The sequence below is a fragment of the Empidonax traillii genome, unplaced genomic scaffold (genome assembly GCF_003031625.1).
Source record: "Empidonax traillii isolate 1590-97213 ecotype Southwest subspecies unplaced genomic scaffold, ASM303162v1 scaffold426:size1138770, whole genome shotgun sequence".
NCBI lineage: Eukaryota > Metazoa > Chordata > Aves > Passeriformes > Tyrannidae > Empidonax > Empidonax traillii.
The window spans coordinates 568643-638856 of NW_020955619.1; the positions used below are offsets into that span (position 1 = coordinate 568643).

The 70214-nt window shown below is 51.9% G+C and overlaps 3 protein-coding genes across 3 annotated transcripts in view; all 3 read right to left on the reverse strand.

The window, feature by feature from the left end:
* Positions 1-113: 113 nt before the first annotated feature.
* On the reverse strand, positions 114-1367 carry SELPLG (selectin P ligand). The gene has a single exon (XM_027894424.1). The coding sequence runs from the start codon at positions 1365-1367 to the stop codon at positions 114-116; it is 1254 nt and encodes a 417-aa protein (XP_027750225.1).
* A 2196-nt stretch (positions 1368-3563) lies between these two features.
* Positions 3564-43884, reverse strand: CORO1C (coronin 1C). The gene is made up of 11 exons (XM_027894335.1): positions 43788-43884; positions 25473-25672; positions 16062-16184; positions 11036-11165; positions 10087-10268; positions 9387-9506; positions 8413-8517; positions 7565-7710; positions 6906-6963; positions 6577-6822; positions 3564-6170 (listed from the first exon to the last, which is right to left on the reverse strand). The coding sequence occupies exons 2-11, from the start codon at positions 25665-25667 to the stop codon at positions 6051-6053; spliced, it is 1425 nt and encodes a 474-aa protein (XP_027750136.1). The 5' UTR covers positions 25668-25672; positions 43788-43884; the 3' UTR covers positions 3564-6050.
* Positions 43885-58429: 14545 nt separating this feature from the next.
* Positions 58430-70214, reverse strand: part of SSH1 (slingshot protein phosphatase 1) — a 35715-nt gene continuing 23930 nt past the window's right edge. The window contains exons 5-15 of the mRNA XM_027894334.1: positions 69646-69767; positions 68006-68074; positions 67528-67593; positions 66151-66345; positions 65818-65911; positions 64710-64838; positions 64031-64077; positions 62655-62801; positions 61847-62047; positions 60485-61088; positions 58430-60052 (exon numbers count right to left, since the gene is read on the reverse strand). Coding sequence (XP_027750135.1) covers positions 58793-60052; positions 60485-61088; positions 61847-62047; positions 62655-62801; positions 64031-64077; positions 64710-64838; positions 65818-65911; positions 66151-66345; positions 67528-67593; positions 68006-68074; positions 69646-69767 — 2934 coding nt within the window. The 3' untranslated portion in view covers positions 58430-58792. The remainder of the gene's footprint in view (positions 60053-60484; positions 61089-61846; positions 62048-62654; positions 62802-64030; positions 64078-64709; positions 64839-65817; positions 65912-66150; positions 66346-67527; positions 67594-68005; positions 68075-69645; positions 69768-70214) is intronic.

The following is a 70214-nucleotide window of genomic DNA, read 5'->3' on the forward strand; positions in this document are numbered from 1 at the left end:
GAACCCGAGGGGACGGGGGTCCCCTGCCTGTGGCTCGCCTGGGGATCAGGCACAGGCCCCTAGCACTGCCGCCGGCCCCCCAGCACTGTGGGATGCAGGATCCATGCCGGGGTTCAGGAGTGCTCCGGCAGGAAGCTGCTGAGAGTCAGGTTGTCCCCGTCGGGCTCGGCGCTGCCGTCGTGCAGCCGCTTGTGCCGCCGGGCGGGGACAGGCCGGGGCTCCGCGGCCGCCTCGGCGTCGGCCAGGAGGGACGAGATACAAACCATCTCGGTGCGGCTGAGCCGGCGGTGCCCCGTCCTCGCCCGCCGCCACAGCAGCGCCCCCAGCACCCCCGTGCTCACCAGGAAGGTGGCGGCCACCAGCCCCAGCAGTAGGATGGCCAGGAGGCACTTGCCCATCACCCCACTGGGGTCCCAGGGCACCGCGGTGGCCGTCGGTGTCGTGTCCCCAGGGGCCGAACGGGTGGGTGCAGGGGGAGCTCCGGCTTTCTTGACTTTCCTGTACCCCGTAGTGGTGGGGCCGAGGGCTGAGGGGGCTGTTGAGGGTGGCCCTGTGGAGGACGTGCTGTCCGTGCCACCAGACACTGTCCCCTCCTTGCCAGGCGGCGTGAACCAGCTGGGGGTGGTGCTGATGCTCCTTTGGGGAGCTGCCGATGTGCCGGGCTCCAGCAGCAGGTCGGGATCAGGGGAATCAGTCTCATCCCCGAGATCGGCTGTGGCTGGCACTGTGAGTGCCCGGTTCAGGCTGGCAGTGGTGCTGGGAGACATCGATGCAGAGCTCAGCAGCAGATCGGGATCGGGGGAGTCGGTCTCATCCATGGGATCAGCTGTGGTTGACACTGTGAGTGCCCGGAGCAGGCTGGCTTCGGTGCTGGGCACTGCTGGTGATGGCGCAGAGCTCAGCAGCAGGTCAGGATCAGGGGAATCGGTCTCGTCCACGGGATCGGCTGTGGTTGGCACCCGGAGCAGGCTGGCGTTGGTGCTGGGTGCTGGTGGTGCAGAGCTCAGCAGCAGGTCGGGATCAGGGGAATCGGTCTCATCCACGGGATCGGCTGTGGTTGGCACTCGGAGCAGGCTGGCGTTGGTGCCGGGTGCTGGTGGTGCCACAGAGCCCCCCTCGGGCTGGTCACTGCTGATCAGCGCGGTGGCAGCGTGGCTGTGCCCCGGTGTGGCTGTGGTGGCACCGGGGTCCTGCCCGCCATCGTCCCTCTTCCCGCGGGAGAGGGGCAGCGCCCGCCCCGCCGCCCCCCAGAGCCACTGCCCGCTCCGAGGCTGCCCCGGCCCCGGCTCCAGCCCAGCCCCGCACACTCGCGGGGGGCTCAGCACCAGCACCACCAGCAGCACCAGCACAGCCCGGCCCGGCACCATCGGGACCTGCAGGGGACAGAGCGGGCAGGTGACATCGGGGTTCCGCTCCCGCGGGAGGATGCTGAGCCCTGAACTGCCCCGAGGTGGGATCGCACTCCAGCCAAGGATCCTCCTCCCCTCCTGGAGAGGGGCCCTTGTGTTTGGGGAGCCGGAGGATGTGTCCACCAACTCCTCCTGCCGCTGCCCACCGTGGGGATCTCAGCCCCGGCGGCTCCGCTCCAGGGGAAAGTTTTGATAAGGAAGTTGAGTGTCTGGAAATGGGAAATTAACCTTGATGGAGGCGGCTGCTGCGGGACGGGCAGTTGCGGGATGAGTCTCCACGTGGAAATGAAACCACAGGGATCTCGCCCACGTTTCGACAGACCCGCCACCCCAGGGTGCCTTCCCCTCTGCCCGCCGGGCTGGCACAGGGCTCCAGGGCTGAGGCCACCGTGTCCCTGTGCCTCCGTGATGGAGCAGGAGAGTCAAACCCACCTCAAACCCACCCCAAAGCCCCCCAAGATTCCCTTGCCATTCCATGTCCATGACCAATAGCCCCCTGTGGCACCTCCGGTGGGTGGAGGCCACCGCGGTCCCTGTGGCTCCACACCCAACAACATCCAGACATCCTCACATGGATCAACGCTCCGAGCATCCCCGGGAGGCTTCCACATCCCCAAAGTGCCCATCTGCATCCCCAAAACCCCAGGGACCAGCCCTGAGCGCGGCGCCCTCAGGGACCCCGAGCACTCCTTTTGCACCCACAGCATCCCCAGGGCCGAGCCCCAGCCCAGCACCTCCCCGGTGGGGCTCACCTGTGCCGGGGGACACGGCGGGATCCGAAGCTGCAGCGGTGACGGGATCCACCGGCGAGGGCCCGGCACGGGGGGCGAGGGCAGCCCTGGCACCGGCACCCTCGGGGCGTCGTGGGCCACCCTCGCCTGCACCTCCCGGGCGGGGAAGGGAAGGAGCGCGGAAGGGCGGCTGCGGTTTCGGAGAGCGGCGGGGGAAGGACGTCACTGAGAGTGGGGCTGCGGGCACCCACCACTGGGGAGGGCGGCAGGGGGTGGGCTGCGCCCCAAAGAGGCGCCTCGAACCCTCGCCGTGTCCCCGGTGCCCAGTGGGAGCCCCCGGCCCGGCCCCACCGGCGGCTCCGAGGAGCTGCTGCGTCGGGGCTCGTGTCACCCTGAAAGCAGAAGTGACACAAACCTGGTGCCAGGGCTGCAACCCCTTGGGCACCGTGTGGGCACGGCTCGGGAGGGGGTCATGGTGCCCTGAGAAGGGACATGAGGGTAGCCTAACACTGGGAAATGCCTTTGCACACGAGGAGGAGAGTGAGGGCCCGATGATGCTTTGCAGAGCCCTTCTACTCAGCACCATGCCCAGGATGCCCTGAGGGGCTCTCAGGCGGCTGCGGGGGCTGTTGGGTGTTGTCCCGGCCTCGTGGCATCGGCACGACAGGAAACCCCCACCCCGAGCGCGGGCACCGGGCGGGAGGCGCGGCCGCAGCCGCAGGAAGGTGCTGCAAGAGAACATCCGCAGGAACGGGCTCGGGGTGTCAACAACCCTCCCCCCCGAAACCCGGGGGCTGGGTCACCCCGGCTCTTCTCGAAATCGTCTGTCCAAGGGGCTGGGGGAGGGAAGAAAAGGGGTTCAGGTCTGAGGGATGAGCATCCCTTGGGATGGATCCATGGTGCTTCTCCCAGAGCATCCCTGCCCTGCTCGGGGTGGGGTGGGAGTGTCGGGGTGTTCCGGAGGCAGCTGGAGGTGGTTGTGCAACACCCAGTGAAACGCTGCACACCCGGAAAGGCTCAAACCTAGGCAGGATGAGTGATGCTTTTTCCAGCCCAGACCCTCCACCATTCCAGGCCTCCAGCCCTGTGGAAGCAGATTTCAGCTCGGGAAGAGCAGGGCATTCCCTCCCAGGGCTGTTCCTTCCACATATCAGCCCGGTCTCAGCCACACTGAGCAGCCCCCCCCAGCCTGTCTGTGCCATCACATCCCACATCAAGCCAAGCTCTTGGGATCACTCACTGGGAATCACCATGTGTGACCTCAGGGATGGGCCCTGGGACAAGAGCAGGGGGTCCCAACGGACCCCTCAGCCCCAACCCCCTTCTCAGGTGTCCAACATTTCATATCCGGGCTACTGATCAAACCTGGAATGCCAAGGGCAGGCAGAGGGCACCCAGAGCCAAAGAAAAAGCAAAGCAGAGGCAGTTTATAATCAATGACTTTTTTATCTTTTGAAAATGGAAGCAATATTTGGACAGATACTCCGGCGCTCTATAAGAGCGCGTCTCTCCGGACTGGGCTGGTTCTCTCCTGGGATATCACGGCTACAAAAAGCTTCAGGCACTGACTCCGGTTGAGCCTGGCGAGGCATCAGTTCATTTAAATAAAATACAGGCTAAGAACTAAAATCCAGGGCGGCCTCTGGGACCGTCTCCCACACCCCCCAACCTCTGGGCATCTCAATCCAGCGGCTCCCAAAACTGATTTCCTTCCGATTTTAGGAACAAACCCGAGGTCCCCAAGCACACAACCCCGAAGTCACACGTACAAATCAACACAGAAATCACCACTTTGGGGGGTAATGACCTTCGGGTTTGGTTTCCAAAAAAAAAAAAAAATTCATAAAAATACACATCTCAGGCATTTACTGCAATACAGAAACGTCACCAAACAGCCAAAGAACCCGGAGCGGCCGGATTGTGGATCCACAGGCGCAGGGCAGGGGATGGCACTTGTCCCTAAACCACAGAAACCCCACTTTTCTGAAGCTTTCATGCTCTGCAATCCTCCCACATCCTCCATCTCCTCCGTCCCGTCCTCGTGCCTCTCCAGCTACATGACCCGGCCGTTCCCACGGCGCGGTCCCACCTCCACACACACACACATCCCTCCACAACAGGGAATCCTTAACCTGGAAGTTCTGGACATGCAAACTCTGGGAAAAATGGAAAAATCGGAGAATTACTAGCTAAACTAATGGAAAAAAAAAAAAAATCAATCACTTCAGCCTGGCCGAAGGGACACGTGTCCCGCCGGGATGCTCCGAGCAGGGGACGTGGGGCAGGGGCTCCCACGCGCACGTCACACACACATGGAGCTGCCACGGGCACAGAGTCCAGCTGGGAGAGGGATCCAGAGCTCCTGGACAACTGGTGGTCTTTGCCCACCTTCAGATTTCAGATGGGCTGTCACCACTCCCCGGCTGTGCCGGGATGGGCGGCACTGATCCAGCCTGGCACAGCTCGTGGGGGGATCCTGGATCCCATTCCCAGCACAAGGACATGGCCTAGGAGCAGGGAGCCAGCCTGCCCCATCCCTGACAGCCCCCTCACAGGGGAGACCCCACCTGAGCAGAGCTTTGCTGAATCGAGGCATCCATGGAATTCCAGGAGGAGCTCGCCAGCCCGGAGTGCTCATGGGGTCTCTCCCCAAAGGAACGTGTGAGAAACCAGTTCTCCAAACTGGGATAAAACCACCCTTCCCAGTCCCTTCCACTCAGAAGGGGTGCAGGGAGGCTGGGGTTGGAAGTCACTCATCTGATTCGGGAACAAATCCTTTCCTGCAAAGCTTTCCAGCAATGCGGGGTGGGAGGCAGGAATGATGGAGGAGAAAACAAATTATAAAAAAATAACGACAGAGGCATTTTTTCTGGGGAGAATCATCATGGAAAAGTCACCTTCTTGCTGCTAACACTGCCTTGGAAGCAGAGGAAATTCCAAACATCAGCACTGGTGTGAGAGGCTGACCGGGATTCCAAAAGCTCCTTAAAATCCATGAGCTGAGGAGTGTGGGAAGCAGAACAAGGATTTACAGCAACCACAGAGCTGAGATGGGCACCACAGAATTCCACCATCTGCTGGAATCCCACAGCTCACCTGAAACTTCTTCCTGGAAAAAAACATTCCTGCATGGAAGTAACTTCTGCCTACCAATTGAAATAAATCAGCAAGTAAAACATGTGAGTTTGGTAATGGAATGAAACCTTGGGATTATTTTAAAATGGGAACATGGTGCTGGGTTAAAAGTTCTGAAAGAATAAAAATAAAAAGGATTTTGTGGGATGAATCCCTTCTTTCAGATCTATATATTTATATTTTTCTGTCAGACAACAGGGCTGGGAGCAGGAAGGGCAGCTCATCCCATCTCCCAGGGGTCTCAGCAGGGAAGGGAACCCACCTGATTGTTCCAAATTGAGGATTTATACAAAATAGCTTCAGCTTTGTTCTCTGCACAGTGTAAACACCCACTACACACCCCCTGTCCCTTGGAATGGAAACACAAATACTGCAAAGTGGTAAATAAGAAAAATAAAAAGCGGTTCTTTTTCTATTTTTTGGCAACTTCCAAAAAAAAAAAAAAAACGGTTAAGAACAATGTGGCATTGGTCCCTAAATCTAGAAAAAGGTATTTGGGCACGACATCAAAAGTCAGAATGGATTTGTTTTTCAAGGATTCATCATAACATCTGAAAAAAAAAAAAGACCTGTAAAAGTAGCACTTATTGTTTTTGACTTGGTTTGACACAGTCACAGAACATCAGGAAACGAAAAAATCTTTCACTAAAAAGCTTGGCTTGGAATCATTGGCTCTCGTTGACGTGGGTTTAGGAGAACAGGAAAGCTCGGGCTGGAATGCTGCAGGCTGCTGCTGGCTGCACTGGGAGCTGGGATGTGCCTGGGCCGGGGCCCCTCAGTCCCCGATCTTTGCCATCTGCTGCTCCAGCTTGGAGATGCGCTCGTCCTGGGAGGAGATCGTGTCCTTGATGGATTTCAGCTCTTTCAAAATCTCGTCCAATTTGGCTTCGTTTTGCTGCAAGGCAAGGCAGGGCACGTGTGAGGAGAGCTCTGCAGTTTTCCAAGGAAAGGGCTCCTCCCAATGGGATTCTCTGAGGGATGAGGGTGTAACGTCCTCTCTGGAGCAGCTGGGATGCTCTGACACTGCTCCAGCTATTCCCTCTGGTCCTGTCCCTGCTCTGACACTGCTCCAGCTATTCCCTCTGGTCCTGTCCCTGCTCACAGGGAGCAGAAAGTGGTGCTGCTCCTTGGAAGGAAGCTTTGGACACATTGCCTGGAACACCATAACCAAGCACCACCTCAACTCCAGGTCACCCAAATCCACACTGAGCTTTGTTACACCTATTCCCGAAGAACCAGTCGATATTCCTGATATTCCCACCCCAAGCCACCACCCCTAAAAGCTCGCAGAGATCACTCACGGGGTTTGAGGCATCCGCTGCTTTCTTTGGAGCGTTGATGAGATCACTCTTCTTGTTGGCCGCAGGTTTGTTGTCCAGTATGTTCTTCTTGACCACCTTGAGGTCCCTGTTCTTGCCTGGAATGTACCCGTGCTTCAGGGAGATGAGCAGGGGGTCGGCGTTCTTCCCCTCGAACCACTCCTCGGCCTCCAGAGCCGCTTCCGGGCCGGCCGTGTCCGGGTACAGGTCGTCCTGGAAGAGGTCCGACTGCAAGGCAGAAGAGAGGGATTGGTCAGGGGCTCTGGGAGGCACAAGCTGGCTCCAGACCTCGTGCCCAGGGCAGTGCTCACCTTGCGGGGAACCGTCATGATGATGGGCTCACACTTCCTCTCGTGGAGCTTGAAGAACCTGCCATGGGAAGGGAAAGGTGGGACTCAGAGTGAGGACTAAGGAGAAGGTCCACACACACTGCAGTGGACCAGGGGACAGAGGAGACGGGAAAAGCACAACCCCATGGAATCGTGGAATTATTGAGGTTGGAAATGCCCTCTAAGATCATCAAGTCCAACTGTTCCCCCAGCACTGCCAAGGCCCCACTAATCCATGTCCCGAAGTGTCATATCTATATGGCTTTCAAATCCCTCCAGTGACAGGGACTCCAGCACTGCCCTGGGCAGTCTGTTCCAATGTCCTGACCACCCCTTCCATGAAGAAATTTTCTCTAAAACCTCCCCTGGCACAGCTTGAGGCTGTTTCCTCTTATCCCATCACTTGTTACCTGGGAGAAGAGCACATTCCCTCCCAGCAGAGACATGTTCCCTACTAGAGCCACTGCAGTGAGAGACCTGCTCTCCTGAGATGTTTGCTGCCTTTCCCATGTGTCCTGAGCCACAGCTGCCCTCTGCTCACTGCTCTGTTGCTGCCACCACTCCCGAAATTCCCAACCCCAGCTTCCAGCCCCGCTCACCGTGCAGGGGCTGATCCCAGCTCTGGGCTCAGCTCTCCTTACCTGGCAATCTCACACTTGTTGACGTCGAGGCCCCTCTTTGGCATGAACCCCATCCCCCTCTGCGGCTCTTTGCTGCTGAAGGTGTTGAGGTAGTGAACATATGGGGACTCATCCGTGATCTCGAAGTAGCGGATGCTGCTGTCACCCTGTGGGGACGAGAGGACACCCTGCAGAGCCTGGGGCAACCATCAGCCTCACCCACAGCCTCCCCTCCCAGGAATGCTGCCACACACAGCTTAAAGCTGTTTGTTTTTGTTTTTTTTAAGCTAAAACTTTAAATCAGCTCCTTGATGTAATAGTCCCTCAAAGTCCTGCTCAAAACACTCATTAGCTGTTCGAGAGATAGGATTCCTGAACGTACTTGTATAGATTTTCCTTTGTTCATTGTGTCTTTGGCTCCTGTTTGTAGGAAGTCCATCACAGGTAGGAACTTTAAAGCACAAATTGCTTTTAGAAAGTAGCATCTGATCCCAGTTTTCTACTATTTAACCACCAAAAATTACAACGAGTGTTGCCACATGCTCCATCATCCTCAGGCACAAGGAGGGGAACATCTGAAATGTACCTTCCTTCCACACCAACATAAAAACATCCAGGTCAACACCAGCAAGAGAAGTTTTAGTAACGGTGTGGGACTTGTTAGGCAGCTTTACCCAAGTCAATTCATGTCAACATCCAGGTACACTCAGACCTTCCCAGGTGCTGCACAGTGAGGATGAACCCCATTTCAGAGCAGCCTGGTCTCTCTGCAGTGATGATTTTTTGGTTCTACCTTCTCCAACTGAGACACCTGGGGAACATTTCAGAGGCACCATTCCCTCCACAGAGATTTCCAAGCGTCTTCTTACCTTCCCACACAGGTAAATGATGTTGGTGTCCGGGTCGTAGAACGGCAGCAAGACCCCATTGCTGGTGTCCATCTCGTGAAGGGCGATTGGCTCCTCCATGTTTTTCTGGAAATAAAGAATGCTAGGGATGTTAATGAAGGCTGGAAAAGCTCCTGTTAACACAGGATCTAAATTATTAACAGCCCTGCAGCCAGTGAGCTCCCAGCGGTGTCTGCACCACCCGGAAGGATCCGTGTGTTACAACAAGCACTGGGAATGTTCCCAAGCTGATTCATTCCCCCCAGGGTGTTTCAATCCCAAAATTCAATAAAAGCAGAAGCCAAGAAAATCCACTAAGTCAAGGGAAATATGCGACACAGCCATGTTAGTGCCTTGTGTCAGTGTGATGGGTTGGGTGATGGATGAGGGGACGGAGGCTCCTTCCCTGGAGATATTCAAAAGCCACCTGGACACATTCCAGGTGGTCCCTTCCAACCTGAGTCCCTCTGGGATTGTTGTCGTCCTGCTCTGCACATACAACATACAGAGTGAAGTGACCTTCCCACAGCCCCTCTGCTCGCTGTGCACCTTCCCAGGCTCTTCCAACCTGCAGCTCCTGGGTCATCGCTGCTCTCGGAGAGGCCCAAGGGAACTCAGTTCCTTCACTGAGTGACCATCCAGCCCAAATCATGGAATACCTTCTGGCATGGGAGAAGGCAGAACATGGAAGAGGGAATAACCCCAAGTATATAAATAAAGTAGGAATTTTGGAATATGCACTGGCACAGGTTGCCTCGTCCCTGGAAGTGTTCCAGGCCAGGTTGGACGGGGCTTGGAGCCGCCTGGGATAGCGGAAGGTGTCCCTGCCCAGGGGTTTGGAACAGGATGAGCTTTAAGGTCCTTTCCATCTCAAACCATTCCCTGACTCCATGACTGCAGGGCTGGGTTAGTGACTCAGCAGAGGTGACCAGGGCAGGAAGGGGACAGGGACATACCGGATTCCACAGCGCCAGTTGCCGCTCGCTCATGCGGCTGAAGCCGGTGGTGAAGATGTTTCCATCAGCCAGGAAAATGGCTCTCATGGGCCGGGCTCCCTCGTGGGTTTTCTCTTTCTCCTGGAAGAGAGGAGCAGGTCAGTCTCCAGCAATAGACAGGAAAACCCATGGGGTGGTGGATCCTCTCCCAGCTTTATGGAACCACCTCGGGACACACGGCTGCTCCTCGCAGGACGTGATCCAAGGAGCAACATCCAACTATTTTTCCCCGATGCTTGAGGGAAGAAACCAATTGCTAAACCACAAGAGAAGTGGACATTCCTGGCTCTTCCCAGCTTTGCCCATCAGCCTCTTGCAAAGAGGTTTTTCTTCAACCTTGCAAGCTACACACAGGCTGCTAAACCTCTGCTTCCCAGGCACAGCTCTGGAACTGTAATTATACAAAAGGATTAGACGTGGAATTACACTCCTGCAGGTTTTAAAACTGAGCCCTAAAATCCTAGTTCAAACACTAATCCCAATAAACCCAGACAAATCCTTCAACTCCTGCTATTCCTTCTGTAATTTTTGCCTCCCTTTGAAAAACAAAACTGAACATGGTGTGAAAATACTGAGTGAGAAAGTTCTTTCTCCCAGTTTTCTTGCTAATTCTCTGCTGGAGTGAAATCCAACTGTTTCTTTAATTATTATGTGAACTTACAGCAACAATTTCTTGTTTCCTGGGGTCAATAACTCGGACTTTCTTGTCTTTGGAGGCTGTACAGATGAGGCTGCCATTGCGGTTCCAGCTCACGTTGTAAATCATATCCACGTGCATGTCATCCAGGTTGATGAGGGCTTCTCCTGTCCCCACATTCCAGATGATGATGGCATTGTCACAGCCTAAAATGGAAAATAACAGCCACAGTCAGAAAATTGGTGAAAAAAGTCACACCAGGAAAAAAGCCAGAGGCAGGGAACAAGGGATAAACTTGCTGCAGCTCCAAAGGTTTTTGGGGAAACCAAATACCAAGTTGGGAACTCAGAAGGGATTTTTATCAACAGGAAGGACTCAGCAGTCCAGCTGAAAGGACTGGCTGCTTTCCTTGGGATCCAACCTACAGGTCAGGCTATGGAAGCCTCAGACTGTGCTGATGGATAATGAATTATCCAATTTATTTCCATAATGATGTGACTGACTTTTAGTGGTCAAAAGAATCTCATTCTATGGACTCTACTAGCCAAGAAGACAATTTGGAAAATGCTGACAATGAAAGCTTGTGGGAGGAGCAGCCAGACTCTGGGATACCTTGCAGGGATCAAGGGAAAGAGAAACACTCCGGTCTGTTATAAAAGTGTATGAAAACAGGGATATGGGGAATGCAGATGTAAACAGTTATTGCAAATCAAATAAAGTCTGGAACAACTTTAATACTCTGTTTTATTTTTCCAAACAATTCCCTGGTGCTTGTCCCTGTAAAGTGAAGATAAAATAGGCTGAGATAAGGAGGGGGCTGCCAGCCACGTGTCCCAGTGTTTCCAGGCACTGCCAGGAGTCTTGTGATTCACAGGGATCTAAGCAGCTGGGAGAGGAAAAAAGGGAAAGGAATCAACACCTCTTCTCCAAAATTCCTGGAGGGAGGTGCCTGTGGCCCCTCCTAAGGCCGTACCTGCACTGAGCAGCACGTTCCGGGCCGTCGGATGCCAGGCCACAATTCCGACTCTCTTAGAATGGCCTTCCAACACCACCACTGGCTCTGTCAGGGACAGGGTGAGCCCATTCTCAGGAATCTGCCACACCTGGGAAGGGAAAGGAAAGGAAAGGAAAGCTGGTTAGCCCAGGCCATCCCCTCTAAAGAGCACGTGGCTCGTCTGCTTCCTGCATCTCACAGCCGGCGGCCGAGCTGTCACTCCTCCGTATAAACAGGAAGAGGGAATTGTTCCCAATAAATCCTTGGCTGATCTATGTGCAACATCCTTCCTTTCTCATGTGCCAGCACTCAACCACCGGCTCCTGATGCTGCAAGTCCCTGTTATCACCATGTCCAGAGACTTGTTCGGCTCCGATCCTGCTGAGGAGGAGTTGGAAAAACCTGCCTTGGAGCTCCAATTCCACGTGAACAAGCTGCTGTCTTTCCAAATTATGCTTGTCCCTTGGAGGGATGATACTGCAGTGCCTACTTTTTATTCCTTTAGAAACACCAGCAATTTGTTTCCCCATTAGATCGAGGCTCCTTCTAGATCCCATTTAATCAGGGAAGCACGGGCTGGTCCTGGTAGGGGTTGGAGTAGCCCAAACCAGCATTGCTGCCTCTTCACTTCTGCCCTGGTTACACAACCCTTCTCTTGCAAACATCCTCAGGGAAGGGCCACCAGGAGGAGGAACAGCCCCCCCAAGAATGCCAGAGCACTGGAATTCCAGCTGTGGAGCCCAAAGGAGGCGGCACCAAAGGGAGGGAGGCGGGCTCTGTATCTGGCAGGGATGGGACACACAAACCCATCACCCCGGGGCAGGATCAGCCCGACCAAAACTATTCCTCACACTTCAGCCCTGGACAATCCTCTTGGAATTGAAGTTGACCTCTGTGTGGTGCATTAACAAATGCAGTGGAATTAGACGCCCCTCAGTGAGCAGTTGGAGCTGCTGGAGGCAGGTGGCAGCATTGGAGCACGTTTGCTCTGCTTCCCATTGTTTGCTTTTCCTGGAGTTGGAGAACAGGGCTCGCCAGACGCTGCCCACGGTGCCCAGCAAGCTGTGGGAGCCGGGAGATGTGAGGGAGTGGATTTAGGAAGCAAGGCAGACACACACCCGTGAGGGTGACATGGATTTTTATGCCAATCCCAGTTTTTTCCCTCTCCCAGCGATGGTTGTGCTGCAATAAAACCCAGTGAGATGCAGATTCTCAGTGGGTCCCAGCCCACCTCTAAATAACCCAAAAATGATTTAGCTTTTCATGGACACAGCTCTTGGTGCTGTCCATCCCAGCACCCTCAGGGTCCCAGGAGGAATGACCACAATGGGAACACCACCTCAGGAGAGGATTCCAATGGGAACACCAACTCAGCAGAGGATTCCTCTGCAAGGGGAGAAAATGGTCATGGCCCCAAGGCTGCCAGAGCTCAAGGAGTGTTTGGACAATGCTCCCAGGGACAGGGTGGGATTGTTGGGGTGTCCTGTGCAGGGCCAGAAGTTGGACTCAATCCTTGTGGGTCCGTCCCAGCTCAGGATATTCCATGATTGTATGGAAATCCCTCTCTCCCTTCCTGCCTGATGGAACAGCGCTGGCGACACACTGACATAAACTGAGCCTTTTCCCAGTGTGATTTTAAACTGGGGATGCAAACAGGAGCTGCTCAGCCTGGAGAAGCAGGATGTCACCCTGCTCCCTTCCCATTCCCTCCAGCTCTGCCACTGACTGCGATCCAACCCCTCCGAGGTTCTCCCGAAACACGGCAGGTCAGCGAAGCACAGCAAATCCCTGCACCTGCCCCGACACTTAAAACTGGGTTACAAATGGGTCAGGTTTATGGAAACAGCTTTTTTTTTTCCTGCCAGTCAGGGAGTAACAATGTGACAGCAGCAACAGTTGGGAACATGTTTGCGCCGGGAATTCCGTGTCAGTCTGAGGCATTTAACTCTGTAACCGTGTGAGGTCTCCGATGAGCCCCAGGGGTTTGGTGGGTTTTCTGTTTCTCATCATCTGTCCTCCTGCATCTGTAGCCAGGCAGGGGCAGAGTAGTTCCAGCTAACATTTTCCCCCTGTGAGGGGCAGCAGCAGGAAAGGCACAACATTCCCAGGATCTCTGATTCTATTCTGCACCATCCCAGCCAGGAAGGGTTCAGGGATCCCTCTGAGCAAGTGCATTTTCATAGCAAAGAATAAAAAAAACCCCTAGAACTGAGTTTAAACATCAGCCTGGAAATGCAGGGGTTGGGAGAGGGAAGGGAGACAAACCACTCATGAAAAGGGTTTTTTTAAAGCCTCTGGGGAAGATTTTTTTTCCATCAGGGAAAGCCCTGATAGTTTGGAGCAGCTGCAGAGTAGTGTAATCCTGGGCAGATTACAGAATATTGACCCAATAATCCTGCCTGGTATTTCAAGAAATAATAAATAAATGAGTGTGAAAGGTCAGGGGATGGTCCCAAGCGACCTGGCCCCTTGTTCCAGGGTGGGAGTCCGGCCTCAGTATGGGATCAAATTAAATTCATGGGGAAACTAAGGAAATTTGGATACAGGACCCAGCCTGGTGAGGGTGAGGACTCAGGATAAATCCAAGGAAGCAGTAAAATGCTGCAGGATCAGTAAGCTCTCCAGTCTGGGAGTTTTGGGTGTTTTTGGGGGGTTTGGGGTTTTTTTTTGAAGTCAGCAGGGCCGGTTTGTTTGTGCTGGAGGAAGTGAAGCCGTGGCACAGCAGAGGTTTGGGTTTGGGTCTCACAGGAAGGGCAGGAGGGGGAGGTTTTGCACAAACAAGGTTTTGCACGTGAGCAAGAAAACAAAGCAAACTTTTTCCACCTCCTTTAAAGAGAAGCAAAAACTCTCTTCTGGCTCTGCACAACCTGCAGAGAACATTCAGTCCATGTCTAGAAAGAACTCCAATTCCTGCATCATAAATATTAATTCCCATCACCTTAAGTGAGGAAACAAGTGAGTCTGAGCCCTGGATTTATCCCTGTCCTTGCAGGAAGAGGCACTTTGAGCATCATTTCTGCAGTTCTCAGACCTTCTCCTGGTTCACCCTATCCTGGTCCCAGAGGTGCCCACAGGTTGGTGGCCCAGGTCACTCGAAGGGCTCTGCTTTGATTCTTGAAGCAATTTGCTCAACCCCATGAGCTCTGCTCTGCCCATTACACCCAAACTCATCAATATTCACCCTCTGATGAAGCAGATTTCCCATATCTGAGGAAGGCCCTCGACACCATTCACAAGTCTTTCTCCAATAAAACATTTTCCAGCTGAATTCAAAGCCTGCAGTACATTCCAGCCATTCAGCAGCACCCCAAGCAGGAATACTGAAGCAATTGCTTATTTACTGGCACAAGGAAACAACTCCTCCAAGGGATGTTCTTTACACACCAGTGCAGTTCCCAACTGCCCCAAACAATCTGGGATCCATCATTTCTCACTTTAAACCTCCTTAACACACACACACATCTTCCTGCATATCCCTGATCCTGTGAGCACAGCAAGGACTCACCTATTTCACCTTCCACTCCAGACAGGTCACACCAAGAGGTACCAAACACCACCACGAGTGGGCAAACCCACAGCCAGCTCCACCCTGCTGCCTTTCCACGTATGTGCTGCCTCCAGGGATGCAGGGAAAGCTCATCCCCACTTTGGGATGTGCAGAGAACCCCTGGTGAACCCAAACAGCCTGCTCAGTTGGAGGCACAGATTCCCACAGATGGTTTGTGACCACATTAGGAGCACTTGGACAAGCACTTGGACAACTTGTAACTGAACACTGTTGGTTTTTCTCCATAATTCAGTCCCTCTGGAGCCTCCCAACATAGTTCTCATTGCATTTGGATTAGAGGCTTATTTTGCCTCCAAGAAGGCAGCTCTGGACCTGCTGATGCTCATGTTTCAGAGACCCTTCCAGTGCAGCCCTTCTGCATCCTGGTTCCTAGGGGAACATTCCTGCATCCTTCCAAAGTTAGTTCCAGCCCAGTAGTGAATGTTACAAACAAAGAATCTTGTTGTTTTGTGTAATATTAAATATAGTCCATTTTGTTAACATGCTTCAGCTTCCAAGACTGAGAGATCACAGGCAAGAGCTGTCCCAGGAAAAGCCTCTTGGGATGAATCCCCTCCCAAACATTTTAACGACGAACAGAAGCGAAGGAATTTATCTGACATGATCTATAATAAGATTTCAATATAACATTCAGCCTACAGCATTTCTAAATATGGCCAAAGATCCCTGGAGTTATTTGGCATTATTTCATCTTCCAAGGATTTTCTTTCACTGATTCTGCTGTGTTTGCATACACGGGATTCCACATCCATCACGGAGCGAGCCCGGCTCCTGGGCACTGGGCTCTGCCTGAGGTAAAACAGGTCTCAGGACCAAGCCTGGCAGGTGCAAAACTTGGATTATTATTTTGCTCTTCTAAAAAAAGCCCTTTTGACACCTGCTCTACAACCTGTAGACGCAGGAAGAACTTCAGGCGTCCCCCTTAAATCAAGGGTTGAAGAAACTCTGAAAGCTGGTGGGCTCGTTCCCTTCCAATCCCAACACACACTGCTGGATCCATGGGGATATGTGAGGTAAGGAACCACCTGCCTTCTGCAAAGCTCTACAAATCAGAACACCCTCACCATGGACCAGCACTCTCCCTTCTCACACCTCTTTTCAAACATCAGACAAATCCTCAGGGGAAGGAAAAATGGGAGATATTCTTCCCTGTGACAGTAGGCAGGCCCTGGCACAGGTTACCCAGAGAGGCAGTGGAAGTGATGGAAGGCAAGGTTGGATGGGGCTTGGAGCAACCTGGTCTAGTGGAAGGTGTCCCTGCCCATGGCAGGGGGTGGAACTGGATGATCTTCAAGTTCCCTTCCAACCCATCCCATTCCATGATGACTCCGCCCTCGGCCTCAGAACAGGAGGTGTTTTCAGGAACACAAGCATCCTTTGGAGCAGAATATTTACCAGGGAGCAAAGCCCACCCCACAAGGCCCAGGGAACACTCACCATGACAGTACAATCCTCGGAGCCGCTGGCGATCACCTGGTCGTTGTGGGGACACCAGTCGATGTCCAGTACTGGTCCCGTGTGGCCACACACTGTGGGGTAGGACTTGTCAATCCTGCCTGTCTGAAGGGAGGAAAAGAGAGAGAGAGCTGTGATATTCCGAAGGAAGTGGCTTCCCAATGCTGCATTTGCTCCTTCAGTATCCAGAACTTCGTGACATTTGAATCAGCTCATGGGTCAGCAGAGGAAACAAACCAGCACCTCTGGAAACTCCCCAATGTGCAAGAAAAGGGTTTGGAGGTTTGGCACAGGAGCTGTGCTCCCATGGGATGCAGGGATGCTTTCCCACCCAAGTCTCAGCACTTGCTGTGATGCCATGCCATCCCTTTGTCCATTCCCAAACTCTTGGGAAGAACAGAGCTCTGTTTTCATCTGTGCTTCCCAACGGTGGCCAGTGGCAGCTGAAGGTAAACAAGCTCAAATTCAAATTGGAGGTGTTGCTGCTCATTGAATTTACCAAGTCTCCCTGCTTTTTTTATTATAGAAGGATTCTGCTCATATGGGAAGTTTTTAGGACACAGTTGTGCAGAATAAAATACTGTTTTCAGGAATAAATATTGCTGACATGGACTGAGACAGCCACAACCACACCTGATCCATCCACGGCCACAGGACCAAGGCTACCACCTGCCAAGGATCATCCCAGGGACAAAATTCCCCCAAAAATGAGCTAATGAGACATTTAAACCCAAACTGAGACAAATCAGTGATGCCAAGACAGATGATGCAGAAACACCAACTTTGCCACCAGGTCTGTTTTGCTGAAGCACCTGATCCCCCCCCGACGGCTGATGTTGCCAACAAGGAAGAAAGGGGAGGACAATTCCTCTAATCATGGTTCTCTCTCTTAGCCAAGCCTTGCACAGATGGAAAGCAACATTTAAAACACTGCAGACACACAGCAGTAGCAGCAGGGTGAGCAGGACACTCCTCCACCTCCAGGGCCAGACCCCTGGTCCTCCTCCAAGGGGTTTTGTTTCCAGGGAATGGCCCTGTCATGATGAGTGATGGGAGAAGAGAGACAGGAGGGAGAGGTCCAGGATGGGGTCATCTTCTTTTGTGTTTAAACATTCAGAAGAAATGACTGGAATTTCATTTTTGCCTTTGGATGATAACATTCCCCAACCTTGGAGATGACATTCCTTAATATATGCCTCCTACCAAGCTCCATGTGGGAGGCTGGGCCTATTCAAGCCTGTCTTAAAGCAGGATAATGTTGAATACTGGTTTTTGAGGACAACTGACCTGAAGGCTCCACTGGCAGCAAAACCAGACCTTGGTCCAAAAAAATCCCACTATTTCCTAAATGGCAAAATTTAGGTTTAAAAACAAACAAAAAAAAAGGTCTCAGTGATTCAACTGCATTTGAAATTCTTACAAAGGGAGAAAGAGTTGTGGATGAAAAGCCATAAAGCTGCCATTCAAGAATTAAAGCCTGTGTAATCCCTCTTGGATGCCATAATGTGAAATAGGATTTAAAAAATTAATACACCCAACTGCCACGTTCAGTTCATCTATTTTAATGGACCTAATTAAAAAGAGAACCATGCAGAGCACATGGACATGGATGTATCACAGGAGGCACAGGACAGGCCACGAAACACAGGCCTAACCCAAAAGGGCCCATAAATAATCCCAGAATCACTTAGGCTGGAAAAGGCTAGGAAAAGAGTAAAAAACCAGGATTATTAATGCAAAATGTCAGTGACTGCCTGTCCTGGCTCCTGGCAGGAAGCAGTGGAATCCTCCAAGAGGAGCCCCTGGTAACTATTTCCAGGTTGCACGAGCCTTTGTTGTTTTAGTTTTGAGTTTTGACAATCATCACCTGCCAACACCCCCCAATCCTGCCTGCGTGAGCACCCAAACGCCATTTCCAACTGGGAACAGCCAGCCAGGATGGGGAAAGGAGATGGGATTTAGCAGCAGTGTGGGAGAGATAAGAACTTCCAGAAATCCCAAGAGTATTTATTCACCGAAAATGACCAAACCAGGCGCTAGAGGACAAACAAAAGGAGATGTCCCACAGCTCCCTGGGGTCTGGCAGAGGAAAACAATGCTGGGGAGATGAACAGCGCAGGGCCATCTACACTTGGGCACGAGAGGAGCAGCTCTGCTGCTCATCAGGGTCCATAAATAATCCCACAGTCAGTTAGGTTGGAAAAGATCTCCAACATCATGAAGTCCAACCTGTGACCCATCACCACCTTGTCACCCAGACCAGAGCCCTGAGTGCCACATCCTCGAACACCTCCAAGGACGTACAAAAGTAAGTACAAAATGAGACTAAATAAGGATGTAAACGGGCTGTTCGAAGCCCCAGCTGGGTGAGCACTTGCAGAGAAGCTCCTGCCTTGCGGTCAGAGGCACAAACCCATCTCTGCAGAGCAGAGGAAACCGCAGGACCTTCTGCAGAGCAGAGCAGAGCGAGGGCTCCGCTCGGCAGCGCTTCCGAACCCGCCTCAGCTGCTCCTCTCCCCAAAAAAAAACACTTACTGCAGAGCCTCACCCCCCAGAACGGACTGGGGAGCAGTCACAGGACAGTAACCCATGTCACCACCCCAGGGCCTGACCCAGCGGGGTGAGAAATGAGCAATTTTTAACTCAGAGGTGTTATTTGATCACCTCTCTACATCCCTTTTGCAAACGCCACCCCTGCAGGACACACCACAAATTTCCCTCTCTGGGGCAGGGAACCTTTATTCCTGGAATTGCACGGGACTAGTTGTGCACGGAAGAGCTTGAAAAACAATATTGGAAAGGGGGGTGATAAAAAGGAAAGACTAGGAAACCTCCAGTAGGGAACTAAAAACCCACCAGGCTGTAAAACGCCCAAATTCCACGTTTCTAAACACAATTCTTTTCCAAAGAGACGCCTCTGCCAGTGGAACACCACAAGGTTGGCAACTTGGTTGCCAGCTGGGGGAGTTTCCATGCTCCTGTAATGCTCCCAGGTTTGAGGATTTATTTATTTATTTGTAAAATGTAATCTTTTAATTAGGGCAGGATTTAAAATAAAGCACAAGTGCTGATACACAGCTTAAAATTAACTCGGTGTGACTTCAAGAAATTAAACCCTTCTCATAATCCACTATGACTGTGGTTGGGCAACACATCACAGTAATAACTTTTGAAATTTGGAGCTGTGCTTGATAAAAAGTTGGCCAAAAAGGTGAATTTGAGGATTATTAATAAGTTGGGTGGTGTTGGCTAGAAGCACACTTGATATTCAAGTCCTTCAGTAGGGGGTAAACTGACTTTACTAAATGATTTTTTAGTGCTTTCATGTATCCCAGATCAGAAAAAAAAATGTTAAATACTCAGAATTATTAAACCCAGATCAGAAAAAAGTCACAGATGAGAAAAAAAAAATTGTTATTGATTCAAAAAGGGACAGAGAAGTGACATGAGAAAACTGTTCCTGAAAGTGGGAGTTCTATGAATTAATTTGACTGTCTTGTGATCCTTTCTCTGCCAGAAAAGGGCAATTGGTTGCAGGAAACAGCTCATGGATTATGGTAAAAATATCAGGGAGAGCAGCTGCTTCCCCAGCCCGTGGCTGCTCATGGAAATCTCCATTTAAATTGGGGAAGTGGCATCGAGTTGCACAAGGCAAAGCAACCCCCCCTCACTCTGCACAAGTTTGAGGAAGGAAACCAGGTCACAACTGCAAAGTTTGAAATACCAAACCCACTGCACCTTTTCTCTGCTAGAGAAAATACTTCTTTTTTCTTTAAATTGTGCCTTTTCCTTCCAACCACCTCAAGTTTCACCCAGTGCAGGGAGGGAAGTTGAGCTCGGGGCATTGACCCACCAGCACCAGCTGGTCATGGAGGAGGCACTTGGAAGAAAACTGGGACGAAATGGAAGTGCCTGGATCTCTCCTGAGTGGGACCAAGAGCCATTAATCACCCACAGAGCAATCAAGGCATCCAGAACTAATTTGGAAGATTAGGAAGAGTTATTCCCAAAAGGTCCACTGGAAAGCTGTGCAATAGGAGATCCCTGTAACTGCTCTCCAAGAATCCCTCAGCACTGCTCCTGCTCTCTTTACCACCTTGACAGCTGCAGGGCTGGGACACTGGATATTGGGAAAAACTCCTTCACTGGAAGGGTGGTCAAGCATGGAAAAGGCTCCACAGGGAAGTGGTGGAGTCACCATCCCTGGAAGTGTTAAAACACAGGCAGATGTGGCACTTCCTGATATGGTTTAGTGGAATGAGGGTGATCAAAGGGCTGGACTTGATGATCTTTGAGGTCTTTTCCAGCCTTAATGATTCCATGATTCCATTCCAGGCTGCCATAGAATGCAGACAGCTCCTTGTTCTGGAGCTCCCAGACCAGAATGAATGTGCAAAGAGGAGGGAAAAAAAACATGGTAACCTCGTACACCTGAACCTGGTGATCCGTTGGAATCGAGCTGACAGGGATAAATATAAACTTCCTTTTATAGAGAAACATCCAAGGTGAAATAAAAGGACAAAATCCAACCACACTCCTCTTAGAATGGCTGGAGGGGCTCAATGAACCCATCACAGGAAAACCTCTTGATTTTATTTTACACACAGGGTAGAAAAGGATGAGTTTTATTTCCCAGTGCTTCCTGGAGGAATGAGAATCGGGAAGAGCTGCTTAACAACTCACATATGCCAGGGTTGAACACCAAGGCATATCACTTGCAGAACAACATATTCCTTGGAGAAGATCATTCCCAAGGTGTCCACACCCCCACCCACATGCCAGTTGCCTCCCGGGGCACCAGCTGATCCCCCAATCCTGCAGGAATGCTGCCAGTGTGGGGGGAGTGCAGGAAGGAGTCAGGAAAATGGAAAATCTAATATAAGGTATATCCAAAGGGAACTGAATAAACCTCTGCTAAAGGCCTTATGTAACACAACTCGTGGCTGAAGGAATCTTTCTACATGAACTGAAAGGAAAAGGGAACATTTGCAGCACGTCTTCCTGCGCAGACACAAAATGCAAAGGTTTCTGGAGGAGGGAAAAAGAACTTTGTATCCACTGAATCCATGGGGTTTGAAGTCCCTGTCCCTAGCACATCAGGAAACCCAAGGAATTTTCAGCTGGGCTGAAAAATGAGGATCACCCATGGAGTTGGGGGACTTTGTCCCCCATATCCCTCTCCCACTCTGACAGGGAAGGATCTGCTGCTGTTTCCATCAGTGTTGGAGGGGAGATGAGCCATCAATCCACCTGCACCAGGGATCTCTGGAGGACAGGAGCAGGAGAATTGCTCCTTCCCTTAACTCCCTAATTCTGCCTTAATTTCCTAAGTAGGAATTACCTCCCATGGAACGGTCTGGGTTGGAAAGGACCCTACAGACCATCCCATGCCATGGGTAGGGACACCTTCCACTAAAACAGGTGGATCCAGGCCCCATCCAACCTGGCCTTGGACACTTCCAGGGTTGGGGCAGCCACAGCTTTTCCAGGCAACCCGTGCCAGGGCCTCACCACCCTCAGCCAAGAATTCCTTCCCAATATCTCATCTAACCCTGCCCTCTGGCCATGGAAAGCCACTGCCCCGTGTCCTGTCCAAAGTCCCTCTCCAGCTCTCTTGGAGCCCCTGGAAGGGGCTCTGAGGTCTCCTTGGAGCCTTCTCCTCTCCAGGTGAACAATCCCAGCTCTCCCAGCCTGGCTCCAACCATTGGAGTATCTCCATGACCTCCCCTGGACTCCCTCCCTGCTGGAGGTGATCTACACTTGTCCCACCAGCACAAGACCACCATAAGCAACGGCTGAGGCCCTGCCTGATTGAAGAGTTTTATATTTTGATTCTTTCCCTGTGTACCTACAGTTTTCCCTGGGATCAGGCTCAAAGCAAACCAACTCTACAACCCAGTTTCTCACTGCCCAGGACAGGCAGGGAAGTTTCCTGTCCTTCCCTGGTGTGTCCAGTTAACGCTGATCACTCTGGCTCTTATCACCTACACAGTACTCAAAAACTTACAGCTTTTATAAACTATGTGGCTCATTCCAGCAGAGGCCAATGCTCCAGACCAACCAACCTGTGGGAATAGGATTTTCTGGTGCCGGAGCATGGGAATGGCGAGTTCCTGGCACAGCCCCTGCACATGTGCGTGCAAGAAAACAGGAAGTTCAGACAAAGCATTTCCACAGCCAGCAAAGCCGGCTGGGCTGCACCGGCCCGACCCCGGCTCCACACCGGGCTCTGCGGGAGCCGCGGGGATGGAGGGGGGGAAGCAGCCCCTTGGATCTCCCGTCTCCGCTTCCAGGGGGTGCCGGAGGGGCCCTCAGGGCCGGGGGTGTGGGGCTCAGGACGTGCCGAGGCCACGGGTGTGCACGGGTTAACTCCTGCGCAGGGGTTGATTCCCGTGCACACGGGTTAACTCCCGTGCACAATTCCCACACGCGGGAATTAACCCGTGCACAACTCCCGCACACACGGGTTAGTTCCGGCGCGCAATCCTCGCGCAAACGGGTTAATTCTCGCGCGCGCTGAGGTTGATTTCCACGCGCGGTTTGATTCCGGCGCTGAGGGGTTAATTCCTGCCCGCACGGGGGGGGTTAATTTCCACGCACAACTCCCACGCCCACGGGGTTAATTCCCGCGCTCACAAGGACTTAATTTCCACGCGTGGCTCAACTCCCGCCGCTCACGGGTTAACAAACCGCCACGCGAAAGCGGTTCACTCCCACGCACAACCCCCCGAGCTCCCGTGGGTTAATTAACCCCCCCCCGCGCTGCGGCGGCTAATTAGTTCCCGCGCTCAGGGTTAATTCCCGCGCTCAGGGTTAATTCCCGCGCACCGGCCGCGCCGCGCCCCCGCCCCCGCCAATCAGCGCGGCGGCCGCGAGCGCCGCCGTGACCATATAAGGTAAAAAAGCCGCGGCCGCCGCAGTGCCGCAAAGGAGGGTGCGCGCGCCCCGGGGGGGCGGGGCCTGCGCCCCGAGGGGCGGGGCCTCCCCTCAGAGGCCGCTCCCCCCACACCCCTTATCCAGCACATGGTGCGGGGGGCCCCCCCAAAAAAAAAACCACCCCCAAACCCCCTGCCCAGCGCCCGGAGCGACAAACCCCTGCGAATAGCACTGGAAATGGCCAAGGGAAAACACGTTAAAACGAGTAAAATTCCCCGCTCTTCTGCGCTCCCGAGTAATTCCCAGTGGGCTGCAGGGCCCTGGGTTTGAGTGGACGCAATGCCGTTACGGGCCGTAATTTTCCCTGCAGAAATGCAGCAAGTGTATTTTTATGGCTCAGTTTTAAAATCAACCCAAAGCCATGGTTTAAAATTGCCCCTTTTTTCTTTTTCTTTCTTTTTTTTTTTTTTTTGTTTGTTCCCCTGAATATAACAACGAGGGTTTTGCTGCAGGGGGGACTTAATAAATATCCCTGCTAAACGGGCTCAAAGAGAAACCCAAATGTTATTTAGGGTGTTGAAGGAACTGAAGGAACAATTTCATCAGCCCAGGCTGTAAAAATAAACGTGGAACACAGGAACTGGTTCGAGCTGAATTGCAAAAGAACGTGTCAGGCTGGGAGTGAGGGACACAGCCCCTCCAGCTTTGCAGGAACCTCCTCAGAGGTGGATATTAAAGTGTGAGGCAGGAATGAAGCTAAGGGCACCAAGGAAATGATAAATACAGGAGAGGGTGGGAGGAATAACTGAATAAGTGTAAAAATAACCCCAAAGATAAGACGGTGCTTCAAAATGCAGAAGGCCAGATCACTCAGAATTAGCAGGAATTTCTGCCAGGGACTGAGAAAACACAGAACCATGGAATCATTACAGCTGAAGAAGCTCTCTGAGACCACCAAGTCCTAATGTTCCTCCAGTGCTGCCAAGGCCACCATGTTCCCAAGTGCCACATCCACACGTTTTTTGAACATTTCCAGGGGTGGTGATTTCACCACTGCCCTGGGCAGCCCTGTGCCAGTGCTTCACAACCCTTTCCATGAAGAAATTTTCCATGATCTCCAACCTGAACCTCCCCTGGCACAGCTTGAAGTTGTTTCCTCTCATCCTGTCCCTTGTTCCCTGAGAGCAGAGCCCGACCCCCTCAGCTCCCCACTCCTGTCAGGGAATTGCAGAGAGCGAGAAAGTCCCCTCTGAGCCTCCTTTTCTCCAGGCTGAGCCCCCTCCCCAGCTCCCTCAGCTGCTCCACACATTTGGATACAGGAGAAGGAAAGAGGGATGCACATCCCCTGCTGATGGTGTCTGTGCCATGATGCAACACGGGTGCAGCTGGTGCTGTGCTGAGCAAGGAATTCCTGCTCCAGGTCTGCCCACCACCCATGGTCTGGGCAGGAGGAGCACTTGTGGCCCCAGGATGAGCCCAAAAGGCTGTTCAAGAGCAGCAAATGGAGCTATTTTGGGAGGTTGGGGTTTGGCTTTGCTTTGCAGGACTGAGAGGCCGTTGCCTCCGCTTTGCCCTCACCATGTGGGAGCTTGTGTTCAATCCTGGTCACTATTTCTATATTTAACAGGGCAGATCTGGAAGTGGAGCTGGGAAACAAGCACAGGGCTGATGACAGACCAAGGACAACTTAACTATACCCTTAAGAGAGAAGTCTGAGTGTCACAAAGAAAATAATGTTGCAGAAAAAGACTTTGATCACGAGAATTTGCTGGTTAAGCATCAGAAAGGGATGAGAAGAATCTCCAGCAAGGGTGGAAGATGGATGTGATTTTTCCATGGAGTATCAGGGGCAACAGGAATTTCTTTCAGTCAGACCCAGCTCCTGCCCATTTACATCTAACACAGAACTGAAAGGAGCTCCAGGATGGTCTCTCTTCCCAGCTTTTCAGCCTCCAAACCTTTGATCCAGCCAATCTCATGGCTGATGGACAGGAACCCACATTCTCTGGGTGTTTGGCAAAGCACAGCCCTGGGGCTCTACAAATAAATCCAAAGGAGAAGGGAAAGAGCAGTGGATGTGGGTTCACTGGAAGATTATTTACTGGAGACTTGGCAACATCTTGCCAAGAGAGAACATAAAGGGGGGGTGTCTCCCTGCCCAATTCTGGAAGGAGCTGTTGGGCTAAGGTAGTTCCTGAACTAAGTGACACTTGCAGAGCTCAAAAACCTGAATCCCTGACAGTGGAAAAACCTTGACGTGATCACAAAGAGGGTTCTAAGATATGATTCTGTGTAGAAGCTTCTGCCAGAATTGGCTCAGATTGGTCAAGCAAACAGCTTGTTTACTGTGTTTAATGTACAGGAAGCATCATCCTGATTACAGACATTAAACATATTCCTACATGGCACTGTTTGTCACCACAGCAGACACTTCCCAGCCTTCATGTTATTCCCAAACAGGCACCGAAGTGACAGCAGAGCTGAGCAGGTGATTCCAGAGGCTCAAAAAGCACTTACCTTGTGCAGAGGCAGCACCAGGAAGGCTCCCCCGCCGCTGGCATCGACGATGATGGCCACAAAGCGGGGGTTGACTGCACAGAAGGAGCTGTCCCAGGTGACCCGGGACACGCGGATGTCGTCGTAGCACTGGTCGTTCTTCACGGCCTGGCCGAACACGTGCCGGAATTTGCTCTGTCGTACCACTCGCCTCATGGTGTCTGCAGGGCATGGAAAAGGGACATCAGTCACAGGGGCAGGACCTCTTGCTTGCCCAGGAGATGCCTGGCCAAGGGCCACCACGGGACGCTGTCACCGGGTCCATCGCTGCGCTTCCAACAGCGCAGAAATGCAGATTCGCTCACTGTTCAGAGAATTATGGAATGGTTTGGGTTGGATGGGACAGAACCACAGAATTGTTAGGGATGGAAAGAGATCAACCAGTCCAACCCCCCTGTCCAGACAGGGTGACTCGGAGCAGGTGACACAGGAATGTGTCCATGTGGGTTTGGAATGTCTCCAGAGAGGAAGACTCCTTGCCCTCCCTGGGCAGCTGTTCCAGGGCTCTGCCACCTCTATGGGAAAAAATTCTTCCTCATATTGAGGTGGAATTCCTTGAGGTTTAGTTTATGGCCATTGCTCCTTTTCCTGTCATTGGATACCACTGGAAAGAGTCTGGAACCATCCTGCTACCAAAAACCTTATCATCCAGTCCCACCCCTACCACGGGCAGGGACACCTTCCACTATCCCAGGTTGCTCCAAGCCCCGTCCAACTTGGCCTTGGACACTTCCAGGCATCCTCTACCTTGCTTTAGACCTGCCAAATCCTTAGCCAGTTTTACCTTTTCCTTCTTTTGTTAACTGGAAGTTCAGGTTATTTTGTACCAAACCCAACCAAACTGCACTTCCAAGGGGCTTTTACAGAATTTGCCAGTTAAGCATCAATTTTCCTACTGTAAATGTACTCTCTGCAGGAAAGGAAGTTCCTAATCCTAAAAGCAGTTTTTAGACAAGTCTCTACATATTTTCAGGGATAAATCTAGTCTTGGATTGAACTTGTTTACTTTCAAGTCAGACAGGGGCCAGAAGATGTAAATAAAAATGCAAGCTCCCAAAATCCGGTGTTCCTGTGAAGTGGTTCCACATGTTCCCCAGCTCCCAGTTCTTTCTTCTAGCTCCAAAGTCTCCCTAAAAAAACCATAAAATGCATTTCCTAGGCAGAAAGGAGTAATGGAAACAAGTTAATGACTCCAATTAACTTGGTGTGTCTGGAGCATTTCTTGAGAAAAATTATTTTCAAGAATGCTGAAGTTAAAATAGAGGGAGAGGGACTGGTGTGGAAAATTCCAGCACCTGGGACCTGGAAGAAGACTCAGGCGCAACACCATCCTTGGATCACATTGCAACTTATGGAGCCCTCACATCTTTGTAGGGCTTTTCCCAGCCTTCCAAGATTTTCGCCTTCAATCCGTGCTGGCAGAGGAGGAGCCTCCATACAGCATATCTTGCTTTTACATATGGGAAAAATATTTCTGTCCCAGTCTCCAGGGAAAGCAAAAAAAAAAGAAAAAAAATGGGAAAAATAAAAATAAGCAGAGTCCACCTCCTATCTCGCCTCCCAGAAGGTCCCCAAGCACACGGAGAGGCTGGGAAAAACTGCTCATGGAGCTCCTCGCTCCAGCTCCAGCAGTGATGCTCCGGAGCGAGAGACTGGGAATGTGGCTCCATCCTGACTCGCTGTGCACAGCCTGTCTCCTGCAAACGTGATGAAAGCTTGTAGGGCTGTCTGTGACTGCAAAGCTTTGCAGGAACGTTGATGGCTGTTTTGTAGTCTGGGAGGTTAAATAAAAAATTAACAGCGACAAAAAGCGGAATAACTGGAGGGAAACGCTCATCAGAGCCGGGAAATGCACAGCCCATAATGTGTCTGAAGAGGAGAAGAATGTTCCAATTAAGGGAACAGACAGCTCTGGAGTGAGACACTCCAGCTCCGCAAAGATAAGGGAAAATAAGCAGAGGATTTGTTCTCCAGCAGATCACATTTGGGATCTGGCACTGGCCACCTCCATCTCCAGGTGGGGCAGCTGCTGGGACATGGATCCAGTGCTTAACTGGAGCCACCAGTGTGCCCAGCCCACACCAAGGGTCACAGCAGGAACCAGCTCAGAGAAAACCAGCTCTCACAGAATGTTCTGAGTTGGAAGGGACCCCCAAGGACCAGCGAGTCCTTAAGTGAATGGCCCGTCTGGGGATGGAGCAGGGATTGACCCCATGGCCGTGGCATTACAGACACTGTGCTCCAACTGAGCTTCCCTGCACACAGATAATAAATGCACTGATTTGGGGGTCATTTTTGCAACGGGGACACCTGTCCCCAGCTGTGGGGTGGAGGCCACCAACCACCTTCCCGTGGGCCACGTGGCTGGTGATGGCTTTGAGCCACCAATGACCCGAGTCCCACAAGCTGGTGACACAGAGCCACAGGCTCCGGGGTCATTTCCAGTGCTGGGCACTCCCTACTGCCTTTCTCATGGTGCCTTTTCCATAATGATGTCCTGATATTTTAAGGACAATTAAGAATGTCTAAGAAAAAACAGGTGTTGCTTTAAAAGCAAAATTCTGTGAATAAGCGGGGTGCTTATTCCATGTGAAAACGCGACATGGAAATTATTAGGGATTTCTATGATATTATAGATAAACTTGGGCTTCCCCTGTGCTTCTCATCAGTTAATGGAATTGCATAACACACCTTCTGCCAAGTGTTTCCCTTCCAGCACAAGGCCTGTTCCATGCTGGACACGCCCCAGAACACCAGAGTGCAATGGGAAGTCACAAACCAGGAGCTGCTCTCCAGCTGCAGCCAGAAGGTAAGAGCACAAAATAAAAATATGGAATGGGTTGGGTTGGAGGGATCCTAAAGCCCATCCTGCTCCACCCCCTGCCAGGGGCAGAACAGGATGTCCACTCTGCAGGGACACCTTCCACTAGACCGGGCTGCTCCAAGCCAACCTGGCTTTGGACACTTCCAGCACAATCCCAGCCTCACCCAATCGTGCCCAAAGAAAAGGTGAATTTCAACTCAAAAATGCCCAAAAGACACGAAACACTCTGAACTCCCAAAGTTCAGTAAGATACATCATAAAAAAATGCCGTTCCACACCCAATTACTAATTTGTGTCGACTCATCCCAGACCTGTCAGGGATGACACCCCCAGGGCTCCTCCCAGAGCCAGGAGGGCTCAGCACTCACGGCTTTGACCCTGCCAGGTCCTGCAGGGCACATCATGCAAGAGCAGCATCACCCTCATCACCCCTTTCCTCCCTCCCTTCCACCACTCCAGGCGACACCAGGCCACCCTGAAGACACTGGGATGTTCTCCAAAGCCCAACATGCCACAACAGCACCCAGCTCAGCCCTGTCCCACCTCGCAGCAAATCCTACTCAGCATCTGCCTGCACGACTCATCCAGGAGCAGGGAAAAGTCCCCTGGCTTGGTGCACATGGATTTTCATGGCAGGGAAAAGTCCCCTGCCTGGTGCACACTGGATTTTCAGTGGCAGTGTTCCCACCCTGCTGTGCATGGAGATTAAAATCAGCTTGTTGAGGAGAAGGTAAAGCGGCGGTTTGAACTCGCCGTGCTGAGCCAACACGCAGCAAATTGCCCGGTGCCACCATCCCACAGAGCCAGGGGTTTGGGAACTTCTCTGCTCTGATGCTGGGAATTCAGATAGGACAGCTATGATTGTAGCTTTTCTTCTCTTGATCAATACCAGGACACCACAAAAAAAGGGTTACTTCAAATACCAGATACCGGGGGATCTGCCACCCCTTCCACCTTCACGGAAGAGAAACTCCCTTTGTCCTGTGGTGAAATCCTACTACTTCATTTCCCTCATTTTTGCCATGTGATGGCAATCATTGGGTTTTCTATAAATGACTTTGGAAAAATGCAAAGAGTTCAGATGCATCCAAAAATACCCTGATTTGTTCCAAAGGGATCTGTTGGAACACACCTTCGCTGCCCTCTTCTCCACCTACAGCTCCTCATCCTTAGCAGGAACTCTGCTGAACACATGGTGAGCAGCCTCCAAGTCCTCATTTCCATAGCAAAGGGAGTGATTCTTGGCGTTGGATCACAGCCATTTTGATCTGGCTGCTCTCCAAGGAGAAGGAGGGGGGGAATGTGCAGGCTGTGGTTATAAAGAGCAGTGACTGCAGATCCTTGAGAACACCAGAGAGAGCAGGTGAAAAACTAAACAGGGGGAGCTTGAGCTGAGCGCCCAAAAAGAGTCGTCTCCCCACCACAGACTCCTTAAACATGAAGAGCATTCAGTCTCCTTAGTTGTTTTTCAATACCTCAGTGCAAAGGATCCCCCCTCCTCCTCCTCCTCCATCTGCAAGCAAATCCACAGCTCAGTTTGGTTGCCACAGGTTCTCTCAGCAGAGCCACGTGCAGCATCCAGGCAGGAAGGAGCTCCAGCTTGGCCAATTCATGGAATGGTTTGGCTTGGAAGGGACCTTAAAGCTCATCTCATCTCCTGCCATGGGCAGGGACATCTTCCACTATCCCAGGTTGCTCCAAGCCCTGTCCAACCAGGACTTGGACACTTCCAGGGATGAGGCAGCCACAGCTTCTCCGGGCAACCTGTGCCAGGGCCTCAACACCCTTGCAGCCAAGAATTCCTTCCCAGTATCCCATCTAAATCTACCCTCTCCCAACTTAAAGCCATTGTCCCTTGTCCTGTCACTCTGTCCCTTGTCCAAAGTCCCTCTCCAGCTATTCTGTAGCCCCTTCAGCCACTGGAAGGGGCTCTAAGGTCTCCCTAGAGCCTTCTCTTCTTCAGGTGAACATCCCCAGCTCTCCCAGCCTGTCTCCACAGCAGAGGGGCTCCAGCCCTTGGAGAATCTCTGTAATCTCCCCTGGACCTGCTCTAAGAGATCCATGTCTTTTTTTTTTGGTGCCACTTTTAGGATTATCAGGTGAGATACCAACACCTGAGATGATTCACCACAAGGAAAGGCTGATTCAGGCTCTACCAGCCATGTGACAGGATGACCTGGGCAGTTCAGGGAGCCTTGGGAAGTGACTTTGGAAATACCAGAGCTGGCAAGAAAACACATCCATGGCTAAGAGGGCTGTGCTGGGGTTTTACCACTAGGAAGTGGACTTGCAGCAGGACTTTTAAAAAAGGAAGTTAATTAGATCATTGTGCTGTTAAGCCTTGGCTGAGGAGCTGGAACGATCTGCACACACTTGCTAGACAGAAAGTGTGTGTGTGGGGGAGGTAAAGCACAACTTTGGAGGATTTAAATCCTCCCAACTGGGAGCTGAAAGGCGTTTAAATTTTGCCAGAGTTACAACCCTCAGCAAAATTAAAACAGAAGCGTTGGACACCCTGCAAAGACCACGACAATAGAAGTGCTGACAGATCTACGGTGGCTGATCTCCTGGATCCCGCTCGGCCACACACGGAATCTTGGTGGGGACAGAGGAGCGAGCCCTCAGAACTCTTCTCTCCCTAAAAAGTCAAGTGACTTCCAGCTGAAGCTTGCCATGCACTGGAGTTGATCTCCCAGCCTGTGCCTGCTGTCCAGCCCAGCCCTTGTGTCAGCGTTTCAAAGGCCCTCAGAAAGGCAGGATTCCGGCGGCCGCGCTCACACAGGGAGACTTTTCATTCCACTCCTGTCTGATCTCCCATCATGATGTGTCACAAGAGTTACCATGAGTTTGCCCATTTTCCTGTTTATAAAGGATTTATCTGTCTCAAGAATCCAACAGATGGATTTCTGTGGCTTCGGAGGGTTTTTCAGGCTGCTTATGCAAGAGGAAATGCATCCTGCTAGGGAACACTGACAGGAAAACCCCCCACTAATGGCAAAATCCTGCTCAGCCCGTGTGACTGGGATCCCTTCTGGAAAAGGAGACATTGGAAATAAAAGGCCAGTTGAAGTCACAGGCAGCCTGAGGCTACAGTTAAGGGGGGGGGTGTGAGAACACAAATCCAGTGGATAGGGAGGACGGCATTTATAAAAGGCTGGTACTACGGACTGGAAAGGCTCTTCCGTAAGTAGAAAATGTCAAGTTGCAGCTGTTGGTGAATCCCCAAACTCACAGTCAGAGCCTTGACAAAGAGCTTGGGAATAAAGGTACAGTCTCAACTATTAACAAATGAGAAGCAGATTAAAAAAAAAATTAAAATCAAGAGGTTAATTGTTGGACTTGATGATCTTAAAGGTGTTTTCCAACCTAAATAATACAATGGTTCTGCAGGCAATACACCAGCATTGGGTTTGAATGGTGTTATGGGATGGATGGGGCCAGCAAGGACAGGGGATGGTCCCACTAGTGGAACTACAACATGGGACAGCCCAGGTCATGGGTTCCTGCTAGGGAAGCCCAGAGGATTATCAGGTCCCAGCTGTGCAAGCCAAGGTCTTCCTGAACACCTGGGCTGAGACACTTGGGCCTCATCTGCAAAATCAATGAGTGCTCAGAGCTGGTTTTATATATTAAAAAAAAAAAAAAAGAAAAATTGGAAGTATGTTCCAATCCTAAGCCAAGAACCAGGCCATGGGTGTTCCAGCCTGCCCCCAGCATGGAGAGAACACCCTCCCTCCCAGCAGGGCTGCACCACATCTGTGGAGCAGTTGGACATCAGGAGATAAGCAGTGGAGAAAAGCCCAGGAGGAATGTGGCAACTCACTCTTCAGAGCACTTTGAACATCACATGGAAGATAAGGTACAGAGCCACATATGGAACAGAGGAAAGAGGCATTCTGAGGTTTTTAAGTCCTAGAGAGACCACAATCCCACTGCGCTTCCTGCTCCTCACAGCAAGGACAACTCCACCCCACCATGGCTATGTGGCCGAGGGAGCAGGGGCTGAGCCAACAGCTGTACCCACTGCCTGGGAAAAGGGGAACAAACACCACCAGGTTATTTCCTAATCCCTCACTTTTGGCATTTCTCAACTCCAGGTTGTGCAAGCTCCCTGGTTCCCGGTGACTCAGGCGCGTGCACGGCACGCTGGGCACCGGGACATGGATGTGGGCATACACTGCTCAGGGATGTGGGCACACACTGCCCTGCACCTGCTCTGCCTGCACACACAGCCCAAGGAAATGCCTTCCAGCACTACCACAGTGCACAGGCCAGAGGCTCAGAGATGTGAGCTACAGTGAGCTCAGGGCCACGACTGGAATTAGCCCACGCTGGCAGGAAACTGCCACCACTGTCAGTCACCAGCAAGGCTGGAGGGGGAATTAGAACCACAGAATCATGGAATGGGTTGAACTGGAAGGAATATTAAAGATCATCTCATTCCCACCCTGTGGGACAGTCCCACAGGAAGGGGACACCTTCCACTATCCCAGGTTGCTCCAAGCCCTGTCCAACCTGGCCTTGGACACTTGCAGGGATGGGGCAGCCACAGCTTCTCTGGGCAACCTGTGCCAGGGCCTCACCAACCTCATAGGGAAGAATTCCTTCCTAATATCCAGTCTAAACCTACCCTCTCACTTTGAACCCCCCCCAAAAAGTATCACATGACCACAAAAACTTCATCTCACCTCACCCCAGGACTTCACACAAAACCTCCAACAGAAAAAGGGAACAGCCACAAATACCTTGATACAGTCCCTCTCCTTTTAAACACAACGATGCTCCCTCTGTGCATCCCTTTTCCAATCACACCATTTTCAGTTCAGTTCTGACAGAACTGTTGTTTTCAAAGTTGTTCAAACCAAAGGTGAACACTGTTACAAACGGTCCCAATTCCAAAACATATCATATTTGTGCACAGATTATTCCCAGTCTTTCATTACTTGAATCCAGGTTGAGCAAGACCCTGCCATCTGATTTCACTTCATTTTAAAGACAAAAAGCTGGAATATGAACTTAATACTGAAATTTCCAGCTGTTCCACCACTGGCAAGATTCTATTTTGGGATGGGAACCTAAACCACAAACTACTTGGGAATTTGATTATATCTCAACTGGGGAGCCCAGCACATTCAAAAATGTAATACAACCCAAACTTTAAATAAGCTGAAATTTCTGTTCTGGAAGAAGCACAAGGTGTTGGCCCTAACCTGTGAAACACTTGATATGATTCTGGTTTTAGCTGGAACCTCAAATGATTGTATGAAAACCCTTAGAATATGAAGAGCTCTGAGTCAGAAGCGCCTGTAATGCTCAGATCTCCCAGGGATCACCCAGAGGGACGTGTTATTTCCTGAGGGTTCACCTCATGCCTCCCACACTGTGGCTATTTTCCCTTCAGGATTTCCAGGTGTACAATTTGTTTTCTTGAGGAATCACCTGCTCTATTGGAAGGTGTCCCTGCCCATGGCAGGGGGTGGAACAAGATGAGCTTTAAGGTCCCTTCCAAGCCAAACCAACCTGTGCTGATCTCTCCACTCCCACCACTTTGGAGCTGTATCTCTCCATCCACCATTACATCATTTATCATAATTTACAGTGACAAAAGGACGCCACAGTGGAAAGTCATTACCCCGAACTGAGAGAGTTGTCTGGCTTCATTTAATCTGTGTCATCTACCATAAAGCCTGAGCAATGAATGCACACAAAAATCATTACACAAAATAATTTATCAGGAGCCACAGCGGGACGGGCAACCAGCAAAGGGAAACACTGCAGCAGTTACCCGAACCCTGGATCTGAGGCAGCTGAGGAACAGGAACAGGAATTCTCCCAGCAGCCTCAAAACAAACCCCTCTATTGAGGTTATTTCTTTTATAGTATCTTCTGTCAGCTGGTACTAAAGCTGCCCCACCTCAGAGGTGATGGGGGATGCTGGGATGATGGTAATTTAGCACAGGCTGGGCAAAAAAGATTAGTAAAATGAGAAGAGAAGGAAGGAGAGCAAAGTGGAGATAAAAAAAAAAGGATTGAAACTCAGGACAAAACCTCATAGAGGCAAGTAATGTACAGAATACGGGGATTAAACATCCCAGGTGCCTCAGTGCATTTAGGGCCAGGGTGGACAAGGCTTGAAGCGTGGAAGGTGTCCCTGCCCATGGCAGGGGTGGAATGAGATGAGCTTTAAGGTCCCTTCCTACCCAAACCATTCTGGAATCTCTGCATTTCAGCTCCATTTTTGCTGCCAGCAGAGGCAGTTGTTGGACACCACACAAGCTTTACTGGATAAGGGAAAGGAAGCCTCCCCCACACTCCCACCTCAGGCACCGCTGTTCCAACAGCCGACCACAGAAGGCCGTGGCCTTTCACATGCTCCCCTCCCAAAAACCTTCCTTCTCCTGTGCACACTGTATCCTCATCCTCACTGCCAAGAGACAGAGTGAATCCTCCCAGGGCTGAACAGCGCCCTGTGAATTGCAGCCACGGACATCACACCAACCCCGTGGGTGCTGCTGACACCCCGGGACTGACTGACCACCCCCAGTGTGAGCAGCACCTGCCATGGGGAGGGAAAAACAGGGCTCAGCCCACCCCGGGACCCCGAGGGAAACACGAGGGAGAGAGCAGGGCCTGCTGTGCAGAGCTGGGAGCCAGCAGGGCCCTCCCAAGCGCCAGGATTCCAGCTGAGGGAAGGAGGTGATAAAGTGCTTCTCCCCAGCACTGACCTAGTTCTCTTATCAGGGCTACCAGGGAAGTATCAATGTGCTCAGAGCTGCCACCCTGATCCACTGAATTCTCCTCTCTTGAAGGTTATGTGCAAGTTTCCTCCAGATCCTGAGACACATCACAAGCTTCTCTTTTTCTTAAAATCTGGTTTTGGGCAAAGGATGGTGGTTATGAACAGAGAAAGAGCTTTTCCCCACCACAGCTTCAATAATTTCTCAACAAATCACCACCAGATCCCATCTTTCTCAGCTAAATAAGCACTTTTTTCTAACAGAGTGCTCATGGCAGAAAACAAGTGTATTTTCAACTCGATTTTCTGAAATAATTGGCAAACATAAATCTTTATGTGTGTGACAGAGGAGCTCAGCAGTGACCACTAGACCTGGAACTCTGCTCCTGATACAGGATGTGTCTGTCCTCTCTGATGCTGAAATTAAGCAGACAGGTGCTGGGACCTAAAGCATGGAAAGAATAAGACCTGCAGGATTCCCCATTCTGCTGAAGTCAAGAAGAGGTGCAGACATGGGGGGATTTGATTAACATGATATTTTCTAAGGTAAGGACATGTCCTGTTAAACTACAGAGGTTTTAAGACATTGCTGGAAACATTAAACTGTAAGTGAGGAGAGGCAGTGAATGGGATCATTCCTTAAAAAATGACAAAAAGACTTATAGAAATCAGAAATCTCAGAATGGTTTGGGTTAGAAGGGACCTAATAAAGCTCAGCTCATTCCACCCACTGCCATGGGCAGGGACACCTTCCACTATCCTGGGTTGATCCAAGCCCTGTCCAGCCTGGCCTTGGAAACTTGCAGGGATGGGGCAGCCACAGCTTCCCTGGGCAACCTGTGCCAGGGCCTCACCACCCTCACAGAGAAGAATTCCTTCCCAATATCCCATCCAACCCTGCCCTCTGGCAGTGGGAAACCATTCCCCCTTTGTCCTGCCACTCCATCCCTTGTCCAAAGCCCCTCTCCAGCTCTCCTGCAGCCCCTTTAGGAACTGGAAAGGGCTCTCAGGTCTCCCTGGGGCCTTCTCTTCTCCAGGCTGGACACACCAAGCTCTCCCAGCCTGTCTCCAGAGAAGAGGGGCTCCAGCCCCATCTCCAGAGGATCTGACAAGCTGGTTTCTATCCCTCAATTACAACATGCCATGGCATCCACAGGAAGAAACTACAAACATTAAAGTTTTTTTTTTTTTAAGGAGATAAATAAGGAGATAAAAGGTTGCAGGTCAGCCCAGGAGCCACCACGACCTGCAGAGCCCTCAGCTCCGAACACTAAGTTAGCTGGGACTCGAATTCCTCCCGACTCCGAAAGAAAGCAGAAACAACAGATCAGCACAACAGAGGCTCCCAACCAGCCCAGCCAAGAGTGAGTCAGACTGACCAGGCGAGGAGGCACATTCTCCACATGGCCTGGCCTGACCACAGCGGCTCCGCTGGGCTGCTGGACCCAGCACAGCCCCCAGGCCTGCCCGGAGCCTGCGGAGAAGCCGGCGCTGCCTTGGGAATGTGACCCGGGAGGAGCAGGATGACCAAGAGCAGGCACACACCAGTGTTGTGGTGTCTGGAGTGTGCTCCCAGTCCCCTAACAGCAAACAGGATGGGCTGGAGAGCTGGAGAACATCCCAGGTGGGCTGGAGGTACGGCACAGACCAGCGTGGTCCATCGCACTGGAATTTGAAATTGAGACACTCAGCTCCAAAAAACAACAATGAGCCTGGTTAGCACCTCCTGAAAAATGCCTTCATCCAAACAGAGTGACCTCCACTTCTCAACACCACGCACCCAACAGGTGAGGCACCCACTGAACTGCTTTTGGTGTTCTCCAGATGCACCCAACAACAGTTAATTGTCAAAGACAGGACAATATCCTCCCCACAGAACGTGGGAGTTCAGGCTGGACAACGCAAACATCTCGGGTTTTAATGCAGTACAAACAAGCTGCAAAATGAATCTCAGTTCTCCCAGTTGGAACTGGCATGTGTTCCTCCACATTTCCATTTGCTGTCCTGCCAGCTCTTCTGGCCAAGCAGCCTATAATTCCAAGAGCACCATTGTCATTCTGTCCCGTTTCCGTAACGTGCAATTTGAAATCAGGGCTGGGGGAGGGAGGAAGGGACCGGAGGAGGCTGAAACTCAAATCCAGATAGTTCAATCTGCTCACTTGATTTTAAATCCCTATCTCGTGGTACCAATTACAGCCCCTCAAACATCTGTTTCAGCAGAGGCTTCCAAGTTCAAACACATTTCCTCTGTTCTACAGATGTTCCTTGTCGCTGATCTGTCATGGGCTGAGGCTGCTGTCCCTGGCACCAACCTGCTGTCAAACCAAGAATGCAACACAAAGCTCCTCTCTCACCTCTCTGGGCAGGTAAGGAAATAAAAATTATCTCAGCAAAGTGTATTTAGTCTGTTGAAGAGCTTTAATAAACATTCCTGCTATGCTATGAAGAAAGACTTCGGATCCAAGACGGAAAAACATCTTCCTACCCCTGGTGCCAGGGATCAGGGGTATCACTGTCCCTGACACCTCCATGGCACCAGTTCCACCTCTCTGCCTCCCTGACAGGGAGAATCACACCCATCCTGACACACTCTGGGGCAAAGGCAGATTCCTTGGGGAATTCTTGGACCTGCAGCTGCTCTCAGCTGGAGAACCGGTTCCCAGCAAGGGGTGTGAAGAATTCCAGCCTGTGTCTGATGACCTTTAAGCTTTACTTACCTGCTGGCTTGGCAGTCACGTTGCTGCACGTGCAGCCCACACCTCCAGCCCCTCGGGAATCCCTGTGGCATTTACAGCAGCTCTGGAGGATCCCGGCCAAATCAACAGGCACAATTCCACCCAGATAAGCCCCAGCTGGTTTTTCTGTGAGCGTTCCAAGCACTTCAGAATTCCCCCAGTAGAGCAGAAGATCGATGTGGCAAAGCACAGAATATAAAGAATAAAAAGATAACCTTTACCCTCCCCCAAAAGAAACATCAGGGAGCAAAGTAGAGTGGAGAGATAACCTGACCCTTCCCCGGGGATGCCCACCCTTAAACAGCAGCACCTTAAAGCACCACACAGAACAAACTGCTCCAGAGAGCAGCAATTTTCCTGGCAGTGGCCACGAAAGAGCTGCTGGAGGTACAGCAACGCTCAGCTAGAGGAGTTTTGTGCCTACACTTCAGGCTGTGCTAAAGCAGAATATATTGCAGAGGAACGTCTGGCAACTCTTGGTTGCCTAAGCTGGCTCAGGATTTTTTTTCTTGCCTTGCAAATTGATCTCAGCAGATCCAAAAATTAAAATCAACCCTAAAAAATGCCACTGAAAACTCAGAAAGCATTTAATCCACCTCCTGTTCTGAACAAGGCAGTTTTGTCCCCATTAAATCCAACCTGCAAGACATGGTATAATTAATGTAAGTAGCGCAGAAAGGAATTAAGTGAGAAATTAAGGGTTGAAAAGCTAAGTGTAAGAATGGCCATTTATCCCACCACGTGTGCTGGGGCAAATACCTGAGTCATCTGTAAAGCAACTACTACACTTAGTAGTACATGCTACAAGTATTCCCTAGACCCTGAGTAATACATGTAACCTCGCATTCCCAACCTGGAAAAGAAGGATCCCAATCTGTCTGACACAGGTGTGATGAAAAATGCCAAGTAAATGAGTCAGATGGGGGTTCAAGATTCCAGCAGGAACCAACAGACCACCATGAGGGATTTTAAGTATTTAATATAAAAACGAAAAAAAAAAAAAGGCAACTTCAGGGGCAATTCCAGCCTTGAGTGAGTGCTCAGAACTGAGCCTTTGCTGATGACAATCTTCCCTATCCTCCCATCATCTGCCCAGCATGGCAAATTTGCCCAGCTCCCAGGGGGACACAGTGCTTCCTATGGACTGGATTTGTTACTGCTGCTAATCCCTGGTGCTGCTAATTACACCCATTAGCAGTTTGTCCAGGATCTAGATCTGCAGCACTTGTAGGATGGCAAATCCTCATCAGATTCAGAATCATGGGATGGTTTGGGTTGGAAGCGACCTTAAAGATCACTCAGTTCCACCCCCTGCCATCGGCAGGGACACCTTCCGCTGGGCCAGGTTGCTCCAAGCCCTGTCCAACCTGGCCTGGAACACTTGCAGGGATGGGGCAGCCACAGCTTCTCTGGGCAACCTGTGCCAGGGCCTCACCACCCTCACAGGGAAGAATTTCTTCCTAAAATGTTACCTAAATATCCCCTCTTTCAGTTTGAACCAATTTCCCCTTGTCACTGAAGACTTACACGGAACAGGGCACTGCAAAATGTAATGTTTCAATAGAGTAGGTTTATATATTTAGTTAAGATAAACAATGGATTTTCAATGGCTCCAGAACACTGTCTCTATGGCAACTATATGCAGAACCAGGGGGGAGGGAGGGGAAGTTCCCATATTTCTAAATACTCAAACCAGAGTGATTTGAAGTCCATTTTCCAGGGATTACTTATCCCAGGAACTGCAGGTGCAATGCACTGCCCAGGTTCATACAGGGATGCAAACAAGGAGTAGTGGCACATCATTCAGGCACATCATTCCCATGGAGTTTTAGGGAATCCTGTTCAGACATATTTGATAAAACTGTGGAAATGGCTGCTTTAATATTCAGCTAAGAATTCTTATCTATATGCTTGTTCCTACATAGGAACTCTCATTCAGAGATGTTATGGGCAGCCAAAATCTGGAAAACCACAGGGAAAACCACAGGGAAACCCTGGTCCTTCCTACAGGGAACACTTGGCCTCAAGCACAGCTCAGCAACACTCCCAAGGAGAGCTGGGAGCTCAGCTCAGCACACCCAGGCTGAGCCTTTATCACTTTAAGTCAGATCCCACCACTGGTTTATTTCCACTGCTCTTTCAAATTCAATTATTTAAAAGGAAAACAAGACAAACCTAATTATGCTGGACCGAGAGGCCCAGCTCAGTGTCACTCACTGGAACTTCCCTACCAGGAGACAGACCTCAAACATCATTACCCACCCAGAGCAAAAAGCACATTATACATCACTTATTGTTATCACCCACAAAATGTGGACTGAGACAAAGCCAGGGACGTCGAAGGAGAAAAATGATAATGCTGAAGAAATTGTCCTTTCTCCAACGCAGGTGATTCTACCTTGATTCTACCTCAAATTTATCACCAAAGAAAAGCACAGGGGAGAAACTGTATGACAGCCTATAGTGTATTTTATCACCTCCAAATCAAGGAGATCCCTTCTATCCACCAAAAGCACATCAGAAGGTTGGCAGCTTTCAAAAACCATGGGTTTGTCCCTCTGGAGGCAGTAGCAGATACAGTTTTCATCATTTCTCTGTCCAGTTCCTGACCCACTGAGCAGGATTTTAAAGCTTTAAGGATGTTCCATCACAAAGTCCTCTTCCATTTCAGGAGCACTTTGGGACTTGTTAGGTTTGTTTGCTCCAAGGGATCACCCCTGTTTTATTGACATCAGGAATTACACGGGAGAGGGGTAAAATTATCCACTTGCCCAACAGTCTCCTGCTTCATAGGTACTTCATCCACATCCAGCCATTAATTCTGACTGGATTTATAGTCCCTACACAAACCCAGGCAGGCACATACACAACTAGGGGATGGTGATACAACTAATGGTTGGTGTATTCCATCAGGATCCTCTCCAGCTTGCTCCTCCAAGGACCAGCCCTGAAAAGCAGTTCAGTGTCACACTGGCATTTTACAGGTCTATGTGTGGTTTTAGATGATAAAACCCCCACAAGAAGTCACGTGCTGAACAATTATAACCTCAAAAAGAAACAAATAATCCATTTTTTGTAGACTTACTCACAGGAGGAAAATCAGAACAAAGCAATCCTATTTGCAGATAAAAAGAAAGGGCCCAGTGAACAATTCCCAACCACACTGGTGTATCCAACACATCCAGAAAAATGGACTTTCAGTGCTGCTTTCCTGAGTCACTCAGCTAAGCTAAGCCTTTTTCTGCTCAGTTTTGACTTGGCTTTCACCCCACCAGCACCTGCAACTGTGCATAACGTGACAAAACCCCAGCAGTTCACATCCTGTCAGCCTAAAGCCACCAACAGTCTGACTTTTCACAGGCGGCTCGGGGACCAGGGTGACTAAACTGAAGCTCTAAGCAGTTTCTAATCAGAGTAATTTCAGAGTTCACCACCAGAATACACACCAACCCAAAAATATTAAGCAGGGGAGACCACAGGGAAAGAGCTAGAAGAGAACACAGCCATTTAATCTTGTTCATATGCCCTGTAAAGGCTTAAACTGGGGCACTTCAAATCCTCAGTGAGTTTCTGTTCCAACACATCCTCAGAGAAGGGCTGAGATTATCACAAAAGCCTCAGTAAAGCAAAATCAAAACAAATAAAGCAAGACTTTAAAAGTCAAGTGAAAATGTGCCTGTGAGCTTGCCCGAGAGGACATTCCTGGCCCAGGGAGTGGTGCTCTGATGACCTCACCGAGCTGCAAACCCAGGCCAGGAAGTGTTTTGCTCATGTCTTCAAAATAGGAAGCTGGCACACGAGTGATATTCCTCAGAATTGATCACCAAATTAAAGCTAGCATCATAAATCCTCTTCCCATCACGGCACAATGTTGTGCTTTAATGAGCCGTGTGACGAAGCCGTCGGTGAAGTCCAATATTGGCCGTGGATGTGATGGATGGAGCAGCCACCGAGGGCAGAGCCCAGTGCCCTGTGCTGCATCACCCAGGGAAAAGCTGATATTTCCCCCTTCTGCACATTCCTCCTCATTGCCATTAAACTGAATCCCTGCCTTTCGCTTGGAGTGAGTCCCAGAAGTGACAGATGCAATAAGCATGAAGATTTCACTTGAAAAAATCCGACGGTGTTTGAAAAGACAGCTCGGGAGAAGACACAGCAATGCCAACAGAGAACACAAATGCTGATTAAAGCAATCTGGATAAAAGGCTACAAGTGACCATTGAAAAATTACTGTTATGAAGTGCTGGATTAAAACAAACACCAAGCAAATGCTCCCTGAGTGGGTCAGGTCTTACCGGGGCTACTGAAAATACAAAAACCCCCACATATAGCCAAAATAAACACACAGTGCCACAACAATATTTGATCTACCTTTGTGTACACAGTCTTTAGCAAACATCACTATTAGCTGCAATGAAACGTCTCGGGGAGTGCAAAGCCATCTGTTTTCTCCCCCCTGAGCAGAAAAGATGATTCAAGGCTTGTTATTCAAATGAAAATGGAATATCCCCTGTCCTGCCTCCCGCACAAAACACCCGCTGCTTTCTCCACATCCCCACACGCTTCTCCCAGGACACACTGTGCCATTCACACCATTTTCCCACACTCCAGAGCCTCCCTCACGCAACTGCTCCTGGAGGAACACGGAGGGAGAGGGTGGTGCCGGGTAATTTGGGTACAGCCTGGCCGAAAATTAAACCAGAATGGGGAAATTCAGCTGCAAACTGACAAATCAGCCCCAGCCTGGTGCGTTCAGAGTGCCCCTCTCCTATTTTGCCACCATCCTTGCTCTTGCTCCCACACGCATCTCCAGGAACAGGCTGAACAGATGTGCTCAGACCAACTCCAGCTATAAAAAACCCCCAACCCTAATGTATATATCACTTATCCTCAACCATAAAACGGCATCAATCAGTTTTGTTTCCAGGCAGCTTTCACTGCCTTTTTTTTTTTTTTTTTAAATATATATATATTTTTTAGACCTGTCTGCTGTGCAGTCAGTCAGTCACAGCACCACATTGTCTGGCTGGGGGTCCTACAGCTGCACCTCTGCGTGGTGGTGTCAGACACCTTCCCGTGTGTCCAGCACCTTCCCAGGTGCCTTGAGTAGAGGGACTGGGAATTTCACAAAGCACAGGTGAGGACTAACCTTTAAATCCCATCTTTGGCATATCACTGTTAAACAATGTGGCTTCCTGCACAGGAAAACAAAGCCCCCCACGGCGGGGGGTGGGATGAGATGCTCGGTAAGGTCCTTTCCAACCCAAACCATTCCGGGATTCTCTGATGATCCCATGACATGTCACACAGGCCAGGGACTCCACGCATCTCCTGAACAGCCTCGAAAGAGCCACTAATAACGGCGTGACCAGGACCTGCTCCACGAGAGCCTACGGAAAACACCTCCAAACTAACCCCGCATCGGGGCGCTCATCTTTTGTCCTCCGCCTCGGTGCTCGGCGGGCACGGGCGCTCCGGGGGCGGCACACGCCGGTGGCACCGAGCGGCTGCTGCATCGCCGGGAGGAAGAGAGGCAAGGCGGAGGGGGCAAAAAAACAAACAAGGGCAAACGTGAGGAACAAAAGCCCCCCAGCGCCGTCCCCGCCGCGGCATCAGGTGCGCGGCGGGAGCGCCCGGCGCCGCCGCCCCGCCCCGGGCTTGCCCTGCCCGGCGGCCCCGGCCGGATGCGGATGCGGCGGCGACCCCGCGCCGCTGCCTAATAAGGAGGGAGCGGGGAGCGGCCGGGGCAGGGGCGGTGCGGGGAGGGCGCTCCCGCCGCGGGCCCCGCGCTGACAGCGGCCACCGCCTCACGGAGCGCCCGCCGGCCCCGCGCGGGAAGGGCCCGCCCGGCCGGCTGGACCCCCGCCCTGCCCGCCGCCCTCCCGCGGGCACCGCGCCTCCCTCCCGCCAACCCCCCCGCTCGCCGCAGCGCCGCTCCTCCCCGGAGCCGCCCGCCCGCCCTCACCGCCCCCGAGCCGCACCGCGATGCCGAGCTGCCTCCTGCGTCCGCTCCTCAGCCCGGCGGAGCCGCCGCCTCCGCCTCCTCCTCCGCCCGCCGCCGCCGCCCGACTGAGCGCCGCGGGGCTGGGCGGGGCAGCGCGGCCGAGGGGACACGCCCACACCGAGGCCACGCCCCCTGCGGGACACGGCCCCTCGGCGCAGGCACCGCCTGCTCCCGCCTCTCGGCGGGGGGAACGGGGCGGGGCAGCGGGGTGAGTGGCGGCCCGACCGGCCAATGGCGATGCTGCGATAGCCGCCACGCGCTGTCGCGCGCTCTTAGGCCCCGCCCCGCCGCCCCTCGGCGGGGAGGGAGGGGAAGAGAGGTCATAGGGGATCTTCGAGAGGAACCAGGCGTGTCCCCCCCCCAAGAGACCGGTCCTGTCATCCTTGAGGGACCAGCCGTGTTATCCCTGAGGGACCAGGCGTGTCCCCCTCTCAGGGACTGGCCGTGTCCCCCCTAAGGTATCGGTCATGTCTTCCCTCAGGAACCGGTCATGCCTGCCCTGAGGGATTGGGCATGTCCTCCCTGAGGGACCAGTTCTGTCATCCCTGAGGGATCAGCCTCCCTGAGGGTCCAGTCATGTCCCTTCCGAGGGACCGGCCATGTGTCCCTGAGCGATCAGAGCCTGGTGTCCTCAGAGGGAACACTGAGGGGAACCTGCAGGCCCACAGAAAAACAACCTCCTCCCCTCATTTTGTCACACCGACTCGCTGTGGCTGTTGTGAGAAAAGGACGGTGTCAAAAGCCCCCGGCTAAAGACTGCGAAGCGAAACCCTCGCTAAAAATCACACTTCAACAAGACACCCAGAGCAGCAGCTTGAAAATAAAGGTTCTCCCCGTTGCACTCAGAGTAAGGACCATCTGGGGATGCTGTGCTGTGTGGTGTAGGGTTTGTACCTGGGCTGCTCTGACAGGTCACGGCAGGGTGAGCACTTGGCAGCGCACACCTGGGTGCTCACAGGTAACACCACACTCGGAATCGTTCGGTGCCTCGGGGAGCCTGAGGAGCGGGTGAACAACCACGAGCAGAGCCCACAACACTCAGTGTTACCATACATGGCCAAAACCAAAAACTCCTTGAGCTTCCTCATACGTTCTGGCCAATGTTTGCGCATTCATTTGCATGTGGTTTGGTACTTAAAGGGGGGGGGTGTGTGTGTGATGGTTCAGGGCAGTGGCACCCCTCTAATTGCCTTTCTAATCCTTCAGAATTTGGAGGAATACATGTCATGAGGAGATGAGCTGAGAACCCTCCTCTTCCCCCATGAAGCTGTGACAGGACCATGAACTACCCCCCAGTAAGATCTTGGTGTTGAAACATTTCAAAAACCTAAGGGAGATACGTTTGTCTCAGTCTTGCTGGTAATTGTCACAGCTGATGGAAACATCAGTAGCTACAGATTAAACAAATGTTATCCCACACATGTTAAACTTTGACACTAGTTAAACCACTGATTCAGTAAGCAGGAAAGCCTCTCTTACTGACCGAGCAACACCTCGATAATAAAATGATACACCCAGAGATTAGAGTGGCAACGCTGCATCCCTGCCCACGGCACCGTGAAATTAATTAATAGCTTCCTTCTGAACGCCAGCCCAGCACACTGACACCACCCTCCTTCCTCAAACAATCGTGTTCAAGCTAAAAAAGAAGAAAACAAAAGCAGTTTGGCAGCCTGGGAGCAGAGCTGCAGGTAACCCCAAGTCAGTGGGTTTGGGGCGTGATTCACATTTTCCACGTACGTATGTGACGCGCTGAAGGTCACAATGAGTCAGTGATTGAGCTGAGATCCCTGACTGCCCGTCCCTCGTTTATTAGGAGCCTCAAACCTGTGTGTGTGGCTTGAAATTTTATAAAAAATTATATTTTAATCGTGTACCAGGTGATGCTTTTTCCCTGGGCTGGAAAACAAGAGTGAGGGCAGCAGCACCCAGCACCACCCAACAGCTCAAAAGAGGAACTGAAGGAAGACTTTCAGCCTCCAGCTAAAAGGAAAGTGACATACAGAGGGCACCAAGTGAAATTTGCCCTGAGAAATCTGATTGAAGCCTAATCCTCTCAACAACTGCCACCGGAATGGTGGATCCTGCAGGGATGGATGACACGGTGCTGGAAGAGTCAATAAGGATGGAGTGAGGTGGAAATGACCCCTGTGGAACTTTTGCCACCGCTTCCTAAAACACCTGGATGGAAATGCTGCAAAGATCACCCAGGCCCTCACCTGGACTAATGAGCTACTTAAATCTCAACCGTACCAGGTACATGAATTTTGGGCTGAAGTCTCCAACAAACAGTAGGAACAGCTCAGGTTTTACACAAACTCTTTGATTCCACTGTCACCGCTAATCTTCGTCACTTCAGCTGAATAAAACCATCCTCACAAACAGTTTAAATGATACCTAGAGTGCTGCAAGCCCAACAACTTGTCAAAATATGCCACAAATCCTAATTTTTCTGAAGGAAAATACCCTATTACCAAATACTGCAGCTCCAAAGAGCCACACAGCAAGGTTTATCCCATTTTATCAGTACCAACACACCTGGTTATTACATTTCAAAGACTCCATTTCCCCAGTTTTAGCCATCCCACATATTTTCCCCTCGGCTCCGGCACTGCAGGATTGCTGCAAAGTATCTCACAGCCTTTATACGGAAACAGCACCGTGGCTACAGACTCCACCTCTGAAACTTATGTCAGTGGCTAAATTTAGCTTCCTGCAAATATGCATCAATTCCATCCCTGCAAGAAATCACCCTGGTTTGCTCCTGATGTGTTTCATAAGCACCACATTTGGCGTGTCCCACAGGCCCCCTCGCCAAGGTGCCGGTTGGAGTTAGGAGAGGTGAAGAAACACCTGAAGCATCTCTTTTAAGGTGAAATCTTGATGTCTTCAGCCATTTGGAATCTCTGAGCAACCCCAGATGGGCATCAAACCCCGTCGGTGGAAGCAGGAAAGTCTTTTGAGGGATGAATTTATCCTGAATGTCTCAGTTTGCTGAAATCCTCATTGCTAAATATATTCTGAATGGAGGGAAACGGCTTAGGGAGGGTTTAGGGAGATCAACACTTTAAAGTCCTGTTATTTTGCAGCTTAACTTGTAAGTCACGCAAAATATGCCAGACAGGAGAGTTTGGACCTGGTGTCCAATTTATACAGCTTTTCAAGGAGTTTTATGTCCTTCTTTTGTCTATTTCCTGAAGCCTTTTGAATTTATTATTATATTTACTTTACTATTGCATTTATTACTATATTTACTTTATTGTAATATTTGTTTAACAGGAAGCACTAGGCTCTCCCACCCAAAATTTGAGTATTTCTTTTATATTTCTCTTTCACAGCTCCTGTCATTTAGGGATCTCATCCCATCATTAGATACCCAAGGCCAGACTCAGCAGCATTAGGCAGAGCTGCTCCCACTGGAATCAGTAATGTGATCTTACCTTTCATTTAATATTACTGGAATTTAGTGCTTTTAATGCAGGGAAACGTTCCCTGCCCATGGCAGGAGGTTGGAATGAGGTGTTCTTTAAGGTCCCTTCCAATCCAACCCACTCTGGGATTCTGGGATTCTGTGAGATCTGCACTGATTACAATGACAAACCCACCCCAAGCTATTCTCCCTGTGTGGAATTAGATTTACTTTTAACATTAATTTGCTTTTTTTCTGTCTCTTTTCCTCGGTGTCTGTGGGCAGGGAGCGAGTTCCAGGGGCAGCTTTATGAAACCAGTCCCAATCCTGGTTTTTAAAAGACATTTCAAAGACCATCAACTGTTGAGCAGCTGCCAAGATGAATTTGTCCTAAGAGCCACCACGGAACTGCTCCTGATAATGGCAAATCGATTCGGTCTCAACGAGGGGATTTGCCCAGGGAAGTGTCTCTCAGCTCCTGCAAAGTGTTTGTCTGGAGAGAGAGGGAAAGCAAAATCCCTTTGGATTGGCCTTATTCAGTCCTTGGCCAGAAAGGGGAGCTATAGAATTAGGGAATGAAGATAAGGAAAACAAAATGTTCCAGGAGATATTTTAAAACAACAGGCAGGAAGGGAGAAGTGAAGGAGAGTGAATCTGAGCTCGTGGGCAAGGAGAGAGGAAAACCTGGATTAAAGCAGAGGCTTGGGAGCCAGCACCCCTGAGCTTTATTCCCAGCTCTGTGTGACGTGGAACCATCAACTGAGCTACTTCCAGACCCCAAAGTTGGGGTCATATCCCAACCCCCCCTCCCCAAAGGGTGATAAAATCTGCCATAGTGAGCGAGGGCCTGCGCTGACATCGTGTCTGTGCTGCCTGGAATGGCTGGGAGATGCTGGAGATGGATAAGGAATGAGAGAACATTAGGCCAGGATGGGCGTTAATAATTTATGCCATTGTTATTAATGATTTACAATAGATTTCATCAAGCACATCTATTACTGCATCTACCCACTCTCACACATTTTGTGCACTAATATTGATGTCAAACACATCCCTCCCAACTCAGCTGTAAGAAAGGCACCCAAAAGAGTCCTTTTACAGCAAAAGGAAACCTCTAATTTCAATTTCTATTTCCTCATGTATTTTTCTCCATCATTAGACAGGACTTTAAAATACATTTTCATTTCTTTCCTATTTTTGCAGTGAAGGGGAGGTAAGTCCCAATACCTAATTAAAATGTTGGGCCACCAAATAAAACCAAAGCAATTACTTGCAACAGATGGGATTTCCTTTGTTGCCATCTCTGGATGATTAACAAGGAGGAGAGAGACAAGAAAGCAGAACATAAAAAGCAAAAAAAAATTAAAAAAAAAAAAAAAGAGAGAGAAAGAGAAAAAAGAAAAAAACCCCAGCAAACTGTATTTTATTTACAATATGAGAATCTTGGGATTGATGCTTCCTATCATTCTGAAATCCTGAATGGCAGCAAAAAATCAGGCAGGTAGGGAAGGAGCCGGGGCTGGGTGCTGGGTTTCCTGGGCACTGAGCACAGACCTCATTATTCAACCACTTTGGAATCCTTTTGCCATCTCCTTCTGTTTCTCTCCCTGCTGTCTAGGATCAAGTTGGACCAAAGGCGCTGGAAAAATCAGAGGTATAAGAAAGGAATCATGTCAGGGTAAATACAGGCGAGGTGTTTGTGTTTGAGATTTGGGAAGAGAAATGTTTGAAACAGCTTTTTAAAACCCCAACAGGCTGTCTTGGACAGAGCAAAATGAGAAGCTGTTTCTGCTCTTCTTCCTGCTCTTGTGGAAGGTGTCCCTGCCCATGGCAGGGGGTGGAACGAGATGAACCTTGAGGGGCCTCCCAACCTGAAACATTTTGTGGTTCTCTTATTTTTTACTGCAACATTTTCACAGTTCAGAATTGAAATATTGTCTCAACCCTCCATCCTTGTTTCTTCTGGAGAACAAGGAGGTGCCAGGAGGGATTTACTGAGGCCAATATTGCCCTGGGGATGGAGTTAATTCCTTATATCTGCCAAACCACCCATTGCATCCATTGCATCCACCTGCTCCTTCCATTCCGGGGAAAGATGGGCTGATCAAACATCCCAGTGTGGCTGATGGGAACACTCCAGATCAGCTGTGCCACTGATATCAGACAATTCCCACCCAGGAGCAGCAGAGGTCCAGACACTGGGACAACACCAACCCCACCCCTGCCCTGTGCCCAGAGCCCAGCACAGAGAGTTTGCAGTGACAAACACCTCTCAACCCTATTTCTTTACACTGGGAGAATGACAACATGTCCTCAGCTGCCTTCTGAGGGGACAGGACCTGTTTGTCATCCCTGCAGGGATTCTGTTATCCCTGACACACAAACCGTGGCAACGTTCCTGCTCTGCCCCAGTGTCGCGACAGCAACCGACAGCACAACGTGCCTGGTGCCGTGGGATAATCACACCTATTTTTTCAAGCAAACACACCACTAGTTCAAAGCCACCATAGATTTCCTGTGCCTTAAAAACCACTTATTTTCCCTTATAAGGAAATGCACAATTGCAGATTGTCACTGAACAGAAGATGCGAGTTAAGCAGCGTGGGTCGGGTGGCTCCTTGCAGGATCCACTCTCTCACACAAACACTCATTTCTGTCCTTCCCCGTTTCTGCAGAACGGCTGTTTTACCGGGAAAACTTCAACAGAGTTCACTTATCTGTATTTTTTCAGTGAAAGGCTTTCCAAGTTGATGTCATTCTCCTGAAAGGCTTATTCAGTGAAGTCACAGTGCAGGAGAAAAAGAACTTAAAGAAAATAATGCTCCTTTTTAATACCACAGCTAAAATAAAATTATACTGGCTCGCCCAGTGCCTGGAGAGACTGAGGCACGTAATCCCACATGGCAGTGGGAGGGAGCATCCTATGGGCACTGCTGCACTGTGGCTGTTGAAAAAGCAGTATATTGTACTTATTCCTATACAGGACAGTCTGACAAAGCAAATCTTTCTCCAAAACAGTTTCACTTCACAAAGTGCTTTGAACCAACACCTGAATTCCCATCCTGCCTCGTTACAAGATTCCATGTGCCCTGAGCACATCCCATCTGTCTACCCAGCTAATCCAGGCAGGTATTTTCTGACCACCTCCCCGCTCCCACCTCCCCTCCCCTCCAGCCCCAGCGCAGTGCCCTCCAGGACCCCCAGGGCAGAACCAGGAGCCCTCACTCCTCACCTTTCTTGGGCGCTGCTGGTGCCGCCGCCCCCTCTGGCGCCTTGGGCTTTTCGAAGGTTTTCTTGGCGTCGGCGACTGTCAGCACGTTCTCATCCTCCTGACTCTTCCTCCCCTTCCGCTCCGGCTCCTCCGAGCCCCCTCCTCCCGCAGTCCTGCCCCCCGGGAGCTGCTCAGTGCCTGCTGCCCACTGCTCATTGCCAGGCTTGGCCTCGTCTCCGCAGGGCTCCAGCAGCGCCTCCGTCAGCGCCACAGCCTTGCTCATACTCAGAGCCAGGCTCTCCTTGCTGTGGGTCCTGACCGGAGGGGCCGGGGGGGTTCTTTTCTGGATGTAGGAATCGAGCATCCCTGTGTCAGCTTCCCCTCCCAACTGCTCCCAGCTCCCCGGGAGCTGGCTGCTGCTCTGTCTCGAAAGCCTCCCAGTGTCCCTGGCCGCTGAGGGATAATTTGGGACCACAGAGACCATTCTGTCCAGGCTCTTTGCTACCTGCTTCTCTGGCTCATGCTTCCTGGCCGGATCCTCCTCGCTGGCCTGGCCATTCTGGCACAGGTCTGGCGTTCCCTCGGGCTGGGGGGAGAAGCTCCGTGCCGGCCTGAAGCTCTCGGCTGCCTTGCTGTCCCTGGGGATGTAGGAGAGAGATGTTGCTGCCTCGTGTTTATTTTGTAGGATGTAATCCATGAGCTCAAAGCTGTCGGACCTGATGGGGACCGTGGGCTTGTTCCTCTCCGAGGGGCAGTTCAGGCTCAGTTTGTTCACCTGCCTGCTCTCCATGCTGCTCTCCGAGTCCGAACGGCTCATCTGCCTCCTCAGGACCCCTTGGAAAGAATTGAGCCTGTTCAGGCTTGGACTTGCCACCTTCCCATCCCCTGCATAGTCCTCCTGAATCACAAGCGCCGTGCCCTCTGTCTCTTCCCATTCCTCCTCAGGTTCTTCTTCTGCCTCCTGGATGAGGCGCCGGTACTCGCTCTCCTCCAGCCTGTAAACCACTGGCCTCACCGTCCTGCCCGTGGGCCTGGGCCCCACCTCCATCTCATACACCTTCGGAGGGGCTTCTCTGTCCTCCCCTCTCCTGCACCCTTTAGACATGGGATGCTCTTCCAGGCACAGGTCCCCCGGCAGTCCTCTCTGCCCGTTGCTGCTCATCTCCGACCTCCTGGCAGGTGCCCTGGTGTCGCTCCGGAGCCGGGGGAGGTCCCCTCTCTCCAGCCTGTTCCCCAGGCCCTCCTGGCCGAGCTGCCGCCGTGTACAATCCTCGCGTGTTCCCGCGGAGTCTCCCTGGGAAGCAGCGCAGTCTCTCCCCCTCTTCTTACTTGTGTCATCCCGTAAATATCCACAGTACTGCCAGGTGGAGGCTTCCATGGCCGGCAGCTCCGTCACCGTAATTCCTGGTTCCAAGTGCTTTGAGAGTGGCCAGCCAAGATTTCTCCCCACCTTGGGTCTGGGCAGGCTGTCGGCACCGCCTTCTCCTTGCTCCGCTAAGGGAGAGACGGCAGCAGTTAGCGTCGGAGCCTGGGTCATGTGAACCGGCGTTCCTTGGCCTCATGGCCAGGAGAGGAACATCCCGTTGGCACGACGGAGCGCCACAGCACCCGGCACAGCTGATGCTGCGCTGGTCCCTACCCAGATATATCCCACTTGGATAACCGGAAAAGCACCCCCCCAGCTGCTAATTTTCTGGTCCATGGCACTTCACAGCCAGGACTTGCTTCCCCTCTGCATCCTTCTCCAGGGATTCTCCCCTTTCCCCAACCTCCTGCAGCCACAGCTCCCCACGGTCCCGTGCAGCAGTCCTGGCTTCCCTCCGATCCTGCTGCTTCCAGAGGGCTTTACAGCCAGGTTGTCTGCTGCGGCTCGTCTGGCCAGGATCCCCTCCGGCAGCTTCCCCGTGGGTCTCGCGGAGAGCTTGGAAAGCCGCATCGGTGCCCCTGGCTCTCCTCCCTGCCTCCCTGCCCTGCGCCCGGGGACATGGAGCGGCTCCCCCAGCGCTCCTTCCTTGGAAGTGGCGCTGCCTTGGGCTGCTTCCCAGTGCCTGGGGGAGAGATGCCGCCTGCACAGAGCACGCGGGGCAGGGACGGGGCGGCTGGAATGATCCCGGGAATACGGTACTGCGAAGGGAATTGCTGAGACAGAAAAAGCCCGCCCGAGATAAACAGGAGCCCGACGGCAGCCCCAGATACAACTGTCCCTGCGGAGACTCCCCAACACAACTTATCAAAAATCCCTATTAACGCCCGGGCATTTCTCTAAGTAACCCCCCGAGCAGAACGTTCCTCCCTTTGGATAACGCTCCGGAAGGCGCTGGAGCCGGGGAGCTGGAGGGCTCTAATCCGTTTGTACACAGCCGGGATGCCTGGCATTGCAGCGAGCCGCGGCTCCCGGCCCGGCTCCCAGCCCAGCTCCCAGCTCAGCCACTGCCCCAGAGCTTTGCCTTTTATGGTTCCCCGAGCCGGGAAGCATCCCGAGGCGGGATGCTGGAAAACACCTGATGGTCCCAAAGAGGCGCCTGCAGAGGCACCTCTGTGGTGCCAGGGCTGAGTTACCCCAGTGCTACCCCAAGAGCTGGCAAACAGCCCCCAGGACCTGCCTGCTGGCCCCAGGCCAAAGGCAGCCCCTGATATTCCATAGGGCTGGAAAATCCTACCAGCACCTCCATCCAGACCCCCCAGGGACCCCGACAGCCCTCTGAGCACTCCCACAGGCTGCGTGGGTCACGCTGCCACCACCTCGTCCTTGTCCCAGGATCCATTTCAGGAGCCAGTCCTGGCTGCTGGAGAGGGGAAGGAGTGAGGGATGACGGTTATCCCAGCTCTTATCGGCCTGGAGCCAGCCAGGGCCCTCGTGGGGACAGTTCTTTATCAATGCACGTTGCAGAGCTGCTCTGCAGCGAGACAAAACCCCACTTGTTACCACTGGAAGTCTCAAATCCCTGCCAAGGCTGCCCAGAGGAAACACAACCGATTCCCAGCGGGATTGGGAGCAGCAGCCGGGCTTCCAATGCTCTGGCATGAGGCGGACACAGCAGCACCAGTTCTGGCAGGTAGAGGAATGCTGAGCAAGATGTGCTGAGAGGTGTGTGAGTGAGGAATTCCAGAGCCAACCTGTCACCTGAGTGGGATGAACTCACTCAGTGTTGGCACCATGATCTGATCAATAATTCAGGTGTTTCCCCTCAAGCCCTCAGTTCCCCACAGCAAAGCCAAATTCACTCCAGGCTTCTCACAACCCCTCGTGATTTGGGGGTATCTTTGTGGGTTTGATTTGACCTGTATGGGGGTCACAGAGCCCAGGGTTGGTGTGGAACAAGCACGGCTGGGTCTTTGGGCCTGCCCCGGGTGTTGCAGTGAACTCTCGGAGCTGTGACATGGCTCTGATGGTTCTGCTCCTGAACCCTCTGCATAAAAGGCAATGGCAGCTGCTGCAGCGTCGCCACTGCCCCATCCTTCAAACTGAGAGAGGAAGAGACTTTTAGGGAATGTGCAACGAGGCCGGAGCAAACGCAGCCGGCAGCGCAGCCCGGGCCGTGCCCGCTGCAGGAACCGGCTCCTCTGTCCTCAGCACCATCAACCTGCAGCTTCTGCTGAGGAAAATATTTACATTTCCACCTATCCAGAGGCCAAGTGCAGCTGCTCTGCCGCAGCCCAGAGGGAAGGGACATGGGAGGCATCGCCCTGGGGCTGCAGGAGAACCATTGCTGGGCAGGAGCTTCTCTGCTGCAGTCACTGCTGCTGGGCAAGTGCAACAGCAACCCTGGAGTCCTTCCTGTGCCTTCTGCATGTGCTACACAACCTGTACCGCTCATGAGCCAAACCTCATCCTTTTGCTCAAAAACATCACTGAAGTATCTGCTCACCACCCAGCCCCACACAGAGCTGGGAAATGCTGCCAGCAAACCAACTTTTTCCCATCAGAGGGCCCTTGAGGAGACACCGCTCAGCTCCTTTCCGATAGCTGTACCACCTCTGTATCACCTGCAGCTCCTCCAGGCAGGAGGAACCTGTGCCTTCCCACCACCCCAGTTCCCAACCAGGAGGGCACCCACTGCCAGGCTGCCCCTGCCACGGCCTGCCCAGGGCAGCTCCACGCTCAGGCATCTCCTCTCACCAGCGGGGCTATAAATAAACCCTCCACGGTCACCAGAGGGAAGTTGTGTTGCTCCAGATGTTGCCTGGTTTTGCCATAGCAACATCACAACAGGAGGGAACAAACTGCTCCAAAAAGAACCAACTTTCAATCAAAACAAGACTAAGAAAAGTCCCAGGGACTCACCAGCAGCCCAGGCACCCTCTGGCCCATCCTGCGCTCCTGGCCTGTGGTGTCCCTCACACAACCTCCCGCACCCACCTCGGGAGCTGGGAACAGCTCCGTGGGGAGGCTCCGTCTTCGGGAAGCCAAGCTGAGCAGGGAGGGATGTGTGAGTTAAATGGGCCAACAGCAAACTGACCCCAAAATGGCGCTGACTCAGGGACAAGCTCTGCCCCAGGACCTCAGACACACCAGTGGGAAGCTGCTGTCTCCCCATCCAGAGCTCCAGGGCTCCCAGCTCAGCACGAGCTTCCCAGCACTGCTGTGGCTCAGCACTGGAGAGAATTAACCCCAGGGTGTACGAGCTGCACACACACATAGGCACACGATCCTGCTGTTTTCCTTCCCCTGCCAGCATGTCAGCACATCTGGGCAAATCCAGGAAGGCCTCGACCCCCAGCCAAGTGCTCTGTGCCAGAGTCCCTGTCCTCCACCAGGGCAGGAAAGAGCCAGTTCCAGCCCCTGGTGCTTCCCCTCACCAAGGCAGAGCTGCTCCCACACCTGAGATCCACCTCTCCACCAGGGACACCCTGAGGTGAAGGAGATCCAAACCCTCCCAAGCCCACACCAGCGAGCCCAGGGCTGTGTTACCTCAGCCACTGAACTCACCCCATGACTCTGTGCCCTGAGCTTCAGGCACGGAAGGAGTCGGCAAACTGGCATCGGGAAATGCCCGCCTCCAAAAAAAAAGCTGCAAAACTCGTTGCATAAGGAAACAAAAAAAACCTTTATTTTATTCCTCACAAGAAGCACATAAAATATTCAGGACATTCTTACAAACAAAAGTAAAAAAAAAAAGTGCATGATGCATCATTCCCTCCCGCGGACATACAGTACAAAAATCCCGCCGATTCCAATACAAAACCGGGATTCAGAAATACATGGGATTAAAGGACCCTTGTTATCAGGGAGGACAGCAATGCACAGGAACAGCTACACGTTACTCACCCCCCTCCTCACAGGTTGACAAGGACAGGTCCTGCTGGGACACGGCCGAGCCAAACCCCACCTGCATGGGAAGGACCCCCAGGAGGTCGGGCACTGCCACCACACGGACCAACAGCACCTGGACTGGGAATAAGGTGCCGGTTTGTGCATTTCAGGATTCCTGGCAGGACAGGATTGGGTTTGGATCCGCCGAGCAAAGCGCAGCCGGTGACGGGATGTGTCCCCGCACACCCCACTCGTGTTTCGGCAGCAATGCATAGATAAATGGGATAAATGAGATAAATGGGATAAGTGGGGATAAGCAGGGAAACCAGGAGCAGCCCTCGGCTGTCCTTTGGTTCTGCCATACCCAGAGGGAAGCGGTAGCAGGTGAGCAGTGCTGAGCTCGGCAGGGATGGCAGGGCAGGATGCGGGGGGCGAACGGTCTCACTGCCACCAGAAACACCAAAAGCACCAAAAACTCCCCAAAGAACAGCAAACAGCAGAGTTGAACAGCTCAACAGATACACAGTGTTTGTAAACTATGAGTAAGGCACTCTGTCGTAAGGACACGTGGGGAGGACGAGCACATCGACCTTCTCATGCAACAAACCCAGCGGGACCACACATGGTGCAGGTTTGGCTACAAACCCCTGGGAATGGCACAGCAGCTTCCAGGCCAGCTCCCACTAAATCCTGCCTCTATCCCGTGACACAGCGAGGGAGCACAGGGCCCAGTGAGGGAAGTGTGGGGTTGATCCAGCAAGAGCTGAGTGGGAGCAGCAGCAGGGGAAGGCGGAGGGAGCCGAGCTGTGCCCCGGAACGAGGGGGTTGGGTCAGACACGGTGGGTTGGACGCGGCAGAACTCGGCAGGCACTCGAGAAACAGGAAGGAAATCACATGTTCACCCGCAGCAGTTCATGGAACCTTCTGAACTTATTCAAATCCGACCCTGTGCCTCCTCCCTCGGCCGGCAGGGATGGGAAGGGTCGGCAGCACAGAGAAAGGGGACCCTGCTGGGGTCACACCGAGAGGTTCACTGGGCAGGAGCCCCCGAGGCTCCCCCAGGTGCCACTCTGAGCCCCACAGCACCCAACAGCCCCCAGGGCCTCCCGTCTGCCCTTCCCAAATCCCAGTCTGGGTGTACAGCAGGATGAAGATGACACAAGCCTAGGCAATGGCTCACAGTGATCTGTTTGTGCCACATTCCCGGCTCACTGAAGGGGTTTCATCCTGCCCTGAACTCGACCTTGCGGCTCCTTGGCCCGACCAGAGGCTCCTGCACAACTTCCCTCCCGGAGCAGCTCGTGCTCCTCACCAGCTTTCTGGGATGAAAGAAGTGCAAATCAAATTCAGGCTCCCTCAGGAGGGATGTTTATTTACCGATTGCTCATCCCTACACGTCCTCACACAATAGAAACGTGGGATCTTACGCTTAAGAGAGAAGAGGGAACTCTGGGCATTCAGGATCAGGCAAACCCACAGCTCCCTTCCTCGAGACACTGGATTTTGGATTAATTAGTTCAGGCTGGCTGCTGAAGAAAGAAGAAAGCCTTTCCACGGGGATTTTAAAATGTGGGAGCGCTCACACTCACAGCCTGGTTGAGCAAATCCACCACTGAGCTCCCAGATCTGTTCTGACCCCCAAATCTGCTTCAAAGTATCACCTGAAGGCACAAGCAGCCAAGGTGGCTTCAGATGGGATTCAGGGAGCACTGAGACTTGGGGAGTGTTCCCTGCACACTTCCCAAGCCCTTCCCCCCACATTCAGCCAGGGCTTGCACAGAGCAGCTCTTGACCAGGCTGGCTGTCCAAAATATTCCAAAAAAACATGCACTGCATATGGAATGGGGGCACTGCTGCAATCCAAGCATCAGCCCTGGCACAAGGGGGAGCACGTGGTAACACCAGACCCGGAGGGGGGCACGGGCAACCCCCAGCTGCCTCCCTTCCTCCAGGAAGAGATCTCATCCTCTCCTCCAACATCCCTCTCCTTAGAGCACACATATTTGTCTGACTGCTCCCCCTCACCAGTATTTACAGGGCTTTCACAGCCCTGTGAGGGCTGGGACATGTCCAGCTGGGCTCCTCACTCCAGGGCCACCCAGGCTCCCGACACCCGGTGTAAATAACACCCTGGAGTCCACCAGCAGCTCCCCAGGCTGCCGGGAAACCCAGGACACAGCGACTCTTCTACAAAAGCAACAGTAACAACCAGAAAAGACACGGTCACCTCCTGGGATTTCAGCAGAGCTGACCCTCCTTGGCCACCTCCTGTCACCCACAGCCAACACAGGGTCCCAACACAGGATCCACGACACCGACACAGCATCACATCACGGGCTCCACGGGCACTCACGGGCTCTGTCAGCACTGGGACATCACAGACCACAAGGACAGCAAAAACACCCCAAAAACACAACACCTGGGACGGCCACACAGCCGGGGTCACATCGGTCCCACTGTTCCCACGGACACAGCTCCTTCACCTCCCAGCCACAGCCCCAGGGCAGCCTCCACGTCCACACTCCTCCAGGCCTCTACAGCCAACACCAAGGAAATTCCTTCAAACAACAGCAAGAATTCTGGGAAAAGCCTTTTGGATAAAAAAACTCAACCAACAAAGCAGGACAAAAAGCCAGCGGGAACAGAGGTAGTGTGCGTGTCACCATCTTAAGGATTTCCCACAAGTGCCCTTTCAGAGCCTTGTGTTTGCTCTGTAAAAAAAAGAAGTCATGAATAATTATTCTGAGTCTTTGAAACAGAACATTTCAGCATTTTAGATATAGATAGAGATACGAATGTCTATCCATAACCACACACAAATCCACGTTATTACACTTGGCAAACAGTACTAGGAAGAGCATCCTGCAGGACAACAGGCAAGTCACACACCAAGGCCTCCTCTAAGCCATGCAACACATTTGATTTCCCTTGTGCCCTTCACGTGACCCATCGCGGTTCTTTCTGCCCCCTCTCGGAGCACAGGGAGGGGACGAAGAGGTGGCATTGGATGAACTGCCGCAAGTCAGATGATAAAACTGCATCGGTGCAATGAATAAATGCTGTAACCCCCCCCAAAATCCAGCCCCCTCCTCCCCTCCACAGGAAGCATCAACTTTTGCCCATCCAAAGCACGCTCTTCAAGTTCCCTCCCGCCGCCTTCAGCCCCGGTTTGGAGGGGCCGTCCGCGCTGCTCAGGGAGGGCTGTGGCTCACAGAACACGGAGCACTCGCTGGAAACGGCCTCTTTGGAGTCCGTTACAGTGGACACGTCCACCTCACTCGACAAGTCGTCGGAGGACAGGTTAAGACAGCCCAGTTTGGCGAGGGAGTTGGACCTTTTGAGGGGAGAGGACACGGTGAGGCCGGCCAGGCGCAGCCGCGTCTCGATCTCCTGCGTGCGCTGCTTCACCAGTCCGGGCTTGCCCCGCACGCTGTGGATGCTGTCGCTGCTGGAGCTGCGCGTCAGGTTGGAGCTGCGGGACGAGGAGGGGGTGTAGCAGATGGTCTTCAGGAAGTCCTTGGTGAAGCTGCTCGTGTGCTCCAGGCGGCACACGGCCGGTGTGGAGGTTCTCTGGGAGACCCTCTCCAGGACGCGTTTCACCTCCAGCCTCTCCATGTTGTTCTCCGCATCTCCGAGGACCATCGGGGCCGGTGCCAGGAGGGGCACGAGGCCGGGGTGGGACATCATGTCCTCGCTTTCCTCCACGATGCTGGAGTCCACCCTGTCCCGGAGCAGTGCCGAGGCGTCCGAGGGCAGGCTCTTGAGCCGCTCCAGCTCCTTGGTGTGCTTCCTGACCAACCCTGCCTTCTGCAGCTGGATCAGCGACTCCTGGTGCTGCATCAAGTAGCTGTTGGTGCTTGGCTTTTCCAAGTCTTTGCTGAACAACAGGTACTTCAGGTCCTTGGTAGGTCTGGTGTCCTTCTTGGCCAGAGACTCCTCTCTCACCACTTCGGCTTGAAGGAGGCTCCTGTCACAGTGGGAGTTTCTCCGGGGCAGCAGAGTTTTTTCTGGGGTTTTTGGCGCAACTTTTCCTCTCTCCAGAACACCGCAGTGCTGATCCAGTGACCTGCACGTGCCAGCCTCCAAAGTCCTGGCTCCCGGCACCATGGGAAGCGGAGCCTCGTTATGTTTAGTTCTGATTGCCTCCTCTGGATGTGCCCTGGCGGGCAGGTGGTCCAGCAGGTTGGAGTGGAGGTGGGACAGGAGGGCTGGCTGTGTGCAGATGGTGGTGCTGCGCCGCGCAGGGTTCAGCTTCTCACACTGCTCCCCAAAGGGGTCGGGGGACAGCCCAGCTGAGGAGTACATGCAGTCAGTGCAGGACTGGTAGGGAGGCTTCACCTTGCTGAGGATCCCAAACACGGCGTCGTGCTGCAGGAGAGAAAACAGGGGCAGATCAGTGGGCAGAGAACACACACCAGTGACCAGCACAGGGTGTATTTACAGCCAAGTGGCTCTGAAACAACAAACATTTCCACTTCAGGCCCTGCAGCAGGAGCTAAAGCCATGTGCTTTCCCAGCAGACAGTGTCTCCAAGGAATACCTACCGTGCCAAGCGAGGGTCATGCAAGTGAGCTGCCCAAAGCACTTTACAGGGCACTCACATGTGCACTCCTGGCATCTAAATCCACAGCTCGGGCAAGCAAAGCCCTGGTCAGAAGCACTTCGAAAGGGAAGAAGCTCATCATGGAATGAAAGGCTTTATCCAAGTCAAATGAAACTGGGCTATGAGGATGAGAAGAGCAGTTTCACTTGCAGCAGAGTCAGCCATGCCAATCACCTCCATCTCACCTCCATACGCACCTCAAAATCCTCTGGGCAACTCCTTTTGCTGTTGTTGTTATTCAGGTTCTCCCTATTGAGCCTGCTCTCCTCCTTGTGCATGGACAAACGCCTCTTCCACTTCTCCATGGGATTCTCCTCCCTGATACCATCCTCCCCTGGCTCCCCGAGGCCCATCCTTCCCTTCCTGGGGCTGAAGTCCATTTTCCTCTTCGCCTCCCTCTCGCAGCAGCTGCCCAGCTCTGCCGGCGGCTCCGCTCTCTCCGGGGCCTTTCCCATCTCCAGCAGCCTCCCCTGTGGCAGTGCAGATGGGGGCTGTCCCACCAACGCATCCCGCTCCAGCTGCTCCATGTGGAAAAAGCCCTCCCTGTCCCCGGGAACCTTGTTCTCCAGCAGCGTGTCTGAGAGGCGCCGGAAGCAGTAGTCGAAGCCCCCGGGCCCGTCGGTGCTGGCGCGGTTGTCCAGGTATCCCGATTGGGAAGGCATGTCCAGGTCAGCCAGGCGGTTTTCCAGGTCGATGTCCAAGCTCTCCAGCAGGAAGCCTCCCGAGCCCGTGGTGCCGTCGGTGTGCTGCGGCAGGTTGCTCTCCGCCTGCTGCTTCCACAGCTTGTTGTGGCGCTGCTTGCTGGGGAGAGGACAAGGACACGAGTGACTGTCCTGGAGCTGCAGAAGTGCCATGAGCTCCCTTCCCTCTCCACGGCCCAGAACAGAAAGGCTGGGTCCAGACCTAAGGTCCCATTTGGAAAAACCACCTTCAGCATCAGGATCTGTCCCCCCACCTGCCCACCCCACAGCAGTGCCCCATGTGCCGCTGTGATGGGATCAGCCCTTGGGAGACCCCTCAGGGCACAGAACCCCCACCAGAGCAAAACACTCCAACCCGACCCCTCTGCACATGCCATGGCACAGCTCCTGCTGATCCAGAGGGACAGATTTCCCTCCTCTTCCCTTATTAGATAAATACTGCAGCCCTTCAGTGACAGAGCCCTGGGATTGGCACAGAACCTCTGACACGGCTGAGCTCATATGAGTTCTGCCTCATAAAGCAGGAACAATGTGCTGAGCAGCACTGGCTGCTGAGAAACCCAAACGTGCTTCCTGAGCGCAGAGAAACCCTCACTGAATTACACCACAGCAGCTCTCCCAGCTAATTTCCATCCAGGGAACCTGGCACAGGAAAGGTTTAGGAACAACATGATTATCCCAGGATTCTCCCTCCCTTCCAAAGGGACCCTTCAGGCTGCAGCCCCCGCACACTCTGCCAATGTCTGTGGGCACGACACCGACAGAATCGCAGGGAGATGGATCAATTCTTTGTGGTGCTACCCACAATTAGCTCCTTTACTCTCCACAAGCCGCCTTCCCACCTGTCCCCAGGCTTGCCTGGCATCCAGAATTCCCTCGTACTCCAGCAGTTGCCGCATGAAGCCGGCGTTGGGCCGTGCGATGCTGCGCTTCTGCTTCACGTAGTTGTAGGCCTTCTCCAGGGACCAGCCGAACTCCTTCATGGCGTAGGCAATGACTGTGGACGCCGAGCGGCTCACCCCCATCTTGCAGTGCACCAGGCACTTGGAGTGGTTCTTCCTGCATGAGGACAGACAGGACAAACAGTCCCATATCCCTGGTTATGGGTTTGTTACCACTTCACATGGAGGAGGGACAGTGCTTCCCGCTCCTGCCCACCCCAACACGCTGGATCACATGGGCCATGAGAAGAGTTCCTGTCCAGAAAAGCTGGGAGGTAGAAAAGGGCAGTCTCATTCATTTCAGAGACCACCAGGAAGCCTTCTGCCCACCCCAGTCTTTGGATACAGCAGGAAAAGGAGGAGTGTAATGGCCCAGCAGTGTTTGATGGGCTCTGTCACCCTCTGTCTGCAGGGACAGCTGGGGCAGGTCACACACAGACACGTGCTGGAGCAGCTCCAGAACTTCTCCAGAAGAGGAAACGTCCTCATTTCCTTTTGGAAGCAAAACAAAGCAGTAATAAAAGTGACAGGCAAGGAACAGGTTAATGCCAGCGCAGGAAGAGACAAGGCACAGGGGAGTTGCAGGGACACAGAACTCCTGGCACAAAGCAGCGATGCCAAGGCCCTGACGTGTGGTTTCGGGAGGGCCCAGCCCCTCACGGGATGAGACACGGAGGGTGGCTCGGATGTGCCCCCACACAAAGCCAGGGGTCCCAGGCACTCACTTGGCCTTGTTGATGAAGTGATAGGCCTCGTTCCAGTGTGCCAGCAGGTCCGTGGTCTCCTCGTCGTACACGCGGATGTTGTGGTACGCGAACAACCCGGGGAAGAAGTTGTCGATCTCCCGGGTGACGTTCAGGATGTAGTCAATGCTGGGGGGAACAGGAGACACAGGATCAACTGCCATGGCCAAGAAGAGCAACTGAGGGACACTGTGGATCCAGGAAATCTGACCCGACACGCGCCATAAGGTTTTGTCTACAGCCCTAATCCCAAAGCCCTGGGACACCCAGTGACACAGGTGGCCATTCACCCACCCCTCACCATCAGCACCACACAAAGCACCCAAACACCCTGGGCACAGGAGGGAGAAGTTTACTTTATCCCACTTATTTTATCTGAGTCTGTGTAACTCAAACAGAAAGTCCTGGCTGTGCCACATGGCTTTGGGGATCCCGAAGGAAGAAAAGGGCATCGGCTGCAAGTGAATCATCTGGGAACAGAACCCAGGAATCACCACTTCCAATGGCAGGTTTTAGCTGCAAACCCACCCCTTTCTCTTCTTCCTGACCAAAATCATGAGAGTCACATGTTATCTCTTGATTCCTGCCCCATATTACAGCAGGAATGACAATGTACCTGAGGAGAACCAATGTGCACATTCATTTATCACCTCCTATCACTCAGACAAATCAATAGCACAGGATATTTGTCTCAGAATTTGCCCAGGTTTGACTTCAGGCACTGCATGTCCCCAGGCAGAACAAAATTATTAACGCCCTGCTTGATTTACTTGTCCCAAAATGTCCAGACTTCTGTTCCCAAGGACTCCAAATGACACATTTCCAGCTACATTGCCGAGAAATAGTTTTCGGTTCCTCACGCCAAGGCTGGTGCAGGCCTTGGGTGAGCTGCAAATATTCATATGCCAAACTCTCCCTTGTCCAAAAAGTGTTGCAGTAAATGGGGTGAAGCAGCCCTGTGGTGATGAGTGTGGTGAGACACCCTGAGCTGCCTGTCTGGGGAGGAGAGGACGAATTGGCAGCTCTGCTCCTTTAAATGGAGTTTATTCCTCAGTGCTGCAACCTTTGCTCCTCTGCAGCTTGCAGGAGTTCCCACCTGGCACAACACTAGGGATGGCACACACTGGGGGGATGGAGATCCTGACGGACCTCACAAATGACAAGTTTTGTTATTTTCACTCCGTTTAAAGTAAGGTTGGAGAGACTTCTCGACCAAGGTGTTGGCACTAAATTAACACGTGACTGAGAATGAGAATCACCCCTAAAGCTACAAACACCCTCTCCAGAGTGTTGGGTGGGAGTTACAGGCAAAGAGCTGGAGGGTTTAAGGGCTGGTGCCAGGGAGGAGCTGTACTCACCCCGAGCCCTGCAGCTCCTCGAGGTTGGAGGCGTTCCACTCGGAGCCCTGCAACAGCCACAAGCACACATTTCCAAGGAGCCCCAAAGCAGCCCTTTCCCCTCAGGTTCTGCAATCCCCGAGCCCCAGCCTTCCTCCTGAACTGCCAAGTGGAATGCTGGAAAAGGCCTCTGAGACAGAAAAGTGCCATCAGCAGATGTTCTGTGCTGGGTAGGGACCTGCTGGAGGAGGGGACAAGGAGACAACTCACTTACAGAGTTAGCTCTAGGTCAGTGTCTGACTGAGCTCATCTCAAATCACTGTCTCTGGCCACTCTGGGTTTTTAAACACAGGGATAAACAGTGCAGGGAAAGAAAGTGATTATACCTGCGATCCCAGTCACTCCACACATGAGAATCGAGGCAAATCCTGAAAGCTCTGGGGGTAGTTACTCCTTGGATTCCCCCCAAACCTTCATAACAGAAAGCTTAAAACTGCTTAAAAAGCAGAGTTTGCCCTCAAACACAGGCACTACTTCTGATTCTCTCCAGAATAACAACAAAAAGGCCCAATGGGCACAACTGAGTTCATCTCCAGGAAGCCTTTGTTCCAGAGGCAGTGCCTGGTTTTGCCTGGAGTACCATCTAGTGGCAAAGGATTGGATGCAGCACAGCCCAGCTCTGTTGGAACTCAACACTTACCAGGTATAAATGATCAAAAATCAGAGATGGTTTGTCCATCTGCCCCAGGATTAGCAGCATTTCATTGTCTATAAATTCCTTGAATTCCTTCAAGTTGCAGTTCATGTGTTTCTCCAGCTCGTTTCGTATCTGCGGAGCACAAAACAAAGGATGGCACTGGGACTGTGGTGTTCAACAGAAACATTGTTGGCACTTCCCTGCAAAACACTTTTCTGTCCTTCAATAAAAACAGCAACAGGGATTTGGCATCCTGACATCCTAAGACCCCAGATTGAAGAGCTGTAAAATAAAGTTTCAGATAATATCAGAGAACAACAACAAAAAAAAAAATCTACCTTGGGGTACCTGATTCTTAAAAATAATAAACTGAGAGAAGAAAAACAAGACCTTGCAGAGCAGTGAACAAATAAAGTGAGACCCATTAGAAGCAAGGAGTGAAAATGGCAGCAGAGAGAGATTTCCAGTACTCTCCCATTTTAAAATGGGACATAACATCCTCTCCCTGCCCTCAGCTTCTGGCTGGGGCAATGCAAACCCACACAACTTTATTTTAACCCACTGTGGAAAATGGCTGCAGCAGAACCAAAGCATCTCGTGTGCACCGGGAGCGAGGAACATGTGCACAGACAGACGAATTTTCAGCTTCCACCTACCACTTGCATGCTAATAACCTCCCTTAAAAAACAAAAAAACTCAGCCCAAAGAGATCTATTTCCACTCTGAACGTCTGCACTGCGGGTGGATGTATTTCACCAGCCTGGGGGACGGATCCCAACTAACTTCAGCTTTGACTTGTGATTTTCCATCTATAAACTCACCAGCAAAATGCTGTCTGCAAGGCTCTCTGACAGGAAAAAAAGGAAATAAAACCTTAAAACCTGACTTGAGAGTCACATACATGTTACTAAAATCCTGAAAAACATGTTCTGATGCTGAAATTATCCTGATTTCTCAGGAGAGAGGTGAAGCAAAGCCAGAGCCGAGTATTTACAGAACAGCTGGAATGCACATTCCAAAGCCAATGACACCCAGGGATACGGTGCCTCCTCAGCACTCTCTGGAAAGGGAGTCTGGCAGGAAGAATAAGAGCAAGAATTTTTCTATTTACCTCCTTAGAAGTCACATTTTCCAGGTCTTTGCTCGTCATGATGCTCCGGAGTTTGGCTTTAATGAGCCGTTCTGTCCGTTCCCTTTCCGTGGGCCTGGAAGGGAACAGGAACAGGAGAGGAAGCTCCAGGCTGGCAGCAAACACACAATGCTGCTTCCCAGTACTGAGGGGTTGGGGGGAAAGGCTTTTGGTCAAGGCAATTTTGGGGAGAATAATGGAAAAAAACCCCATTTGAAGCCTTTTATGAAAAGGAAATGAACCAGGTGAGGAAGAAGAGGGAGAAGGGGATTTTTGTGTGAGCCAAGACTTTTCCCAATCCATCCCAGCACTGACTTGTCAACAAAGAGGGCGGGAGAGTCGGGGCGGGTGGACTCCAGGTCCTGCATGGCATTCCACTCGTTGATGCAGCTCTGGTCAGAGCTGATGCAGCTCTCGTAGTAGGTGGCCCAGACCAAGGCCACCCCTCCTGGGAAGTAGTTGTACCTCCTGGCAACCTCACAGGCTTTGTGGAGGATCTGTAAAGCAGACCTGCAGGTTGGGAGAAGAGATTTGTGCAGCTGTGAGCAGCAGGAACAGACAGAGCAGAGAAAAAATGATTTTTAGCATTATTTGTTGCGGTTTGCTCTTTGAGAGCAGCAGATTTATGGAGCTCAAAGAGGGCACAAACTGCACCTTGGAGGCTCCTCACAGCAGGGCCAAGGCAGAGGCTGAAATCTTCTCCTGATTAACAGGGAATCAGGAGGCACAAGTCCCTCTGGGATCTAATCATCATCCAACTTGTACAGCCAAAGGAAAATAAAGAACAGGGACAATTTTCAAACCACCTCCAGCAAGGAGCCTGATGCATATTTACCAGCATTCCTGGCCCCTGACAGGCTCCAGGGACCAGGCCCAGATTGGGTCATTTGTTTTTGCAAATTCTAGCATTACTTTTTCCTTCCTTCCCTCCTCAATTTTTTCTTTCCTTAAGGCTCCAAACTTGTTGTACTGAACATATCAACCACCTCCAAGGCGGCCAAGCGCAAAAAAAAAAGACAACAGAAGTTTCACTTGTTTCTGTACCAAATCATCCCCAGCACAACATCCCTTTGCACATCTTTTCCCTGTCAAATGCTGCTGGGACGGGGATCTCTCCAGGCTCCAAGGGGAGCCAGCCCAGGCCCAGGGAGACGCAGTTCCATGCAGGGCTGGGCAGCAGCCTCTCCAGGGAGGAATGTGCTGGCACAGCCACTGCTGACTCAGCCACCTCTGCTTCAGGGGTTTGGAATCCCTGCACAGGGGAGGGGTGACAGGAGCTGAGAGGTGAACAAGCCCCTGGAGAGGCAGGAACCCCAGGAATGAGGCAGGACACAGGGAACGCCACAGTTTAGCAGTGGGTCCTGAGCCTCCTCCCTCAGCTTGGGAGTGAAACATGCAGAGGGAGGAAATTCTGGGTTTGCAGCCCGGTGAATTCAAGTTAATCTTTCATACTTATTCATCTCCCTGGTGCCACTTCCCTCTCACTGAAGGGCCCAGAGCTGCTCTGAAGTGAAGCAGCAGATCCTGGATCAGGATTCCCACAGTCCCTTAACAGCCCTGCTGACATAGGGCAGCAGATCTCTGCTGCACTCACCGAATACCAGTTTATGGAGAGTTCTACCATGCAGTTGGTTGGTTGTTTTTGACTGACAGAGGACAGTGTCTGTGCCCCCAGCCCCTCAGCACACCTACCACATGGCCTGCACTGACACGGGCTTGAAGATGTGCATCCTCCCCGCTGTGCTCACACTGAAGCCACTGCAGAGAGAGGGGAAAACGAGTCACAAACTGCTCCTCTCTGCATCACAAACTGCTGCTGCCAAGCTGCTACTGGGACACTCACAGTCCAAAAGAACCAGGGAGGAGAATTTCTGTCTCTGATTTTTTAACACCCTCCCAAATAAGAATGGCAAGAGGACACCCCTCCCAGCATAGGATGCCAGGAATGGGAGCTGCACCCCTGGAGGGGGATTTCAGAGCATTCCCGGGGTACCACAGGTCCCACCGAGCAGTGTGAGGGCAGCAAGGCCAAACTCACTGTGTGAATAACGGACTGGAGCCATGAATCCAAAATGGGAACTTTCTGTGCAAGGTGACAGGGAATCTCTCCCAGAGCAGCCCCCAAGCAGGGAAGGACATTCACATTTATCCTGTTAATGTGGTTTCTTACCCATCCCCATCAAGATGGATTTTGGTGTCACTCCACAGGCGAAGAACCATTCCTATAGTGCAGCTTTTACTGGAAGAGAGATGGTTAGACAGGATGTTAGATATAGGCCACGATGTGGTCACACCAATAGCCTAAATTATTAACACTCTTTAATTTTTAAAATCCTGAAGCCTTGCTCTAGTAATCCTTAGTAATATTTTAGGCAGCTGCCCACTCTCTGCAAAGGGCACCTCAGGGGCCAGTCAAATTCCAGCTGTGCTCCTTCCCACTGCCTGATACAACAGACAAAAAGGGACTTTAGGGGTTTATCTGACCTAAAAGAACACCTTCAGCTCAGAGATGAAATCTGGCAACAAAGCCCTACTATAACGAGGGCCAGCAATTTCCAACTAGTAAATAATTAAGCTACCGAGATATTCAGGTTTTAAAGGAAATTTGGAGGCACACAACAACAGAACTCAGGTTTGGTTTGCTCTTTTCCTTTCTTATTTAAGTCTTCAGCCACTTTTTATAATGGATTTGACAGGCCAGTCTAAGCACACATGTGGACAATGTGCACTTTAGAGCTTTGCAAGTTAAAAAGGATTTCATTAAACACATGTAAGAGGAATAAAAGCACCTGACTAGTGAAGTTCTCAGCAGGAAGAACATTTACAGCTCAGCAGTGACATCTCAACCCCAACACAAAGCCATAGAGTCACTCAGTAAAGTCACTACTGCCAAATGACCTCTTTATGCACCCCTAATCAACAAAAACTCTGGGTGTTGGAGACACCAAGGGAATGCCACATGGGAATTTCTTCCATAACACTAACAACAGGAATTTCAGAGCAGAACAAGAGGCAGCATCAAAGCAATGACAATAAACTTATGAAGAAGGCATGGCCAGGAGCTTCCCCACAGATCTCTCTGCTGTGCAAAGCTTCCCCTTTCCACTGGAATCCACCAGTAAGGTTTTCCAAAATTAAACAAAACTCACACTGGCTGCACCAGCACGACAGGGCAGCCTGTTAAATCATGGGAGAACAGACACAACAGCCTGGCAGCTCTGACTTCTGACTCCAGAAACCGGCCCCATCTCCCCCAGCCAAGAGCTTTTTTGCCTTAGTTTACTCACCCAGGACTGGGATAATCTGAGAAGGGCCGCGATAACAAAATATTTCCCTTGCTTTGCCAAATTCTCTGTGCTCTTATCAGTCAGACAAAAGGAACAGCTCGTTACTGACACAGCTGTTTGTTGGTTTTGGAACTACTTTTGCAGTATTGTTTTTTGACATTATTTGGCAACCAAGCTACTCCCCCAAACCGGTTCCATTGCATCATCCCATCAACAGACTTGAGTCTGGTGGAGAGAGCAAGATCCAGCTTTGCAAATGTGTCTGCAAGAGCATTTACAGGGAGCAGGCAGCAAACTCCCACTCCTGAGGTGGATGCCACATCCCTGCAGCTGGATTCTACATGCCTGCTATACATTCCAAGGGGACTGGAAGCTTTCTGGAATAAAAATGTCGGGAAACTCAACGCGCGTCCTTCCTCTTGCTCGGATTTGCAGACACAGATAAACCAACTGCTCAGGGGCAGGTTGGTGTGGACAGGCTCTCCAGGGAGCCCAGCCTGCCCAATTCCCAAGGCTGCCGTACCTCTCCTTGCTGGAGAAATCCACCCCCAGCAGGATGTTCTCCTCGGTGTCCTGGCGCCCGCTGCTGTACACGACCACCATGTACCGCACCCGGTCCGTCCACACGCTCTCCAGACGCACAGCCTGCAAACAGGGAGCCAGGCCTGCTAATTACCTTCTGGCTAATTAATATCCCATTGCTGCCTCATAGTTTTTAAGGTGTGATTGCGCCCCAAAGCTTTATTTAGCTGCAGTCTGAGACACAGTAAGGCTTGCTGCTGGTTTGATTTGGCATCGGTGTGGGAGAAGATCGGCTGGGATCACCTGCTCCAGCTTGGGGGAATGCTACAAAATGTAACCCAAAGGTTTGTTCCAAAGAGTTTCAACCAGGAAGTGTAAAAGCACTGATCATGCACTGAACTGAGAACGTGCAGAGGACTGTCCCACTCACAAGCCTTCACTGAAATGTGCCTGTGCAGGAGGGAGAACTGACATCCACTTCTCTGCAGTGACTTTTGCAGCAGATTTTTATCTGTAGATTCCTTTAAAAGAAAGCCCAGCCTCATGTGATGCAACTTCAAGGCTGACTTA

Excerpts from the sequence above, each read along its gene's own strand:
- SELPLG (XM_027894424.1), bottom strand. The coding sequence starts at position 1,367 with ATGGTGCCGGGCCGGGCTGTGCTGGTGCTGCTGGTGGTGCTGGTGCTG.
- CORO1C (XM_027894335.1), bottom strand. The coding sequence starts at position 25,667 with ATGAGGCGAGTGGTACGACAGAGCAAATTCCGGCACGTGTTCGGCCAG. Across the intron at positions 6,964-7,564 it reads AACAAGTGTGAGATTGCCAG|GTTCTTCAAGCTCCACGAGA; the intron begins GTAAGGAGAGCT and ends TTCCCATGGCAG. Across the intron at positions 6,823-6,905 it reads TCATGACGGTTCCCCGCAAG|TCGGACCTCTTCCAGGACGA; the intron begins GTGAGCACTGCC and ends TCTGCCTTGCAG.